The sequence below is a fragment of the Abrus precatorius genome, unplaced genomic scaffold, assembly GCF_003935025.1.
Source record: "Abrus precatorius isolate BTA unplaced genomic scaffold, Abrus_2018 Scaffold1, whole genome shotgun sequence".
NCBI classification, from domain to species: Eukaryota; Viridiplantae; Streptophyta; class Magnoliopsida; order Fabales; family Fabaceae; genus Abrus; species Abrus precatorius.
In genome coordinates this window covers 3941692-4013780 of record NW_020874291.1, presented here as the reverse complement: position 1 = coordinate 4013780, position 72089 = coordinate 3941692, and the positions used below count along the sequence as shown (strand labels likewise).

Sequence of the window (72089 nt, the reverse complement as noted above, 5' to 3'; positions counted from 1 at the left end):
ATCTCTTTTGTATTTGATTCTTTTAGATAGAATCAGAAGCTTTTCAGCAACATTATATGTATCAATCTTGATGAGAATATCTTTGTTGAATATATCACTTTCAATTAAGTGAAAAATTTTAAAAATAATTTAATTTCAATAGGACCTTTCATAACAAGATCACAACAAGGAAAAATATATATCATTTTTTCAAATATCTTTAGAAAAGATATTTTGATTTATGGTGGTTCTTTGCGCTCTTATATCTACATAAATTATATTTGGAAAAGTAATTTTGATGGTAAAATTTGCACTTGTACACAAGGTTGTGGAGATTTTATAAAGATATCTTCAATTTTTGAATAGGGTAAAGAGGAACAAATTCTTCTCCTTTTATGAAATTTGAAGAATCAATAGAAGAATTTTGAAAAACAATCTTGATTAGCTAATAAAATTTCCACATCTTCATCTATAGGTTCTAAAGATTAGATTAGATTTTGGGCCTGTGTCTTTATTTGCACAATTTTTGGAAAAATATCCTTTCTCACATATTGAATACATCTTTTTAATTAAATAAGCCAAAACAAATTAACTAAATAAAAATCAGACTTAATTACAAGATATAAAGCCAAACAAAGATGTTATACTTTGCACATATAAAATTTATTTAAATTACTAAATGAAGATATTATTAAATACAGTAATTTTTATGGATTTTAAAATAATAAAATATTAAAAATATAGGAAAACTCAAACAACGAATATCACTGTCTGAATAACATGCGTAAATCCTCAGTCATAATAGCAGCTCAATGTCTAAAAAATAAAATGATTTGAATATAGATACTTAGATAGAAAGGTTTTATGCACCGGCCATTGCAACTGTCTCATTCGTAGTTTGCATCTTTAATTCATTTGGTCTTTTGCTTTGTCGTCTCTCGACATTGGAACTTAGATTTGAATCCTCATTTCAAGATTTGAGATTTGACGCTTACCACTTTTCTTCTTTTAATTTCATTCAACCACTAATTCTTCTTTTAGTTCCTCAGATTGAACTCAACCAGTTTTTTTTATTGAGTTAATAGAAAAATCAAATGAATGAAAACTAAAATAAATCATATTTATGACAAAATTTAAAATACACATTCAAGAAAACTCATCGGACCCGTCATCTTTCAGTTTCAATTATTGCTAACTTCAAATAAATGTGTTTGGTGTGATACCTGTAAAATGTCTTCAAAATTAGGTGTTAACTGTTTTTTCAATTAAACTACTAACTTCACTACTTATTATCATAAAACTAACGTAACGATTAATAAATCCTTTCAATTAATATCATAAATCTACTTTAAAAATTAAAAGCACAAAATCCCTTCACGAATTTGGGATAAATTTAAGTCAAAGTAGGAGAGACAAAAATAGTTTAGTCGTAAAGGAGAGAAAAAAAATTATTATGCTCGTTGAACATTTGATACATTACATAGAACTGAAAAAGAGATTGTTAATAAACTTTAAAAATAATTTAAATTTGAAAACAAAATGAAAAACAAATATAATTGGCAATCAATATTAGATTTGTTATTTGTAATGTCAAACCGAATAATCGAATAATTCAGCTAAAATGAATATAAGGAAAAAACTATAGTGCCTTTAAAAAATTATGAGTAAATTTATACAAACACGTGTAAATTTATATTTTATGTTATTATATAACATGCATTTTTCCTGTTATTTTTAAAATATTTTTAATAGATTAGAATTTATATAATAATTCCAAAAGATCAATTTTATAAAATTAATGAAATAAAACTCAAGTCCCTTTTAGAAAATATTATGAAGTTGTTTTTTGAAGTTTATCATGCTAAAAGTTAAAATAACAATGGTCAATGTTTCTTTGTTATAAAATGAATCAAAGCAATCAATAAGTTTTGAAAATCCTCCTACATATAATATAGTTTTCATCAACAATGCACAAGATGAGTTACATATGAGAACTCTTGATTAGTTTTCTATTTCATACAAAGCAAAATAATTTAACGTCATTCAATATAGAAACACACATTCGCAACATGAGCAAGATGAGTTACATATGAATTTGCTAAATGTGGTCATGTTAAACAAGATATAATTTTTTGGTGAATAAGCAAAGTTCTTATTTGATATTGAGAAAAAAACCAACACATTATGTACTTGCTTAGAAATTAATAACAATTTTTTTTTTCTTGGTGAGCTTCCTCAAATCCTTGGCGGAAGTAACATTTCTCAACAAAGAATGGGTTGATTCATCTATAATTCTCTTTATTAAATATTAAAATAAACAAAAGAATGATTTTCATTCAGAACTTTTAATTATGAATTATCGTTAATTTAAAAAACCTAGAATTAGTTCATATGAAATTATTTTCTTAATTACAACAATTAAAAAATATTATTTTAACAACTCTTTTAAAAATATATTATTAATAATGTGTGGAAATAGTTAAACACATATATTTAATTTATATTAAGTCATGTTTAAACTTTCAAAAAAAATTTAGCAATCACCTAATATAATTACCTGAGGTTTTATTATTTATGATCAAATTTATATATTATTATAGAAGCTCATACTTTGGGAAGGGGAAAATGTGGAGGTGTTAGGTGACATTTGACCTGCATCCACAACTATTATTTCCTTGTAGTCATATATTACAGGCTTTCATCGGAAAAATGATGGATTTTGTGAAAACTTCAATACATCTTTTAAATAAAACTAATAAAACTAATCAGTTTTATTAAATGACAGAAAAGAAAGTCACTAAAGAGTAAGTGAAAAAGCAAGGAAAATGAAGGAAGAAGGGGAAGGAACTAGCATTGTCTGCGGTGGACCCTGACTTTGAAGCCACCCGCCATATGAGCCGTTAAACGGGGAACAAAAACGGGATGGTCGAGAGAAACGGGGTTGATGACAAAGCGGTTGAGAATAGAAGCGACCACATACTCCATCTGAATGAAAGCCATCTCCTTCCCAAGGCACACCCTCGGACCGGCCTGAAAAACCGGAAACTTGTAAGGACTCACCAACTTGGAAGAACCATTCTCATCCAACCAACGCTTCGGTTTGAACTCACCAAACTCGCTCCCCCAAAGCGCTTCCATTCTCCCCATCCCATACGGAAAGTATGTCACTCTGTCTCCTCTCTCCACCTTCGTCCCATCGGGTAACACGTCACCTCTGATCGCATGCTTCGAGTCCCATGCCACCGGCGGGTACAGCCTCATTGACTCACACACGCACGCCTTCAAAAACTTCATCTCCTTCAGCCTCTCGTAATCCAAAAACCACCCCTCCTCCTCTCCGCAAACTTCTCTCACCCCCTTCACTATCGCCTCCTCGTGCTTCCTGTGCCTCGTCAGCAACCAAAAGAGCCACGTCATCGCCGCCGATGTGGTGTCTCTCCCCGCCATTATCATGCTTATCAGCATATCCCTCACCATCACCTCCTCGTGCCCCGCCTTCAACAACCGCGTCAACAAATCCACCTCCGTTTGTTGTTGTTCTTGTTTAGCCGTTTCTTTTATCTTTCTTCTTATCATATCAAGCACTGACTCGTGAACAAGTTTCACGGCTTCTCTAAGTGCCCTCTCCGACCCGATGTTTAACAGCCTTTTGATCTTCCACGTAAGAAAAACTGGTGCCATCCCTCTCATAGCGCTTATCTCTGAAGCTTCATCGAAGGCTACCAAAAGAGGGGGCAAGGGCTTCGACAGGTCCAGGCAACACGGGTCGTTCCCCAGCGTTACTTTGCACACCGTGTCGAACGTGAGTCTCCTTAATATGTCTTGAAGGTCGATCACGTGACCCTCGGCAGAAGCATGCTCCAGCAGTGGATAGAGTTTTTCTCGGACCTCTTCTTGGAGGATCTTCACTGTGAAGTCTCGGAGGGACCGAGTGCTGAACTCGTGGCTCGCGAGTTTGCGCTGCGTCGACCATAGCTCGCCGTCCGCCACGAATATGCCGCATCCCAGAAGATCTCCGAGGATGTCGGTGAAGGGTTTTCCTTTGGGGAAGTTGTGAAAGTTGGTCTTGAGGATGTACTCCACGTTGCAAGGGTTCGCCGTGACGATTGTGCGGCGAGCGCCGAGGCGGTGCACCACGATGGTCTGCGTTGGGGATTGGGAGAGGTGTTCAGTGTACCAATCTAAGAGACGGTGGCTGTTTTTGTAGAAAGCTACGAGGCAACCAATGATGGGGTGTGAAGGGAGGGAATAATGGTGATGAGAGTGAGTGTTGAAGAAAGGGGAGAGTAGGATAAACCCTAAGGATATGATAACAGCTATGAAGATGAACATGACTCGTGTCTCGAAAATTGCACTAATTATTAAGGTTTGGTAGTTTAGTTACACCCAGAATTTAGAAGGATACATATATATAGTGTGTCGCCGAACAGCCGAAAACAAAAGAAAAAAAGGCGCCGCAGAAATTAAGTGTTTGTCAGAAAGAGACAATAAAGGCTTGAACGCACGTGATTCATGAGCTCAAATTCAGTAGAATAATGAGATATGTAATATACTATAGTACAACTTTTCTCGTGCAAATTTATATATAATCACAAAATTATAAAAATATTTTTTTATTAAAAATATATTATTTGATAATATCAATGTATTAAATTCTGTAATTTTAATAAAAATATATGAAAAAAAATCACATGCTTTATATTATAAATGCAGATTTTGTTGATTTTGATTGTTTTAATTGTATAATATCTAAAATTTAGTATTAATATAATTTAATTAAATAAGTTAGGCAATATTAAACGAGTGAAACTGAAAAAAAAATGCAAAAATATCAGATCCAAATAAAAAATAGTAACAATTAATGTTAATATTAAATTAAAATGTTTACATATTTTAGATGATTAAAATTTACAATATTGACGATATATATTATTAACTTTATTACAATATCTGTGGATTCGAACAAGGGAAATATGATTTTACACATCTTAAATTTTCATCTGATAGCTAATTCAAAGTTGAATTGATGTATTATTATCAAATTTCTAAAACTACCACACTTTACTTTAAATACATTCACATAAGCTAATTAAATATATGTACACTTAAAATTTTATTAAGTTGTTATAATTTAAAAAGGAACCTTATATTCAAGATATTATGAACACTAATTTCTCAGTTCTCATGTTGAGGACAATCCATCCCTACGTACGTTGTTTTAAATGTCTAAATTTCATTTAAATAATATTCAATTCCCCGTTTGTTTGACTATTTAATTATTTTATTTAGATAAAAAATATTGAAGATATTTTAATCAGATTCAAAATAATTAATTGATTTCCTTATTTATTGTATTCAAAAAAAATAAATTTAGCATTATAATACATAAAAATCAAGAAAGGATACAATATTTTTTTAAACTTGCTTTTAAAATGACAAGTTATTTATTTAAAAACAATAAGAATAACATTTCATTTTCTCATTTAATGATCTATATATGTTATTTCATTCATGAATATAAAAGATATTTATTAATATTTACTTTTTACTTAGAGATATCACATCACTTATCTAATTTTACACTTTTATCTCATTTTTTATATATATATAAAAAAAACTAACGTTAAAATAGCAATGCTCTTAATAAAATGTCTTCAATTTCAAAACCCAAGTTAAATAATTTATAACGTAAATGCATATTTTGTTTTTTAGTTTTGTGTAAGATTTATATAATTCATTAATATTGGTACAGTTACATATATTAGGTAATATTAATAACGAAGTAAGGCTGAAAAACAAATTTAAAAATCAAACCCAAATAAAAAATAGCATCTATTAAAGTTGATATTAAAATAAGATGTCCTCATATTTTAAATCTAATTTGTCCCGTTAGATTATATAAAATCATCAAAAAAATTTATTAATATTTAAGATGTGTATATATTTGACAATAAATTAGTTGATTTTTAATAAATTATTAGGCCCTCAGTAATGATTTCCCGATTCGTGATTAGGCCAAATTAAATATATTCAAATTAAAAAAAACACCTTAATCAGTTGTCAATCCTTTGGTAGATATAAGATATAAAGAATGAGGTAGAAACAGATGCTCCATCACTATCAAATTTTCATTAAAATAATTGTGGATTTATTTTATTTAATAAAAATAAATAAATAAATTTAAATTTTGATAATTTTAACGACATAGAGTCAGGTAAGCGAAAGGTTACACCCCCTCTGAAGAGTCAGATCTTTTCTAGATCTATGACTCAGATCAGGCATCTTTTCATTTTAGACACACACTACAAGGAAATCCTAAAAACTGAAATCCTAAAGGCCAGAAATCCTGATATGATCGAAATCTTTATTTAATTATTTATTATTTTATTTTTCACTTTATAATTTTCTTCATGATTACACTCCTCGGTCTATTTACCTTTTTCGTTAAACTGAATACCCTCTCAGTTTACTGGCCTTCCCTTAAACCAAATACTTTCTTTATATATTAGTCGCTTCAGAAACTTAGTACCTCCTCAGTATACCTACTTTCTCTTAAAACTGAGTACTTCCTCATCTACATACTCTGGGTGTTTATATCATTATTATTAAGTTTTCACTTCGTACCTCTTCGGGCTTGGGGGGCTAGTGTACTGTATAGGGCCTTACTCTGTCCTACTCGTAGAAAAAAATAACCGAATACCCCTTCAGCCTAATATAACCGAACACCCCTTGTCAGATTAGGAGGTAATTAACTCAATTAAGGGTAATAATCAGAATATTATTTACTTTAATTAAAGGGCCAAAACTAAGGATGACTCAGCAAGCCCATTAGCCCATAACAATGTTTATAAAATAAATGTAGGAAATACAAGTAAAGGGTTGACTTTTCAATATTAAATAGCATTTATTTCTTAGAACCGAATCCTGATTTCAGCATCAGAGTGCCTTTTGCAGGTACCCTCCTCACGTCAGGCCACGTCAGTAATAGTCAGAAGAACGTTACCGTTTCAGAACAGAGATCCAAAGACTAGTGTTTTTCTAGCAAGAACATATTCGAATTAAAAAAAAAAAAGACACCTTAATCAGTTGTCAATCCTTTGGTAGATATAAGATATAGAGAATTAGGTAGAAATAGATGCTCCATCATTATCAAATTTTCATTAAAATAATTATGGATTTATTTTATTTAATAAAAATATTGAAAATAAGTTAGTGGCATTTAAAATACTGAGGATTTGATTAAATACTTAAACAAATTTTGCATAATTTTTTATAATTGTTTAAATAATTTTATTGTTGTTTAAATAAAAATAAAGTTAAACGTTTAGTTTACACCATAATGAGAGAAAATTTAAATTTTTAATTTTAAATGTTTTAATTTTATTTGAATAATAGTTAATTCTCTGTTTGTTTGACTAATTATTTTGTCTAAATAAAAAATATTGAAGATCTTTTAATAAGATTCAAAATAATTGATTGATTTCTTTTTTTATTGTATTCATACTAAAAAATTTAGCATTATAATAGATAACAAATGATACAGTATATTTTTAAAAAAAACTTTCTTTTTCAGGCTAATTAATTTTCATAAGTGATAAGGAAATTTCTCAACCATATATCAAGAATTTAAAAATAAAAATTTCATTTAATATTTTAAAATTTTCAATATATTTAATATTTTAAGAACTTCCAGAAACTTTATGTGTTTTTATTCTAGAAAAATGTAAATAAATATTAGAAAAATAAAAAAAGAAAGAAACACGTGGAGTATTGATCTATTTACCGACCACTTTTCCAATATGCTATTTCGTTTTCTCTTATATCTGATGGATATGTATGGTATATGCTATTTCTAGTCTCTCTCGTGCTTTGACTCTTACATAATTAAAACTAGCAACTTTTTTTTTTAAAAATAAAAATTATTGGGTATAATTTGTTATATTAGTGAAAGTTTAAAAATTTTTATTTAACTTATATTTAATAAGTTATAATTTATTATTTTATTAATTATTAGATATAAATTAAATATAATTTTTTTTAATTTACTAATGTAAAAATATTCTTTTTTAAATTATTATATATTTTATAATTTTGATAATTTTTTATTTATATTTATTTTATTATTTTTTATAAATTTTGTTAATTTTAACTCTTAAAGTTAAATTTAAGTATTCAAATATAAAAATATAATAAATATTTATTTTTTAATAAAATTTTATTATTAATAATTATTTATTTTTAATTTTAAAAGTTAAATTAAAAAAAAACCTTTTTTTTAATTTGCTTGTAAAATATGTTATAAAAAATCGACCAACTTTTTCCAAAAGAAAATTGAAGAACGTTAACGGCACAGTCTGAAGACTGCAACCATGGCAGCTGTTGACTGATCGTAGGCAGAGGGACTTCATGTCAACATCGAGCTTGTGATGCGTAGTCAAGTATATAAAGAAGTCCGGTTGAATTTTTTTTTTCTATTTTTAATTTTTTTATTAACCGATATAGAATATAACTTTTTATATAAATTATATCATAGTCTATATAAAAATACTCACAATTTAGATCAATTATAGAATAATTAATATAAAAAATATATACTTTTATTAGTTGTAAAATTAATAAATATATATAATTTTTTATATCAGTTATAATAAAACATTAATGTAAAATATCATCATTTATCATATTACTTGTATCTAAATGAAAATTTATTTTGAATCAATGTAATTTTTATTTATATTAGTGTATTTTGATTTCTATTTTTATATCTTATTTAAGTTAAATGTTTATAAAATAATATTTAGCCCGTGTACTTATTGAATTGTATTAAAAATTTTATAAAATTAAATTTATATAAGTATTTAATAATTTTTATTATAATATTTTTAATAAATAATTTAATTTTTAATCTTTTTATTAGTTTAATATTTTTTAAAAACAAAAACAAACTAAAAAAAAAACTTGTGCACTGAATATTTCTCATGGAGTTTTTCTTTAGCATGGACCGACCTACAAAATAAACTTTCTTGCCTCTTATTCCTTTCGAAGTCAAAAGTCAAAACTCAAACTTCACCTCCACTTCCTTCTTTCCTCCATTCAACATTCATGGTACATAATAAAATTAATAAATAATAATTTTTAATTAAAATTTGTAATATTTAATAATATTAATATGATAAATAAATTTAATAATTTTTTATAATGCTTTTTTTATACATAGTATCACATTAATTTTAAAAAATAATATTATAGTTTAATTAAAAACAAATAAAACCTACATGGCATTATACTATCCTAACAACAACTCTTATTAAACACAATGAAAACATAAAAATTAGAAGATTCGATAGATTGATAGTTGATCGGAACTTGACAATGCAAAAGGGATACATTTGGGGAAGGCACATATTAGTCAACAGTCATTTTGTATCCACCACACACTTGTGTTGCGTAGTAAGAATAATTATATTTTTTATTGTTTTATTAAATTTAGTAAAAAATTATTAAAAATATTTATTATGTTAAAATTATAAAAAAAATATAATATCTTTTTTAATAAAAATTTATCATCATTAGCCTTTTAAAATCAATTATAAATACTGAAACTAACATCTTTTTATATTCATGATTTTTATATTATTAAAACTTATTCAATTTTTTTTATATTCTTAAAATAATTATAGATATGTATAGTTTTTGTTTAGTATTTATTTTATTGAGTAATAAAAAGTATTAAATAAAGTAAAATTTATCTCGTTTAATTACAAAAATTAATACTTTTTTTACTCATGAAATAATTTTAACCGTAAATTTTATATTAATAAATAATAAAATTAGTAGTTTAATTTAAAATATTAATATCTTTTTATCTTTAACACGTTAAAAAAATTAAAATTGTTAATATATAAAAATATAAAATATATTCTTAAATTTATAGGTAATAATATTAAATAAATATATAAAAACTTATTAATTTTAACTTTTAAAATTGAATTTAAATATTTAAAAATAAAAAATTTATTAAAAAATAATATAATTATTATATAAATTATACAAATATAATAAATATTTTTAATAACATTTTATTATTATTGACAATTTATTTTTGGGTTAAGTTTAACAAAATACTATAAAAAAAACTAGGTTTGATACAATAGAGAGAGATGACGAACGTGCAGTATGAATGACAAAACGTGCTTTGCAAAATTCGGCAAATGGAAATGTTACAATTGTATAATGCATTGGTGGTGCTTATCAATAATTGCGGCCGGTGATACTGACAACAATCACAGTAGAGGGATGCCATCTACATCAAGAAAGTGTTACAGAAGAAAGTGACTCACTCACCCTTTCTTTACATTATTTTTTTAAAACTATTTTTTTTCGTCTTATAATTGCTATCAATTTTAGTTTTAATTTTATGTTTTCAAATTTTCATTTTGAGTCTTTATAGTTTAAAAACACTAAGATAAAAAAAAATCATATAACTTAACACTAAAAATAAGATAAAAAAAAGAAATTAAACTTTTCCTCATTTTAAAATAAAAGTTGTTGCATATGGGACATTCTTGTCAAAGTGTAAATAAAATTTCATTTAAGAACCTTTTTATGTTAATTAAGATAATGAAAAAGGTGAAAATAAAATAAAACACCAATATTTATTTTAGTTCGATCAAACACTAGGATTATGAAGTCCTTAACTTATTACCAAAATTTCCACAATGAAATAGTTTTATGCTAAAGGTAACAAGCTTTTTGATTTTCAATAGTCCAATTATTCTAATTCTGACTCTTCAAGCTTTTCTCGTACCTAAGGATTTTTACTGTAGTCTCGTCAGGTCTCTTATTTAATGCGATATAAAAGAAAACTTTAGAATTGATTTTTGTTCTTTGGCTGTCTCAAGCATCTTTGAGCAGCTGTCGTTTTTCTTTTTCTTTTTTTGTCTTCTCTCTAAATTGAACCATTGCATTATTGGCTCTATAGCTTCTCTTTCTCTAGTATCTATATCATCCTTTTTCTCCTCTTTGAGCAATACTTCTACAGGATCTCTAAGAGATAATACTCTTTATCATAGAATAGTTTTCCTCCTAGAGCAAATCAGTTATGAAGGCTCTTCTTTTTCTTGTGTTAAGATTATGAATATTTGATGTTTAGTTTACTTTGCTTTCTATGTTTTAATCATGTGTTACTGCTAATATAGATACTTAAAATATAACATTTATGAATCACAATTTAAGTTTATGATATTTGTATTAGATGTTAATTAAAATTATTTCTTTACTCTTCTATAATTCTTGAAAAAACTAGTTAAAGATTAATCTTAGTTAATCAATTAAAAGGTAGTCATATCTTTAATGAGTTAACATATATCTAAAGGATAATTTGTTATTAGGAGTCAATAAAATTAATCTATTTTTTAATCTTTCAATGTGCTAATTAGATTTAACAAATAATAATACAAGAAACATTTTTTATGTCCAAGTTAACCATAAAGATTTCTTCATTACATGGATTGGTTGGTGTAGTTTGTTTGTACATGTAGCCTGTAACATCCTAATCTCAAAATTCTATACAATGTATATTTTATACTTTATAATTTGATATAAAATACGAAGTTTGTGTATAATGGGTTTTATTATAGCTAATTAATGAAGTCTTCTTCAAGATATAGTAATTTGTACAAATTATCCCATTCAGATTAATACAAATGGTACGACAACAATTTTAAAGTTGTACTAAACATAATCAAAATTCTCAAGTTAAGAAACTGAACATACACTTCATAGATCAAGTATAATAGTTTACAAACTATTTATCAAAATATATAGGACTTAAAATAATACTTAAATCACCAAAATGTTTACATCACATAAACAAATACAAGTCTCAGAGCAATCCTCCCCATAACCAAATACTGAAGACCCGTCCTATTCATCACCAGCATACCAACTTTCTATTTTTGCCAAATCCTCTGAATCCAAATCATCATCTGATCTGAGGTAGCAGTCACTTGAATTAGTTGTGACCTCTGAATCGGTGACGCGCTTAAAGGTCCATTTGGACGGTCTTTCGAGATAGTCATGGTCATGATAGGTGAATAAATAGGTGAGAGTTGTCGTAGTCCTAACCGTATCTCTATACATATATATACATAAAGTCTTATGTATTTTGGTCCTAGGAAAATCAAAAGAGATACTGTAAAAGAAATTCATTTCTAACATAACAAAAGTCGTAGGTTCATGTTTTACAAGAACAACAAATTTAAAGTAATACAGGATATTTATTAAATACATAATTTAACATATAGTGTACTGAGCTATCTATTAGTCTAACTCTTTCATGAGGCTCCGTTATCCTGTTTTCTTAAAAATATTAGTAAGGATGAGCGTCTATTATATCCTTTACAAGTATTTATTATAAAATCATACTTTATAACGTAAATACAATACATTCAATCTCACAAATTCATATTACAACTATATTCACATTACACATAATTCAATTATTTATTATCCATTATCCGTTCTCTTATTCCAATACGCTCCTAGTGCACTGTGATCACAAATATCGACGCTTTCAACATTTCTTGAGGTCTTATTCAATTAGGTAAGTAGTCATCAGTTAACCCATGCACACAGATACAACATGTACAATAATCGATCCCCTTAGCAAAGGTATAGTCAAGAGTCTTGTCAGAAAACGAATGTGAGGCCATGTGACCCATTCGCTCTCAGAAAGAGTGTGTACACATACGCGAATGTCTCATCACCCTACGTTTCTCCCAGATTTTCATCGTCTTTGGACTCTATACCCCTAGTGTATCTTTGTAACTATTCACACTAGATTCAATCCATATTCGACTCTTAGAGTCATTCTCAGAGTTATCCTTTCTTTCCACTCATAAGATCATGCTTAGTAAAGCACTTCTAAACTAATTCCATTCCAGTCCATTTCAATCATACATTTATTGATATAATAACAACTGTTAACTCTTTTCGTATCAATATCATTTCATCATACCATTTTACTAAGATATATTTCATAAAATCTCATGATAACTGCTCAGCAAGTTCAAGGATCTTTCACATCAAGCACTCATCATATAATACCTAAACCAACCACTTAGTCTAAACATACAATCAGTCCAAACAATCAAACAAGCACCTTTTCATCCATTATTCACACAAAATGCATCTCAATCACATATTCTCACAAAATATTCATGAAATAGTGCTTTAGTGAGCACAAAATAAATACTGTTCTATAACGATAAAAGAGAGCTATCCTTACCTCGAAGACGAGTTTATGGAGAGATGTTGAAAAGGATCAAAGTTCACGGATAGAAGTTCTCTTGAGTATCAAGAGATATCCATAAGAATAAAAACATGAAAAACGATCAAAGAAAATCAAGTTTAATACGAAGAAACTTACTTAGAGTTTCTAAGCTTCAACGTCCATGTTTAACTTTGAAGAGAAATCGAAGTTTTTGAGGCTTTTATCTAAGTAAAAGAAAGAGAGAGTTCAGAGAAAACTTGAGAGAGAGACGAGGGTTTAGAATGAAATGAAATTTTCATGCTAAAAATCTCTTAAATACCCCTTAGCCTCGCGCGCTCTCGCTTGAACGAGATCCATCTCGCTTGAGCGAGCTCCATCTCGCTTGAGTGACAACATCTTGTCTGGGCAATGTGTATCTCGCCTGAGTGAGATATGTAGACAATGGTCTTGCCCATGATTTTCTGATACGCTTGTTTGATCTCGCTTGAGCGAGATGACGTCTAGAGAGCATGATATTTCTCCTGTGGGTCCTCACTTGAGCAACCCATCTCGCCTGAGTGATATCCCATCTCGCCTAAGCGAAATCCCAGCTCGCCTGAGCGAGATCCCTCTCGCTTAGGTAAAGTGACAGTTGAATTGCATTTATCTTATCTCGCTTGAGCGAGAAGCATCTCGCTTGAACAAGATAACCTTGTGACATTATATTCATGCACGCTCAAGCGAGATCTCCTGCACTAAAGTTCCTCTAAAATCCTCCAAACTCATATCTAAATGCATTATAATACTACTTAACATTAATCAAAACATAATTTATTGAAAAATGAAAGGAGGATGTTACATAGCCTTATTATTGTCTAGTATGAAATTGCACCCCTTGTTGGTAGAGATGAAAATAGGCTAGGCTAGACTTTGCATAAATAGGTCTGACTTGTCTAATAACTTTGAAGCCTAAGTCTAACCTATTACCTGTCATAGGCTTTTTATTAAGCCTAGTCTGTCCTTTTTAAAAGCCTAATTTAGCCCATTAGTCTTTTTCATGACCTACTTTGTATTGAGATATTTAATAAATCATTAAACTTTCTTATAAATAAACTGTTAAAAATAGACTATTAAACCTAACTTATCTAATAACCTTGAAGCCTAACCTATTACTTGTCATAGGTTTTTTATTAAATTTGTTCTTTTTAAAAGTCTGATTTGACCTATAAACCTTTTTAATAGCCTATTTCGTATTAAAACATTCAATAAGTCATTAAACTTTCTTATAAATAGACTATTAAATCATCTAAATAGTTATGTCTTATAAAAGTCATAAGACTTATATCTAAATAAACTATTAAAAAAATAATATAATATAAGCAAGTACGCAAGATTGTAAGAAGATGATAGATAGGATGAAATGAACTAACAACAGATGTAATCGAGATAATGCAATGTAAATCAATGTTATGCGTCAGGATATGCAAAAAAAACTCTAGAAAGATAGTATGTAGTAGAGACATTTTTCAATTCTAATGAAAAATTAGGGATTTTAATTTAGGATTTTATTATTTTAAAGTTTAATTGATTTAATATATTATATTATTTTTATATAAAATTATTTAATATATTATTATAAATTTTATGAATTTTAAATAGGTCATTCTAATATGCTTAATAGGTTTTTTCTTAAAATCAAGCCTAGCTTATTTAATTAATTAAACTTTTTTAAAAAACTAAATTAAGCCTATTATTTAAATAAGTTAGGCTGGGTTAAACTTTAAAAAGGGACTTACGCTATAAACTCTTGTCAGACGACCTAATCTGTTTCTATCCCTACTTATTGATATAGACAATTGTAGTGTGTCAGGAAAAGTTACAATTCATTAGAGATGTGAAAACATTGATGCACTTATGTGATGTTTGGATCACTTTAATTCAAGTTAAGGTGAGATTTTTCTAAATTTACAATGTGACTAGTGGACTGATTTCAAATATGTATATGTAGTTGTCTTAACTTGACCACAATCATATGTTTTACTTCAGATAACCTTATATTAATAATAACAACAATAATAATAATAAATAATGTCTAGTGGTTAAATATTATTAAATATTTTTTATTTAATTTACATAATATTTTTCTAAATCAATTATTATGATTATTTATTTTATATCAATATAAAACTTTCAAATAATAATAAAAATTTATTTTATTAATTTATAAATTAAAATAATGATTATTTTTTATACTCTTAAAAATTTAAAGAATTTAATATCATTGATATTTTGAAGCCTAAATTAATGCACAATTTACATTAAATTATAGTGTCATGCGTTAGCATAAAAATTTTACAATGTGAATCAATTAAAATACATTCTGGATATAATTTTTATTTTAATTATTATAAAAAAATCACTCTTATCGATATGACAAATTTTTATAATGATATAAAAAATATTTATTTTTAATATTTTTCATTATGTTATTGTCAAAATAAATAACTTTTGGTAAAATTTAAGTATCTCATTAATACTTTTTAAACTCATACCTATACAAATGTCTAATGCATAGAACTATAATACTATATATGTTATTTTACTAATTAAAAATGTTAAATTACATTAAATTAAATTAATGTTACTTTATTTTTTTATTAGAACTGGTAAAAATAAAATTTTTATCTAAGAAAATATTAAATGAATACCGTATTAATATATATTTAATATATATAATAGTAATTTTTTACTTTATTAAAAAAATTATATTTTATTTTTTTATAAATATGAAAAGAAACTATAATATAAAATATAAAATAGAATAAATAAAAATATAAAATAAAAATAGGATAATAAATCTGAAGTGTCATATGACGTTGGAAGAAATTATTCAACTAGTGAGTCACATATTACATCTATACTACTGCCTGAAAATATTTTTAAAATAAAAGATTATATATAAATTGTATTATTATTTTAAAATTGTAAAACTAATTGTATTTTAAATATGAATAAAAATATTATTATATTAAATAAATAAAAATAATAGATATAAAATTGTTAAAATTTTAAAATTTAAATTGAATTTTAAAAAAGTGAATGCTTAATTAAAAGAATGTCTTATGATACAATAAGGAAGAGAACCAACTCCTGAATGTTTTTTTTTTAAGATAAATACTAATTTAATAATCAAGACTTACATTTTATATACAAAAATAGACAAGATGTCAGTTTATTTCGAAATATCAAATTCATATTTCACTAAAACAAGAAGAAGATTTTTCATTGGATGTAATTAATTTTCATAAGTGTTAAAGAGATTTCTCAACCATATATCAAGAATTTTAAAATAAAAATACCATTTAATAATTTAAAATTTTCACTATATTTAATATTATAAAATAAATATTAGAAAAAAATAAAAAAAGAAAGAAACACGTGGGCTATTGATCTATTTACCGACCACTTTTCCAATATGCTATTTCGTTTTCTCTTAAATCTGATGGATGTGTATGGTATATGCTGTTTGCTGTCCCTCTTCGTCGGAAGAGCAGCGCATCTATTATAAGGTTATTATTATATGCTTTACAATATCTTTTTTTTACAATTTTTATCATATTTTATTACATTACTTATTTTTAAAAATGAAATATATTTTTCTTAATTTTAGTTTAAAAGTTTAGAGGGAATAAGAAGAAAAGTGTTTAAAGGATAAAAGAGTGAAGGAGAAAAGAAAGAAAAATAAAGTTAATAAAAAATGAGAAAAGACAGAAAAATAAAAAATAAAAAATGAGACTTCCTTATTTCACAATAGTTCTTTTTTAATTATATTCTAACTCTAAATAATGGTAAAATTTAAGGATAATTAAAAATAATAATAATAACCATAATCCTTAAAATTACACACTATGATAATATCATACATGATATAATGCATTACAGGCATTATGTCCGCAATGCATGAAAATAATTATTACAGATTTTAAAAAAAAATTTCTGTTTATTCAAATATAATACATATCAAGAAAAAAAATAATAAGAAAAGTGTTAAACGCATGATACATATAGATAGATTAGACTCTTTTTTTTCACTTGATTTCTTCCTCAATCTCCTAGTTTATCACGAAGAGGGTCATAATCAAGTTCCAAGTATGTTGATGCATAGCAAAGAGAAAAAGACACTCAATTTTAGCTTGGCCATGTATGACTACTATGGTAACTTAAATGTTATTTACAATAGTTATAGTCAATATAATAAATCAATAAATATAATTGTTTGATTAGAATAATTTTTTTTTGCAAACCCTATTTTTTTTCTAACTTAATACCTTTTCCTTTCTTGCAAACCTAAAAAAAAAATAAAATCAATTCTCCTCTGAATACTAAAAAATCTTTTTTTAACTCTAAAAATTATAACTTTTTCATTTCTTGTAAATTGTGAACACTGATTTTTGTTCAGGTCGCACATTTTATTAAATAATAAATGATAAATTTCAAAAAAATAAAAAAGGGTAATTAAAAAGACATATAATCAATAAAAATTACAAAAATATTATATAAATAATAATCATTATTTTTATTTTTAATTTTAGTTAATTTAGAAATATATAAAATAAAATAAAAATAATCAAGGTGTAAAAAAATATACTTAATTTCTTTTTATTAGGTACCAATCTTATTATAAATAGTGACTAACTTACACACATAAGGACACAAATTTCTGAGAGAAGAAAATTTTAGAGGGATTTCTTTCGCGGGAGAGTTTTTCACAGAGAATTTTTTAGAGAAATTTTTTCCACACAGAATTTTTACACAAAAACACGAAAAAATAGGCTGCTATTGGGAGTACCCGTAGTGCTCTTGGTGGAGAGTGGGGCCAGCGAAAATTTTGTGGCTCCTCAAGTGGTCCTTTCTTTGGGCCTAAAGGTGAACAAGGAGCCCAAATTCAAGGTTAGGTTGGGAGATGGACATTTAATACATTCTAGAGGATTCTGTTCACAAATTCCTTTACAGCTAGACGACAATGAGATGGCTCTAGATGCGCACATGTTGGATCTTAGGGGAATTGATGTTATTTTGGGAATGACGTGGCTTAAAACCCTGGGGACCGTCACAGTGGATTGGAGAGATATGTCTATGCAATTTTTGTGGAAGGGAAAAATAATTGAACTTAAGGGAATGGGCTCCGGGGAGAGTGGAAAGCAGAGAAAGTCAAAGGAAGGTCAGGTTCCTTCCTATACCTTGGTTGGTATTTCGACACTGTTGATCGATGGGATGCAGTGGTCTAAATTAGATCAAGGGGAAACAGGGGTTAATGCAGAATTGTCAGTTGAACAGTAATATGATCTACAACAAGTATTAGAGAATCATAAGAACGTCTTCAGAGAGTTGAATGGACTTCCACCAAAGAGGTCTATCGAGCACCACAAATATCCTCATCACCTTGAAGGAAGGAGCAGAACCAGTCAACATCAGGCCTTACAAATATCCTCATCACCACAAGAACGAGATCGAAAAGCAAGTCCAACAATTGTTGAACCAGGGGGTGATCCATTACAGTTCCACTTCTTTCTCTAGCCCGATCATTCTGGTTAAAAAGAAAGACAACACGTGGAGAATGTGTGTGGATTACTGAACTTTAAATTCCATCACCATTCTCGACAAGTTCCCTATCCCGGTAGTTGAAGAATTATTGGATGAATTATTTGGATCTAAATTCTTCTCTAAATTAGATTTAAAATCCAAGTATCACCAAATTCGTATGCAAGAAGAGGATATAATAAAGACTGCTTTCAAGACTCATGAGGGGCACTATGAATATCGGGTTATGTCTTTTAGATTAATGAACACTTCCTCTACTTTTCAATCTACTATGAACATGATTTTTTGTCCATATTTGCAAAAATTTGTGCTTGTATTCTTTGACGACATCCTACTATATAGCAAAGATTGGGCTTCACATATATGGCATTTGAATAGTGTCTTGCAAGTGTTAAAAGAGCATCAATTCGTGGCAAATCAAGGAAAATGTAGTTTTGGAAGAAAGCAGATTGAATACTTAGGACATATAATTTCTTCTGATGGGGTACATGTGGATCGAAGTAAAGTGGAGAGTGTTTTGGAGTGCCCCATTCCTAAGAATGTAAAAGGAGTAAGAGGATTTTTAGGCCTGACTGAGTATTACCGAAGATTCATAGTTAGGTATGGAAAGATTTCTAAACCTCTAACTGAGTTGACTAAGAAAGACAGGTTTAAGTGGGGGGTCTAAAGAAGAAAAGGCATTTAATTTGTTGAAGGAAGCTTTGGTGACAGCCCCTGTTTAATCTCTTCCTAATTTTAAGGAGTTTTAAAGTGGAAAGCGATGTCTCTAGTAGCAGAATCAGTGTAGTCCTTATGCAACAAGGTAAGCCAATTGCTTATTTCCGTAATGCCGATCTGAGGGACATTTGGCTAAATCAATCTATGAAAAGGAGTCAATGGCTATGGTTCTTGCCATCTTACATTGGAGGCATTACTTATTAGGGAAAAATTTCTTGGTTTATACAAACCAACATAGCCTAAAACACTTGTTGCAACAAAGAGTAATTTCAGTAAATCAACAATGTTGGGTATCCAAACTTTTAAGATTTCAATTTGAAGTAATTTAAAAACCAGGAACAACTAATAAGGCGGCTGATGCCTTGTCTCGGAAAGGGGAGGCAAAAAATTTAGCATCTTTATGAACCACAATTTATTTCCCTCAGTGGCAACAATCATCTACAATCCAAAAAGAAGTAATGAAGGATTCCATTTTACAAGAAATCATCCAGCATCTAATTCAAGACCCAAGTTTCAAACTTGGTTATGTCCTCAGGGGTGGCATCCTGTTTTACCATGGCAGATTGGTGCTTTCTGCTACCTCTTTTATGATTCCTCAGTTATTACATGAGTTTCATTCTTCCCCTGTAGGTAGGCATTCAGGTTTGCTCAGAACTTATAAGCGTTTAGCGAGAAACATGTATTGGATCGGAATGAAAAAGAGGGTCAAGGAGTTTGTTCAGGCTTGTGATATTTGCCAAAGACACAACAAGTATGAAGCAATATCTCCTGCTGGAATTCTGTAACCCTTGCCCATACCTTCTTTGATTTGGTATGAAATAGCCATGGATTTTATTGTGGCACTACCAAAGTCTAGGGGGTTCGATGCTCTCATGGTGGTGGTGGATAGACTAACCAAATACAAACAATTTTTTTTCCTTTGAAACATCCCTATATAGCCAAGAGGGTAGCAGAAATTTTTGCTCGGGAGATTGTTCGTTTACATGGTCTCCCTTCCTCTATCCTTAGTGACAGAGATCCAATATTTGTAAGTCACTTTTGGCAAGAATTATTTGCTCTCCAAGGCACTAAGCTACAGCTAAGCACGACTTATCACCCTTAGTCCTATGGGCAAATAGAAGTTGTTAACCGCTATGTGGAAACTTATCTGAGATGTTTCGCATTGGATCAATCTAAGAATTGGTTTTTTGCTGACATTGACTCCATTGCCATCTTTGTGTCGTGACGTGATTCAGCGAGACGTTCTTCCAATCTTTTCTCCAAGACTTGAATGTGTTCTTCAAGATTCTTGTTTGTTGTTGAACCTCCCATTATCGTTGCTGGCTAAAACTGATACCAATTGTTATAAGTGGGAAGGATTCCACTTATACACGTCCTTACTGCACTCACGAATGTGGGACCCCACACGTAAAATCAAAGAACACACATAGTACTCATAGGGATTCAATTCCTAGAAATTCAATATTATTTTCTCATATATGAAATTGTGATTGCAAAGGATATTTATAAAAGTACTTAAGGACTTCTAACGGTTAGTTTGACAATCTTCCCTCTATAATTCCCAACTAACAACTATTAACTTTTTCCATTACAAAACATATCCTTTTATTATTTATAACAGTTTCGCCTTCGAAAAAGCCTTGTCCTCAAAGCATGCGACTAGAAGGTTGCTGCTACAAGGCTTCCCACTTCGCTTCTGGAAATTAGTTCTACCCAACAAGCATCTTCTGGGCCTAACTGTTCCCATTGCACTAAAACTTATGTGACTGCTCGGTTAGCTTTCTTCTTCATTCGTCTAGTATTGCAACAGGTTGGACTTCAAAGTCTTCATCTTCATTGTAGTTTGGTAAAGGCTGGTTTTGAATGTTGTGTCCATGACATTTCTTCAATAGGGAAATGTGAAAAACATAATGTATTTTAGAGCCTTGTGGAAAGCTCTAACTTATATGCTACTTGTCCAATTCTTTCTAATAATTTGAAAGGGCCGAAATATCGTGCAATAAGTTTATGGAATGATGTGTTAGGCAGGTAGGTCTGCTTATAGGGCTGTAACTTCAAATAAACTAGATCACCAACTTTGTATTCTTTCTTAGTTCTTTTCTTATCTGTATTCACCTTCATTTTGTCTTGAGCTTGTTGTAAATTCTTCTTTAATAATGCGATAATCTCGTCCCTGGTCTTAATAGTGTAATCAACTGCTTGTATCATTAAGTCACCTACCAATAACGATGTATTTAAAATAGGTGGGTAGCCATACAAGGCTTCAAATGGAGTAACTTGGGTTGAAGAGTGGAACTTGGTATTATACCAATATTCAGCCAACGCGAGAAACTCTGTCTATTTAGATGAAATGCTTCCTCTAACACACTGTAGGTAACCTTTAAGTGCCTTATTTAGTGCTTCAGATTGGCCATCCATTTGAGGGTCAAAGGTTGTTGATTTGAGCAGCTGCACTCCATGGATGCTAAATAGGTCCTTCCAGAATGCACTCATGAAAATGGGATCTCTATCTGATATTATCTCTGCTGGCCAACCATGTAGTTTGACTACCTTGTCCATGAATGAGTGTGCGACTTTAGGTACAGACAAGGGATGAGCAAAAGATATAAAATGGGCATATTTAGTTAATTTGTCTATGACCACCAGAATAATTGTCTTGCCTTTTGATGATGGGAGTCCTAGAATAAAGTTCTTTGATATGGATTGCCAAGCTTGGTGAGGGATGGGTAGAGGTTGAAGGAGACTTGCAAATTGGGTGAGCTAGGGCTTGTACCGTTGGCATATATCACAGTTTTGGACCCAATCCTTCACTGACTGTTGCATTCCTTTCCACCAGAAAACTTCTCTCAATCTTCTATATGTTTGTGAGCTCCCTGAATGCCCTTCAAGAGAAAAATTATGGCAATAAGCTAAGAGTTTCTATCTGATCGTGATATCTCCCCCAACCACTATTTTGCTGTTTTGTTTGAGAATTCCTGCTGCCACGCTAAATTTTTTGCAAGGCTGTTGAGTCACCCCGATTTTATCCCAGATTTTCTGTAATTTCATATCATTCTGCCATGTGGCTTTGACTTCTTGTAAGATTTCTGATCCAACTTGGAATATAGAGCATAAGTTGCTGCCAATCTCATTCCTTGACAATGCATCCACTACTATGTTTTTTCTACCCTTTTTATATTCATTAAAGAAATCCAATCCCATTAGCTTCTCCAAACCCCTCTGCATCAATGTTGCAGGAGGCGGGTTCAGGATATATTTGAGTGCTTTTTGATCTGTTTTAATCTTGAAATGATTTCCTAATAGGTAATGCTACCATTTTTTTACAGCAAATAAGATAGCATAAAATTCTTTCTTATATGCTGATAATAAACGATACCTCACTCCCATTGCTCTGTTGATGAAGACCACTGGATGTCCTTGCTAGAGAAGAACTGCTTCTATTCCTTGGCCAAAAGCATCTGTTTCAATTGTGAATTCATCATCAAAATTTGGTAGTGCTAGTACATGAGCTTTAGTGAGTGTCATTTTCAACTTTTGAAATGCTTCTTTTGCTTCCTTAGTCCACTGAAATGCTATATCTTTCTTCAATAGGTTGGTTAATGCTTGCGCAATTTTGCCATAATTCTGAATAAATCTTCTGTAGTAGCCTGAAAGCTCTAAAAATCCTCTGAGCTGTTTGATATTGGTAGAAGTCCATACTATGACAGCATCTACTTTAGTACACCTTATGCTAAAATTATATGTCCTAGGTATTTAACCTGTTGTTGTGCAAATAAACATTTTTTTTTCTGTTAAGGACCAACTGGTTATCCATCAGAATCTGAAATGCTATTTGTAAGTGTTGGAGTTGATCATCCCAAGTCTTGGAATAAACCAAGATATCATCGAAGAATACCAAAATGAATTTTCTCAAATGTGGTCTGAATATGTCATTCATCAAATTTTGGAATGTGGCTAGTGCATTGGTGAGCCCAAATGGAAGGACTACCCATTCATTGTGGTCACTATGAGTTCTAAAAGCAGTTTTGTGGATATCAGACTTCTCCATTCTAATTTGATTATAGCCACTCCTCAGGTCTCACTTAGTGAAGTAGGTTGCTCCTGCTAGTTCATCCAGTAAATCCTCAATGATCGGACTAGGAAATTTATTTTTCATTGTTAGAGCATTCAATTTTCTATTATCAGTGCATAGCCTCCATCCTTCATCCTTTTTTCTGACTAACACCACTGAAGATGCAAAGGCACTGTGGCTTTCTCTGATAAAACCACTTGCAAACATATTCTGCACTATGTCTTTAATAACTGTTTTTTGTGAATATGGATATTAATATGACTTGAAGTGTACTAGATCATCTTTTAACAATGTGATTTTGTGATCATATTTTCTTGAAGGAGGTAACTGGTGTGGCTCCTGAAATAATACCACATAATGCAACAACAGTTCTTCCAATTCTGCTTTTTGTGACGTTGTGAGGTCCTCCATAGCTCCTGCAGCAATTGGGGAATTGTTGAGGTGAACCATGTCTGAGATAATCAGAAGCATTGCTCGACAAATGTTGGAACCAATCATGCTTTTCAATGCTGGCTGCAGTATGTCCTGTTGTTCTCCTTCTAATAATACAGTGTCATCATTATGCACAAATTGCATTGTAAGTTTTGAGCAATTCCATCTAATTTCACCAAGTGTCAGAAGCCATTGCATGCCCAAAATTGCTCCATAGTGTGATCCAGGGAGAACTAAGAACTAACCTAAAAACTTATGCCCTTTAAATTTCCAACATAATTGTTCACACTTCTTATTGATGAGTAATTATTTTTCACTGGCTACCATAACTGGAAATTCTTTTATGAATTGAGTTTTGAGTCCTAGAGACTTAACCCATTTATCACTAATAAAGTTATGAGTAGATCCAGTATTCATTAAAAAAAGGACCTCTTGTTTCTTAATCAGGCCTCTCAGCTGTAATGTTTGGCCACCAGCAATGCCCTTAAGTACCTGCAGAGAAATGTGGACCTCATCCTCGTACAAAAGTTGGTTTCCAACATGAAAAGCTTCCTCTACTGTTGTTGTATCTTCAAGTTCTGCTTGATCATCACTGTCATCTCCTTGTGCAGCAAAGATGGCACTTAACTTCCCTCAGACCTTGCATTTCTGTCTATGAAACTTTCCCATGGTTCACCGCAAAATCTACACAGGCCTTTAGAAATTCTCTCATTCATCTCTTTTCTATTTGGAGTAGCACCCGCTATTTTGGTCTTTTTCTGTGTATTAGAAGCAATAGATGTTGCTAATTGAGATTGCTGAAAATTAGTAACAAGAATGTTTTGTTGGCTCATATTAGAATAGCTCCAAGCACGAATTCTCCCTTTTAAGGTTTCTGAATAAGGACTCTTTGCTGTTGTTAATCTTTTCTCCCATTCTTGCATAATATCATCCTGTAGTCGTGTAATTCGCATGGCATCTTGGAAAGATTTAGGATTGTTAACATGAACAGATTTCTCCAAAGAGGAATGTAAGCCTCCTAAGAAAAACTAATTGCCATCTCCTCAGAAACTGTTATGCTAGCTAATAATTCATCAAATCTTTCAAGGTACTCTATCACAGTTGAATCTTGTCTTAACTTGGATAATTTAGAAAGTGGATCATCGTAATTATCGATGTCAAAACGTGCTGCGACATCAGTCAAGATTGTTTGTCAAGATTTGTTCTTGGATGCATTGAGCGCCATGCAATGGCATTGCCATGTGAAAGCCTTTCCATCCATGGATAGAAGAAGAAGTTTTCCTCATTGTTCCTCTGGCGTATCTTCTAATTCAAAAAATTGTTCCGCCTTGGCACGCCATTCCTGATAGTGTGATCCATCAAAAGAAGGAAATAGAATGTGAGCACGTTTGAGCACTTTGCATCCTTTGACATTATTCTTGTCTTCAACTTCGATCTCAAGTTTGTCGCCGGAAGTGGAACCAATTGATGACATTTTTGCAAGAACTTGTTTCAGCATTGCTAACATTGACTCCATCGCCATCTTTGTGTCGTGACGTGATTCAGCGATACGTTTTTCCAATCTTTTCTCCAAGACTTGAATGCATTCTTTGAGATCCTTGTTTGTTATTGAATCCCCCATTATCGTTGCCGGCTAAAACTGATACCAATTGTTATAAGTGGGGAGGATTCCACTTATACACGTCCTTACTGTACTCACGAATATGAGACCCCACACGTAAAATCAAAGAACACACACAGTACTCACATGGATTCAATATTATTTTCTCATATATGAAATTGTGATTGCAAAGGATATTTATAGAAGTACTTAAGAACTTCTAACGGTTAGTTTGACAATCTTCCCTCTATAATTCCCAACTAACAACTATTAACTTTTTCATTACAAAACATATCTTTTTATTATTTATAACATGGTCCTTATAGGTTCCTTGGGCGGAATTGTGGTACAACACAACTTATCATTCATCTATTGGAGCAACCCCCTTTGAGGCAGTTTATGGTCACAGTCCTCCCTCAATTCCTAAAGTCATTGAAAGAGGAACTCAAGTTGAAGCAGTAGGAAAGGAACTGAAAGATAGGGATGAAGCCCTTAAAGAGCTTAAAGGTCACTTACAAAGGGCTCAAGAATAGATGAAAAAGTATGCAGATCAGCATCGACAACCACTAGAATTCCCTGTGGGTGATTGGGTGTTTCTCAAGTTAAGACCCCACAAACAACATTCTCTCACATATCGTATTCATCAAAAGCTAGCCCCTCAATTTTTGGTCCTTATCAGGTTTTGCAGAAGGTTGGAACTGTTGCTTATCTAAGATCCATCTTACTTTTCATGTCTCTTAGCTAAAAAGGGCTATTAGGCAATATGATTCTTCTACTGAGCTTCCTAATGACTTAACATCAAACGAATTGGCAGAACCTGAATCAGTGTTATCTAGTTGTATAATTTCAACAAAGAGAAAGACAGTTAAACAATTTTTAGTTCATTGGAAGGGACTCCCTATTGATGAAGCCACTTGGGAGGATGAATTTGCACTATAACATCAGTTTCCTCATTTGAGCCTTGAGGACAAGGTTGTTACTTTGGGAGGAGGTATTGTTAAGACTAGGGAGGAAGAACAAATGATTGACATTAATAGGACATCTAAAGTATGGAAAGTGTATCTTAGGAGGAAAGGAAGGAAGGACCCAACGGTTAGTTAGTTAGTTGTTACTTGTTAATACCCTTTAAATAGAGTTAGGGTCAAAAGGAGAGGATTATGATTGTTGTACAGAAAATACTATAACGGAACATTATTCGGTATTGAGGGAGTGTGTAGCTCTGGAGGATTCTTGAATCCTTATTCTTTTCAAGATATTAATAAAGATTGTTAGTATTACTTATTCTTTTGTTCTTTTTTTTTTTCTAATTTTAATGCTCAGACTCTGCAATAAAAAGAAGGTATAAAATTTGATTACTCTTTTATTTTGTCTGTCTTTCATTGTAAATAGTAATTATTCCACTACTATTTCTTTATTTCTTTGTTTTTTTCATTCGTTATTTTACTCTTTTTATCTTTTTATTTTCAATGTTTTTTTGTATGCAGTTCCTTCTTCCTTTTCTTTTCTTTTATTTTTATATTCCCTTTCTCTTCTATCTCTGTATTCCTTCCTTTTTGAGTGTTATTCATTGTGCTAAAAAAATGTAAAAAGAAACCATTTTTCAATTAAAACATTCTAATTTAAATTTTTTCTTCTTTTCAAAAATTTTAATTTAAATCCTTCAAAAATAAAAGAAAATAATTTTAGTAAATGTTAAAAAAGAAATAAATTATTTTTTAGGTTGTTAAATCTTTTAAAATGAAAAATATAAAAAGTTTTAGAATGTTAAATCATTTTCAAAATACTGTTTTTTTTATGTTTTTTTAGATGTTAAGTTCTTTATTAAAAAATAAAATAAAATATGCAAAATAATAAATAAATAAATAAATATTTTTAGGTAATTAACTCTTTTTTAAAATAAAATATAAATTTTTTTAAATATAAAAATATGTTTTCAAGTTATTAAGTTTTTATCAACTTTAAAAAAAATACAAAAGTTTTCTTTTTTTCAAAATTGTTTTACTTTAAAAATAAAATATGATTTGAGATCAATGATTCTTTTGAGATCTCAAATCTTATTTTTGCCTATGACGATGACAACTTATATCTGAGGCCTATTTTTCAAAAATAAAAAAATATAAAGAATAAAAATAGGAAAATAAAAAAATAAATATATAGAGTTAATATTTAAAATTAGTAGAACTATTTAATCTTGAGCCAACGTTCATTTAAACAAGCAAATAGGGGTGCTGATATATTCTATATTCGTAACCAACTTTCGAACTTGGGACTCTTAAAGGTTTTTTCCAATATTTCACCCTTGTAAAAATAAATAAAATTATGGTGGTAGCTCCACATTTTTTTCAAATAAAAAACCTATTTTTCAAAAGCCAATATCCTTTTGCCCACCAAGCGACATAAATCTAAAGAAAAAACTTAATTTCTAAATCAAGTAAGAGTTCTTTTCTGATTATTTTTGTTTGTATTTTTTCTTTATTTCTTTTATGTTTTTCTCTTTTGTTTTTAGTTTATGCATACAAAGATCTAATATTAATATATACATTTTTTTTTCTAAGAAAAATTCTTATGAATCCACACAATCATCAAATGATGTTAATAGAGTGGTAAATCTACTTTCAATGTTGCTTAGATCGTAAGGGTTTATTGAGTAGACATGTGCTAACCTGAATTATATGCTAAGAGTGAGTTTATTTCAAAAATTAAGAAATTAAAAATTAAGTTTTTCAAAAAAAAATTCTTTAAAACTTACTCTAAATTAAAATAATTTTATACAATTAATTAAAAAATAATTATTTTTTATCACATACATAGTAGAGTATTAATTATTCTTTACACGTAAATAAATACTTAATCTAAATGGGATTTTGAAAAGAAAATCATTATTATTAAAAGTTTTTCCGATGTGTTGAAGATTCTGGCTGCAACAATCTATATCGCCATGTAAATATTTTTTTTAATCTCATTTATTTTTTTTACCAGTTTAATCTAAATATTTTGTCATGAAAAAAATAAAATAATATAATAATAATTATAGCAACTTAAATGTCTTATTAATTTTTTTATTCATTAATTTTATAAATAACTTTCCTTTTAATCTCATTTCTTTATTTTTATCTCTTTAAAAAAAAAATTATATTTTTCCAAAAATAGATAATAAAACTAACATTAATAATAATAATATAAACAAAGTTAAATATATTTCTTCAAATTCATGCAATAAGTTATGATGTGAGTATATAACTTTTCTATTGTCATATGTTATAAATTATTAAAAAAAATATATATTTATTATATTATAATTTTAATTAATTATATAATTATTCTATTAATTAATTAAAATATATTTTATTAAATATTTATATTTTATTAAATATTTTTTAACTGTCAAATTGTTAATTAATTAATTAAATTAAACTAAATTATTTTATTAATGTAACAATATGTATCACTAATATATATTTTATATTTTATAAAGTGTTGATATATATATATATATATATATGTATATTAATATTATTTTAAATTTCATGTAATATTAAATTTATTTTTAATCTAAATAATTTTTTCTTTAAATTAATGAAATATTTTATCAATTAAAGTATTTTTTTTTAAATATTCTTTGTTTATTATTAAATAATTAATTTATTAACTAAATCAAAATTATTTTTATCTTATTAATGCAATAATTTGTAATTTATTTTTAATTAATTCAATAATTATTAAAGTGATTAATTTAAATATATTTTTTAAGTGTTTTTTTCTTGATTATGAAATAATTAAGTAATTAATAAACTAACCAAGTTAAAATGATTTTACTTTATTAATAAAGATATCTAAGACGTTAGTGTAGATCATTTCTACTTTTATATGGTATAAATTGTCTAAATTTATATATATATATATATATATATATATATATATATTAATTTTATTTTAGTTTTTATGTAACAAAAAATTTTAAATAAAATTATTTTTAAATTTTATTTATTAAACAAAAGTTTTAATAATTAACTAAAATATACTTTCAATTCTATGAATATTTTTCTTTTTATGACTTAAATAATTATTTTAATAAGATCTAAATTATATTTCTAACCTAAATTATTAAATATTTAATTTTGAGATTAATTTTTATTCAACATTTTCTCATATTGATATACAATTTACATTATCTTCGATTACTAAATAAGTCAGAAGAGATTTATTTATAACTTATACTCTTTTAAACCCCATGTAATATCAATTTTCTAATTAAAATTTACACACTCAAATATTTTTTATAAATTAAAATACCTCGTCATAATTATTAATTTATCTTTTGCAATGATTTATACTATAGATATTTAATTTTCTTTCACCTTCTATATTATTTATTGTAGAATAATATGTATAGTTGTCTTATATTGTGTCATAAGTGATATAATTTTATATTAAAATAAAACTAATTTTAAAATAAATTGCTTTTGATTTTTTATAAAAATCTAACAAATTAATTTCATAATATTTTAGATAAAATTGTGTGGCTATAAAATTTTTATTACACCTGAGGATATGCTAGCTATGAAGATTTTGGTTCTCCCTTTTTCCATTTTCATTTCACCCGTCTTGCTTCTAAATATTTAACACAAAATAAAGGATCAAATACCTTCATGTAGTCACAAATTTAAGACAAATGATTATTGAATTTAAGTGGCTAAACTTTAATTGGTATGGGATATAAATACATTGAATTAAAAGGAAATTTAAGCATAAACAAATTAGAAAGAAATCGAATAAGTACCAAAAGTTACTACTAATTGGCAGTTATCAATTTTACTGTAAGATATTCACAGTGGTGGTGACGAAAAAAATTATAACTTTAACATTATCTTAATTAAATATTTTATTTCTTTCTTTAATAATATTTCTAAAACTTTTTGTATTTAAATAAATTTTAATATTTAATATTCACGATAATTATTTTTTTTTATCATAATGTCAAGATTCACAAATTTGATGTTTGTAAGGTTTGACATACTTTATACTATATAAAAAATATAAAAATAAATTTGATATTATTTAAATATTGTGATGTTTAAAAGAAAAAAATATTATTAAAAGAAAAATTAAGCATGCAATTGATAAATAAGAATAACAAAGAGTTCTTTATAACCATTAAAAATGTAAAAATTATTATATTATATTAATTATATACATGAAAATTTAGTATTGCAAATTCTAAATTACCAACAAATTTTTCTTTGAACAAATATTGATAAGTACAATAATTCAAATTAAAATCAAATAAGTAATAGTATCTCTTTTAAGAAAAAAAATAAAATTTCTTGCAAATGTGCACTTTAAAGTGTCATGATGATAATATACTTTATATTAATGTAAAAGTATAATGGACAAATAAAAAAATAACAAAAGTTAGGAAAAAAGAGAGAATATTAATTTTCATTCCCAATAAATTGTACAAAATAGTTTTAAAAGTAACAATGTAACATGAATAACAAGAAGTTCAAAACCAATCCAAACTATCCTAACCCACAAAATTAATAAAAAATAAAAAATGAAATAAAATATTAACTGAAAAAAATTGAATTTTCTTTTATGCTTTAATTTGGTTTATGATACTCATTTTCAAAATTAAACTCAAACAAACTAAACTAAACTATAAATATAATAATTTTATGTTAACTTTTCTATTCCACCTTATATAAATATTGACCTAAAGTACATTTTATTAAATATATTCATATTTTTTTAAAAAAAACTCTATACTATTATAACCTATAATTTATATTTAAGATTGAGTTGTAATTTATGATAAGATTTAATATTTTTAATTATTTCTTATAATTACTACATATTTAACTTTTTATTTAATAAGTATTGTTATTTAAATAAAAAATAGTAAAAGTATTTATATAATTGAGATTCTATTTGGAAACAACTTAATGAAATTTTATTTATTTGTTAATTAAAAAGTTAAAGTTGTATCCTAGTAGCAATGCCGAATCGATATAAAAAATAACTAAGTTTTGCTAAATTTTGTAATATAAAGTGCAATTTAGGTCAATCACAGAGACACAAATTAATTTTTCTTTTGACCTTAGTTTTGTTCATTGAAATACAAATTATGCAAGTTATCATTTGGAGATTCTTTATCAAATCAAGAAAAATACAGAAGTCTCTAATCAAAATATGAAGCATCAATTCACAGATCCTCAGAAACATGCATTACGAATTATCTAAGTAGTTTAAAATTTAAATTTGAACTTGAACAACAATAAGTGCAATTATACAATTCAATTGAATAGTAAAATCAAACCGATCTACGAATTTAATTAAAATATCATCCAATTAATCTACTAAAATATATCAAATTAAACTATCAATCGATTGTCTAATTCAATGTTCAACTCACAAAATTGTAGATCATATTCATGATTAGCAAATCCATAATTAAGAAGGAGAAGAACAAAATCGAATTTGATGATTGTAAAACAAAACTCAAACTGTAATATGCATGATCCTTGAGCTAGAATTGATTTAGGAGTTTAGCTTTCCATAGGGATGGAGTCCAAAATTATAAAGACAAACATTATGGAAATTTAGAGAAAATTGAAGAAGAAAGATTAAAAGAATTAAAAACCCTAAGACTGAGCCTTGGAAAATCATATCCAAAACTCTCTCTATCCCTTTAAGAATCTAGAAAAGAAAAAAATGAGAAAAAATGTTTTTCTGACTATTTATAAATTTCTCGCGTTTCTTACATGATGACTTTTTGTGAGGAAAGTGACTATACACATGGCCTTTTGCATATCAGGCTTCTAGAACAACCACTTTTTGTCCCAAGAAGTAATCACTTTTTGTCAACAAATTAGCATCAACTTTAATACTTATATCTTCCAAGTCTAAAATCCAAAATTCACAAATGATATATCAAATTAAAGCTTTATGAATCAACTATCTATAGAAATAGAAATCTTTTCAAAATTTTGACCTAAGGAATAGATGTTACAGAATAAATAAACAAAGGTCAAAATAGTCAAAGTAATGAATTTAAGGAGATTTTTCTAATAAAGCTCAATTAATGAAGTTTGAATTAAAATAGCTAAAATTAATCAATTAAACACAATTAAAAGCCTATTGACTCAAAGAAAAGCTCAAAGCATGAGTTAAAAATATTACTTATTAAATTCCCTCACACTTAAGCTTTTGTCCTTCCAAGCAAAAGTAAAATTCTAATAAACAAAAACTATCTACAAAGAGAGTTACATAAATGACAATGCACACCTTCCAATAGATTCTATAAGGCAACAAAATGAGCAAGAAAAAAATAGAACCTTACCTCCAAAGTGTGAATAAAACAAAGCAATCAAGAATTCATTCCAAAACACAAAAGCAAATAGGAATTACAATCAAACCAAATCATGGATCAAGAATGACAGAAACCTTACAAGGGTAAAATCACTCCAACTCTCAAGTGTTTAGGTTTGTGTTTACACTCAAAAGCATGTCATGAATGCAAGCACTACCATAAGCTTGACAAACCTCAAAATTCCTTCACTTAGAACAAATGCAAATAGAGATCAAAAGAACTTTATGAAGGTTGTAATGAGGCTTAGGTGTTGGAGGATGAAACTAAATGAATTTTTAAACTGAGAAGTAAAGAACCTAAAGGAGCAATGGGAAATAAACCTAAATAAGCGTGAGGGAGAATTCCACAATGATTAAGTCCTTTTTATTTCTTTTCCTTTTCTGCCAAATTTTTTTGCATAACACTTTTGCTGCACAATTTTTCTCTGCATAGTTTTTTTGCATTTTTCTGCCACATAATATTTGTTTTTTTGCATAATTTTCTTATGCAGAATATTTGTCTACATAATTTTTCTTCAAATTGCAAAACAAAGTGTAACAAAAATGAAAACTCAATTAGGAAAACACCCCCACACTTATTTCAAGACCTAATCCCAAAATAATTCCAAAGCCCCTTTATTCTATAAGGCTAAGGTAATCATGACTTTTCATTTATTTGGCTTATAATGTGCTAAAACAACCAAGAAAAAGGGTAATAAAGGCTCAAAAAGGCTAGCAATAGATAATGTAGAAGGTAGCTAATGTGGCTAGTAGTTTCAAAGACAAAGATAGCCTAAATCACATCAATGCAAACAAATGAACTAGTAAATTCAAGAGAGTTAGGTCAAGTTCTAGAATGCCTTCCAATCATGAATGAATCACACATAATGAATTGCAATAATCCAATCTCAATTAAGCTCAAAACCTCACCAAGGACAGTATGTCAAAAATGATCCACAAATTGATTTTCATGCAAAACTTATTGTACTGAAATGTAAAGAACAAATCAATCAAACTTTGAAACCTCTAACTAAGAACAAATCAAACTTTGAAATTAAATTTTTGCTTATAAATTATCTTTCAAATAAAGAAATCCATTAAAAGGTATGTAGAGACAAAGGTAACATACAAAAGCAAAATTTCCTAAACTGAAAATAATCCCTCACACTTAAATCACGTTGGAGAATAACTAGAGAATATTCATTAACACAATATGACATGAATTAATGATATGTTTGGGAGGAAATTTTTAAAAAAAAGAAAGGAATAATATATTTTTAATTTTAAATTAAAATAATTATATATAATTTATAATAAATACATTAGTAATACTTTATTTTAATATATTAATTATTTTTATTTTCTTAAAAAACTATAATTTTAAATATATTTATTTAAAATATAAAATTTGTCTTTTTCTTTCTTTCTTCCAAAATCCTCTTCTTAAACAACCTATTTATTCTTGTTGAACTTATGACTAAGCTTAACTAAATTTTACTATTCATGATCGAGGATAGTTAAGTTAGACTAATAAAGTATAGTAGAATAAAAAAAAATGAATAAGCATGTAATTAATATAAAAATGAAGGACTAAATTACAAATTTTAAAAAATTTAGGTCGTGAAACTAAATTTAGAATAATAAAAAACTTTTTACAATTAAGTAATATACGGATATCAAAATGAAAATAATAGAATTTTGAGCCTTTATAATTTCAATAAAACTATAGGGATTAAATAAAAAAACTAAAGAAATGACTAAGTAATTTCATAAAATTTTAATGGTGAAAAGTATATGTTAGTAAATATAATATTCTGTAACTTAATAGAATAAATACCGAAATTGGAATTTAGAGTCTTAAATAATTATTTTTTGTAAAAAGATAGAATATTGATGTAAATGAGATAATAATAATCAGCATGGAAATAAAATTTAATTTAATGTCTTGGAAGATAATAATGAAGAATTTAAGAGGTATATATATGTATATATATTGAAATAACCGACCAATATTGGGCAGTGAACTAAACCCCTAAAAACCTCTGCTCTGAGTTGCCACAGGAAACAATCAAGATTGAAGCAATTGAGAGAGCTCAAAATGGCATCAAAGAGAGCATGGAGAATAATTCCGAGACCCCTTCTGGAAACAATCCTAAACAACCACGCGCAGCACCACCGCGTCCCTCAACCGCTCCTCCTCCACGGTCCCAGAGGCGTTGGCAAAACCACTCTCATTCTCCAACGTACCTTTCTCTCTAAATTCTCTCTCTAAATCTTTTCTCTCGAAAACCGATTTCACGTTTTCCTTTCTTCATCGCAGGCTTACTCCCGGGCTGGACCAAAGACCATCACCTCACGGGCTACGTAGACTTCGCCCAATCCATCAAAGCCCAGCCCGGCCCATCAAATGGCCCGTGGGCCTCGTGGTCCCTTTGCCCGCCGCCGACCCTCTCCCAGTGCCAGAAAAGCCTGGAGCAATGCCTGGAGTCCATGGCCGAGAAGGGCGTCCGTGCCGGCACCATCACCTCTCAACAGATATTCACTTCACTCAACAAATGGCATGGCCTCGCCACCGCACTCCGTCGCGTGTTGCGGGAGGCTTCTTCCAAGGCCCCTGTTCCGGACAGGGCTTCGCTGGCCGTGCTGTGGGACCGCGCTGTTTTCGCCATGTCTGCTCGTTGTGATGCCGCCGAGAATGAAAAGAGTGCCTTATCCGTTGAGGAGGCTTCTTACTTGAAGGAGTCCCTCGTGGCTCTGAAGCTCGCGAAGAAGGTGATTGCGGTTCAGCAAGGGTGGAGGGCCAATGCCATTGCATTTATGAATCAGACCGGCACTTTCTCCAGGACTTTGACGCATTCTTGCACTGATTGGCCTTGTTTGTTATTGGAGTTGTTATCCCAAGCTGCTGAAATTGATCATTTTCAGGTACCAAATACATGGATTGGATAAATTATTTTGAACTGAATTATAATGACTGGATAAAACATAAACTATTAATCTATTTTGATCCATTAAAAATATCCTAAAAAAATCAATCCATCTGTAATTTATTTGATAAAAACCCATACAACCTATTCATTAACCCTTTTCTGTGGATAGATATTCAACTCATTCCTTTAAATATATTATATATATTTTTAAATATTCTTATGAAATAATTTAATATTTATACGCATTCAACATTACAGCGTCTAGGACTCATCTTTTAAAGACTTGTGCCCATCTAATAGACTTTGGAATACATAACCTAATCGATTACAAAATAGTGTGGACAGTTCATCATCCATCCACTAACAAACGATGATCTAATTCAACCCATCGATTAGTATTTATTTTTTATAATTGGATGGGTTGGTTGAATTTATGCATGGATAAATTGAATAGTTAATGGATAAATGGCTTGAATTGACACCCGTAGTTTAATCAAAAGTTTATCGCTGGCAATGTTGGCTTTTGTACCCTCAATTGCAGTCAACTTTTGAATTATATTGTGGAATATAATTATATAAAGATGCATTTCATACTAACATCTATGCTATAAAGTGATCTTGGGTTGCTTGTTTTTTGTTTAGTGTGCTGTGATGTTCAAATTGATGATATATTCAAATGATTGCAGCCAAAACTGGTTATTAACAATATTGAAGTTCTAAAACATGCTACTACAAATGATGAGTTCTCAGTCAGTGGACCACTATATCATGATAGTCTGATATGGAGAATAATTGCTTTGGGCGCTAATGAACGGTGTCTGCCTGTTATCCTAGTAACGTCTGATAGGTGATTTTCTTAGTTTAACCATCATTTCCTTCCTCTCTTTACATTTTGTCCCAGTTTAATGTGCAATTCTTCTTTAACTCTCACTGTATTTCAGTACAACTCTTTTTAGCCATTATGGGTTGAAATTTATGCTCTTTAAGCTTATTTGTTTCCCAACGAAATCTTTGTGAATTTATTTGCACATTTGTTCCTTGGGTGTCATTTGATCCATGTAACTAATCCACCTCATGGGAAAAGGCTTGGTTGTTGCATTTGTTCCTTTGGCAGAAGAGGCAAGGGACTGTAACATGGGCTTTATATGGATTGTCAATTGTTTCATTGATTTTATACTCTGTAAAAATTGTTAGACAATTTTAAATTGCTTACTATTGAAATTATGAGCTTGTAGAAGTGTGTAATCTCTGTTGTTAAATTTTACATATTTACTTATTTTCCATAGAAGGCACTGCAATTTTTATTTTTATTTTTTGTAAATATATCAACTTCTGAGTATATGTAATACTACCTTTGGTCCTTTTTTATAAGAAACAAAAGACTAAATCACTAAGATCAAGGAAAACAATTAAATTAGTTGCATTTTTTATAAATATAAATTTTATTCCAAAAATACCATTGAATAGTGTAGTTGGTGGCTTTTATATTTGATGATACTAATAAAAGAATGGTATAAAGGAATTTAACAATTAATACATCTCAAATTTATCTTATGTTTCTTATAATTAAGACCAAGAAAATAATTTATTTTGCTCCTTATAAAAAGGATCGGAGAGGGTAATAGTATGGGGAGACTATTTGTAGCAAATTATCAAAAGGAGGCACTGCTAGATGCCAGGACAAAAAATCCAAAATAAGTAGAATCATTTCTAGTTATTTTTTTCCCTGTACCAATTCATTGTTTTGTAGCAACCATACTTTGTCATGATTACAAGTAGTCAATGATGATTTCTGTATTACTACAGTATATCAAACATTTGCCTGTATACTCAAGAGTTAAATGTTTTGCATACATAGACATTCAACATACTTGGTGAGTTGCTTTTCATTGTCTCATTCTGCAGGCCTTTGTTTTTTTAAGTGTTCTCATCTATTTTACTAGTTCTTATATCCTCCCTCTCCCTTCATGTATTCTGAGTTCTTTCATTCTTGTGTAATATTTGGTGTCACTCTTTCTACAGATATTTTACTTTTCCTTTCTATAAATTCCAATGCCTTTTTATTTGCTTCAGTTACTATGCATATGAAGCTTTCTTGGATTTTGGATATATGGAGATATTTATATCACGTGAGGTACATGAATAACCATTGTCTTCCTCCTTCTCCCTCTCTCTTTATACATTCATCACACAAATACATCCTGAGATTTTATGTATGAATTGGGGCCAAAATACATTAACTGACATGTTCTTGTATGTAGTCCTCTTTTGAATTAAGCATGGAATAGGAAATGCAGGATTAGTCTACAGCTATTTTGTTTAGAATGTCTGCCTTCCTTTATATGGAAAAAGTAAATGTGATTAGTAATAGTTCAATACATTTTACCTTTAGAGGCTAGTCACCTGGGCTAGGAAATTTGAAAGGAAAACACAATCTGTTAACATAATTATAAGCCAGTGTCCACACAGCATTTGAAAGGGTTTACTAATGTTTTACGAGGTTTTTGACCGAGTTAAGCAGCTTGGCATTTATAAAATCTGGTAATGGCCCCATTTTATACCATGGAGTTCTTTTGTGGTTTGGGCATGTGTGATGAAGAACTACTGAAGCCCTAGTACGGAGAGTAGATCTATTGGTAGTGGTAGAGGGCGACTGAGAAACTACTGGATAAACTGTTTAATAAGATTTAGGGGTCAACGGTTTGTCTATAGACTCAATTCACAATAGAACATTATGGTGTTGATTGATCCATGTAGCCAACCCACCTAGGGCGGAAGACTTGCTAATGCTTGCTGTTGTAACTTATTCTAGTGCTTGCCCCGTGGAATTTGGTTATGATGTCAAGATGTTTTCGAGATATGTTGTCCTTACACTTTCTTGTATGCATCTAGACAACATGGATAAGTGTCTAAGACCTTTTTCGTTTGTTATTTTGCTTAGTTTATGTTATTCATTCAACATCTTTTGGCTGGCAGACCTTTGGATGGACTCCACAAGAAGCTATAATGCACATGGTCACTGACTATTTTAGTCATTCAGAAGTATGTATATTTTGTTATCTTCAAATACTTTCTTTTTTACATTCATATTTTACTTCCTGGAAATCTTTGCAATTTTTAACTAGTAGTTGTTTAATTGCAGTGGAAAGTGATTGCTGAGGTATTTGGGCCAAACCCTCGACATCTATTTGAACTTTATGCACTAAAACAAAGCAGTTATTACCAGAAGTAAGAATTTTTTTGAATTATTTTATCATACTCTCATCTAAAATGTAGCCTTAGCAATAATTCACTTTTAAGCATTGTGTACAGTTTTAAAGTATCAATGGCCGTAATTATTACACATAACTGGACATACATGTCTTATTACTCTTGCTTTTATTTAACTGTAGAACAACAGAAGACCAGTCTTGTACCTTTGGGGATGTTGTAGATGCATATTTAGCATATTTGCAAGTAAGTTCCAAATTGAGGATGAGATCACATCTCTTATTCTAGACATTGTTATTGTCTTTTACAATCAAAAGCATCAATTGATTTGTTGATAATTTGTTAGGGGGTATATACTGTTTGCTTGAATTTATTGTATCTATTTGCAGAAGAATAAAACGCACTTTTGCAACTGCTAAAAAATTATCTAAGAAAAAAGTATCAAAACCTGCTTTTACTTTTCAACCTGCCAAAAATATTTCCTTATATCTCAAGTAATTTTGGAATTATTTAGAAAAGCATTATCCTAATGCATTATATATTTTGTAAGTTGCATTATTTTATCCATAGTAGTCAATCAAGGATGGCGGCATGAAGCGGCCAACCTCAAAAACGCTATAGCGGGGATAGCGGTAGTGGTATGATCGCTATTCTGAAGTTTTAATACAAACATACATGCTGAAAAATATAAAATTAATATACAAATTTGGAACAAAACAAAAAAGGAAAACTCAAATTAGAGAAGGAAATAAATAACAAACAGCAAAGGGTGCATGAGCAGCCATTGCTTCTACTTGAAGCTTTGAAATTTGAAACAAAACAAAGTAGGGGAATCAAAACAGAGAAGGAAATAAAAAAATAGAGAAGAAAAATAGGAAAAAAAATGTTGAATCATCGGAAAATGTGCAGTTCGCCAGAGATTGAGATGACCGAAAAGTGTTTGGGTGATGTTAGAAGCTTCGCTGACCTTGAAGAAGACGACAAGAGAGGAAGAAAATGACTCAAAATAATCTGGGTCACATTAGAGGGAGATGAAGAAGATGATTGAAAATTGTTCCTTTCTTGTTAGAAGCCTTGTGGGAGATGAAGGCCACACTCCAGCGGTGAAAACAAAGAGAACAGACATGAAATGTAAGGAGAAATGAGAGAACCGAGAGGAGAGCTGAGGAGAGAGTTGAGAGGTGAGTTGAGGGGCTAGGGTTTGTGAGAGGGAGTGAGAAGATTCAGAAAATAAAAGGGAGGGGGCGAAATCCCAAGATTGTCCCCCCTTAAAAGCCCCCAACATTAAAAAATAGAGGGCAAATTTAGAATTTTTAGGGAGGACCGCATACTGACCGCTACAGCCGCGATTTTCGGCTGCTATTTACGGCGTGACAGCCACGACATTGAACCCCAACGCTACAGGGTTGCCATAGCGGGACTGCACTGCTTTGCCGCAATAGTGGCCACTATTGATAACTATGATTTTATCCACCATTATAGTGAAGCAACTTGTGTTAAGATACACAATGTAATAGGCTGTTTGGGAAATTAGTTTTCTTTGTTTCCTGGAATATCCATTGTTGTACTTTTAACATTAGATTTTGATTAGCTAATATCTTTACATGCTTTGACCAAGCCCAATAGCTTTGTGTGATCTATGTAGCTAATCTCACCTGCTGGGATAATGCTTTTGTTGCATGTTAGGTTGGCGTGGTTTCCCTAATAGAGCAGACTGGAGTGTTGTGTCCAAAAGGCGAATCGCTGGAGCAATGTGCTCCAAACGCATCAAAATCTTTTGAAGTATTGAAGTTTATCAAAATCTTTTTTCGAAAAATGGTGAAATATTGAGAAGACTCCCCCTAAACAACAAATCCAGGAGGTTGTTCTATATATACTTATTATATTACCATGGATAAAGACATTATTGTTATTGTTAAGAAACTTGGGCCTAACACTTCTAAAAGTTAGCTCACTCTGATACCATATTAAGAAACTTGGGCCTGACTTACTCCTAAAAACTAGCTCATAGGAGGAAGACTACCCTAGCGAAGGCAGTCGCTCCAGCAGCTTTAGTACTTAGTTAAGGCCCCAGCCCTTAGCCCGGTTCTTATATAAGGAGTATTCTGGCTCTATTCCTAACCAATGTGGTACATTTTAATACACTACCTTCACACCCAGGACTAAACATCTGGTGTGTGAAATTAGCAGGACTGGACATCTACATGGGTGGACCCAACAGGATTGGACATCTGTGGGCAGCCCAATGTTCAAACTGAATAGGCTCTGATACTATGTTAAGAAAATTGAGCCTAACTCACTCTCAAAAGCTAGCTCATAGGAGGAAGTATTTTGGCTCTATTCTTAACTAATGTGGAACATCTTAACAATTATCAAGCTGATAAAGGGCTAGTGACAGATTGTAGCCATGGACAAGAATAGATGAAAAGAGGTCATTTTAGCCATTAGAGAGAATGTATCTCCATAATCTAAACCAAAGACTTGAGTATAGCATTTGGCCACTAGACGAGCCTTAAGACAATTAATATGACCATCAAAGCCAACCTTGAAGGGTACACATCATGGCCTACCACCAACTAGGATGGGAGACTATAACTTGTATTTTTAAGAATAGAAATAGAAGATGAGAAAAAACAAGTATAATGGGAAGGAGATAAACAATGATATGTTAAAACATCATAATGAGAAGAGGGATTACGAGTGGAGTGTATACATTTTCAAAGAGTGATAGGAAGAATATACTCAAGAGGCAAGGTCGAAGGTAGAGGAGTTGGTGCCGAAGGTAAGCTAGAAGGAGGTTCATCATTGGCCTGTGGTGGCAATGAGAATCTGTGATTTCATCTTTGGTATACTTGCAAAGGACGTTGAAGGGGACTATTTGGACTAGATAATCTCTGTGGTGGTTGAAAAACAAGAAGAATTAGAGGAAGAGACAAGGAAAATGTGACTTATAGATTTAGAAGTTGAAGGAGAAGGATAAGACCCAAAAAATAGACTCGACCCAAAGAAGGTAACATCAGCAAGGATGAGATAATGCTTAAGAGTCAAGGAATTTACAATCTTTCTAAGATTAAGTGTAACCAAGAAAGATGCATTTGTGAGCATAAGCAGCGAGGTTGTCAATCCCTGAACTAAGATTATGAACAAAACAAGTGAATCTAAAGACAGGAGGAGGGAGAGGATGTAAAGATTGATGAGGAAACAGGACAGTGTGGTACTTGGTTGTTTAAGGATGGAAGAAGGCATTGGATTAATAAGGTTGTAGGTATAAGGATGACATCTCCCTCAAAACAATAAAGAATATTACCATAAACAAGAAGAGTGCGAGCAAGTATAATAAGGTGTTTCCTTTTTCTTTTAGCAATTCCATTTTGTCCAAGGGTATGAGCACAAGAAGTTTGATGGAAAATACCCTTAGAAGCTATAAATTTTGAAAAGTGTGACACAAATATTCACAAGCATTAACGCTATGCAAGGTGTGAATAGGAACACCAAATTGAATTTTGATATCATGGTAAAAAATTGAAATATAGAAAATAACTTTAATCAATTTTTCATTAAATATAATAGTGTAATGAGAATAATCATCAATAAGGTTACAACAAAGTACCTAAATCAAAATATATGACTAGGACCCCAAACATCAGAATAAATCAAACTAAAAGGAGATGAAGCTCAATGGTTAATACATCACACGAGCATGTTACATGATTTTGATTTTTGAGTGGATTATATATATTACTCAAAATGCCCATTAAATTGTGATAAATTACAAAGAACACCCTTCAGGAGCAAACCAGGGTGGGGACTTTCTATTATTAAAAATTTAAATTAGGAGAAAATTGGTATATTAAAATAAGAAAAAGAAAATTTCTTAAGCTTTTCCCATTATTTTTAGGTGAAGGTGTTTAATTTTCAAAACAACAGGGATGATGTATTTCATTTGTTTTTTTTTGGTTAACTTCAAATTTTTTTTTGTTATAGTATTCTCTCTTTTGCCTGCATGATTAATGATGCATAGTATTATCCAACTTCATTTAGATTACTGTCGTGAATACTGCTTTGGATAGAGCATTGGAGATCTTGCAAAAATTTGCAATTGATGTATACAGTGGAAAGGTTTCAAAAGACAGATTGCGCTTTGGTGCACCTTGGAGGCATCCACCACAAATTGACGATCCTAAGTTGCGTACAGAATGGGCAAAGCTTCAGTTAATGGATTTTGTTCAGTCTCTAGCCAACACAGAATTTGGGGTAAATTTGCTTATCCTTTTTAAGTTTATATTTTGTTCTCATTAGACAACAGTTCTATTGAAAAGTGAAAGATCTAGAGCAAGATTATATAAATACAAGCAAATGCACACATATATGCATGTATATGAAAATACAAACTTGTAGGATAGTGCCCCTACTTTTCTTAGTCTTTGTTAAAAAGGGTTTTTAAGCTTTATTATCCTTCTTTCTGTGTAATACTAATAAATATGTAAAGCGTGTTATTCTCGTTGGTAATGACATTCAAGTTAATTATAGTACCAATAAAAAATTTACTTTTTCTTAATTCTTTCCTTTTAGTACATGCTATTCATGTGGAGCTTTTGTCACATTTTTATCATGTGGAAACACATAATGAGAAATAATCAACCCATTGATATTGTATTAATGTTAATTGATTATCAATGATCAAATTTTGATACTCCTGCAACTATATAAAGGGGCATGCACCCTCCCTCTAACACAGAGCAACCAAGCTCATCTCTTCTTTTCTTATCATCGTTTCTTTCTCTATATTATTCTGTGCATTGTTTGTGAGGCTCCAACACTCTTGGGATCAAGTGCACAGGTTCAGTTGTGAAGTAAACCTTGGGAAGTAAAACTAGGTATTCGGTTACACCAAAGGTTTGTTGGAAATTTGCTTTCAGGGCAGTGGCAATTACCATGGCACAACACTCACTTCTTCCCATTTTCCAAAACTTGTATGCCTAAAATAGCCTGAACCGAAAGAAATCTCTTATGTAAAAGGGGCCAAGAGACAATTATTATAACTATTGGCTTGTTTAGGCAAGGAAGTGATGAGAGTACAAATAGTTATTCTTAGAATCTCCTTTTGTCACATTGATCTTTGTTCCAGTGTTATTGATTAGCTTATGTTTTGTTCCATATTGAATGTTTTTGAAGTAGAACAAATAATTGCTGTTGACATGGGAAATTATTAGTATATTCATTGACATTTAAGTTTGAATGCAATAACATTGTTAACCTGCCTAAATTATTTGGGTAAAAAGTAAAATAAAATAATTAACAAAGAAAAGGATAGATTTGGTTGCACTTTTTAAGATTTTATGCATATATCGGACATATTTGCAAGATCTTTTGCCTTTTCTAGGTGAAGGGGGGGATGACCTTTGGAGAATTAAAAGCTGTACACCACACACATGTATAAGCACTTTTTAATAAACAAAAATACATTATTTTGTTTTGAAATTTTTTTATTTATTAGCATTGAGAGATGATCCATGAATTAGATATAAATGATCATATGTTATAGCAACATAATGAGAGAGAATACGAGTGAAATGTATAGCTTTTTGAAGTGCAATAGGAAGATTAGATTCAAGAGGCAAGGTTAGAGGAGGTGAATGAGTTGATGTCGAAGGTAAGTTAGAAAGAGGCTCATCACTGATTGATAGTGGCAAAGAGGACGTATGCTTCTGCTTGTGGATACTATAAAGGACGTTGAAGAGGACTATCTGGAAGAGATGAGGACTATTTGGAAGAGATGGTCTCCCTGGTTGTTGAAAAATAATAGGAATAGGAGGAAGAGATGAGGGAACTGTGACAGATTCAGACAAGGGGTCTAATGACTTACCAGTTACCTTGAGTGAGTTGGCCCCTTTGTAGGCAGCATTTGACAATGGAGTGGGTAGGAGATCCATCTCACTGCCATCATGGAATCAGCTATCCCTTGTAATCAGTAATCACTATGTTGCTCTTGTAAAGCCGTAAATACTCTAATTAGGGTATGGGGTTTAAAGAGTGATTCCAGATATCTCACTGGTGATTTTGTCAGTGGATGTCTGCTTCATATCAGCCTTCGAACTGCTTTGGCCCATTTGCAGTTTGTGTCGTGGCCTGATGGTTCAGTTTCAGGTGCTTAGTTGACCTTGGTCAAGCCAGGGTTTCATCTAGGGTGGGATCACATAGGTTTCAGTTAGGATCGGGTTTGGGTTAGTTTGTGATTGGTCCAAATCAGAATCAAGAGTGAATATTATTGCAATAAGTCCCAATTTCAGCTCTGCCCCAATGTAATCACAGAACCTAGCTGGGAGATACTGCATACAAGAACACAGACTTTTGAGAACCTCTTTTCTCTCCTCTAGGTTCCCAATCAACAAAACTGGACTCCCTCCAATGAGTGGCCCCATCTCTACTTGTTTCTGCTAACTAACTCTCTAACCCACATATTATTTCAGTTATTTTTATAGCAACACTCTTAACAGTCACTGACAAGGGTTGTGATCCCCTACAACAGTCTCTCCTCTCAGACCGTACTAATAGGAGGCATATTCCTGTTCATATCCCCTACAGCAACTGAGGTTCCATTTGTTGGGCTCATTTGCCTCATGACAGCACTTGGGAAGAGTTTACTCTCGTCCAAGCAGCATTGCCAAAATTTCACCTTGAGGACAAGGTGAAACTCATTTAGGTTTAATAATGGGCACCTCATTGCTGTGACTGGTGGGCCTGCAATAATAGTGTGTGGAAAATAGTGCGTTGCTAGCATCTCTCTTTGTGAATGTAGTATCCTGTATTAAGAAAATTGTAGTACTAAAAGGCATTGAAATTTGTTTATTTACCTACTATGTAAAGATGTGCTTGGAATCTATTTACTAATGCCAAGGGTTGTCTTCAAGCAGGTCAATTATCGAACTGATTATAGTGAAGAAATTTTTGATGATCCATCAACTGTTGCATTATTACAGGTTTGTTATCTTTGTTTTTCAGAAAATTTGTTCGCTTTTAGGATCTTCCTTGCTGCTTTTTATATTACTAGGTCATTCAGTCTGAACTTTTACGCATTCCAGATGATCAGTATCAGTTATTTTTGAAATTACTTGTTTCAATATGATCAGCTAAATGAGTCATGTGCACTTAACTTCAGAAAATTAGATTACCAAGACTTGTGTTGTAATTTTATTACAGTATTATACAACCACAGCAGCAACAACAAAAGCTTGGGTTGGCTATTACTATTCAATAGTGTGATGGCCTTAAATTCCTTAAAATATACTTGTGAAATTTATTAATACTAATGTTCATATTTCCATCATATAAGAAAAATCTGTCTTCTTTTCCCCTCTGTGGTCTTTTGAAGGTGGGGTTGCTTTATGCTCAACGGGATCCACCATTCCTTCGTCCCATATCCAGAGGGATTCAGCGGTGTCTTGTGAGATGGTAAGTTATTTTCTTTCACTGTTCTGATGATAATTGGAGAGGATTAAGATACTTATTTAAACTGAGATTTGGTTTCAGGCTTGTACAGCAGCAGATGCAGCTGAGATTCCACAACTTGATTCATTTTCTTTGGCATAGAATAATACGAGGACGTTATTATCGCCATTTGATGGTCCAAATAGGCTATAAGTAGAGAACGAAAGTAGGTATAATATTTAATCAATCCCCTTTTTTTATACTAATGTGCCATCATTAATTATTTGTCACTATGTTGATCCTTGATGAATGTTGGGATATTATTTATTTGGCGATGGGTAGAATGGGTTTAGTTCATAATCTTGATTATGGTGCCATGGCATTTGTAAAGCTTAGGTGAGGTTTCAGAAGCAGACATATCCAGAGATCAGAGAGGGGTAGAAACTTGGGAATATATACGAAGTACGCTTAGTGGATTATGGAAAGAGTACTTGGATATATTCGACAGTCTGTTTTCAATGAATATATTTTCCCTTTTCTCTGCATTTGTTTTATTATTTATTTTTCCCTGTTTCTTTTTTGGGTGGAGAATGATTTGAGTGAAAATATTCAAATTTCTTAGCTATGGTTACATATTCAGGTTTACCTTGGAAAAAGGACAAAGTGAGGCAAGTCTTCTATCAAATTCATGGAGAGACATGTAAGAATGTTAATTATGGTTATTTACTGTATAAAGATTGAAGAGTGTGATTACCACATGCTATTTGTTTTCTGTATACTAATTTTTATTCAATTGTATTGATTTTTTTGTGGGGTAGACTTTCTATTCGTTATATCCAAAATGAAATGCATTAAAAATGTTCAGAGAGAAACGAGAAAATATAGGATGAATCTGTGTATTTGATTTGAATACATAGTGGAGCTATCTATTTAAAATAATGTGTATAATTACATGACATTATGTTTTCTAAAATTACACTAATCACATATATATCTTATTTACATACATTAATCTCAACACTCTCCCTTGTTGAGAAAGAGAGAAATGCACACCGGAGCTTTCTATTTATAATAATGCATAGTAATTATAGATAATATTAGATAATATCTACATGATATTCTATTATCTAAAATTGATATACGATCACACTATCTACGTAGTTCCTTATTTACATACATTAATCTCAACACTTTCTCTCAAGCTGAAGCATGTAAATCATATGTACTAAACTTGTTACAGATATAACTAATACGAGGTACCCTTAAAGGTTTTAGTGGAAATTTCTGCCAATTAATCATTAGAATTGACAAATTGAGTAACAATATCTCCAGATAAGATTTGAAGTGGCAATCTATCTAAATATGTTTGGTCCTTTCAATAAAAACTGGGTTTGAGACAATATGAAGAGTAGCCTAATTATTATAGATTAGGGTCATCTGTGTGTTCTCTCAAAACTTCAATTCCTTAAGTAGCTGTTTGAGTCATATGAGAACACAAGTGGATGAAGTCATGGCTCAATATTCTGTCTTTGCACTTGATTGTGCAACGACACTTTGTTTCTTGCTTTTTAAAGAGATCAAGTTATCACTAATGAAAACACAGTACCTAGAAGTTGATCTCCTAATTATAGAAAAGCCTGCCCAATTTGCATCTGAATATCCCACAATTTATGTGTCCTTTATCTTCATACAAAGGTCTTTCTCTGGAGCTTGCTTGATATATTTTATGATATGAATAGCTGTCTCTCTCTCAATATTCTTTATAAGGAGAGTTAAGAAATTGACTTATCACACTCATAGTAAAAGAGAAATAGGGACAAGTGACAATGAAATGGGAAGAAAATAAATGATAACTGATATTAACATAATGACAAGAAGGATTACAAGTAGAATATATACCTTTACGGATTGCAATGGGAAAGTCTGACACTAGAAGCGAGGTAACAAACTGTTAGGATGATGTTGGGTCCAGACCAATTGGGCCTCTTCTCAAAACATATCAGAGAAGGAGGGGTAAAAAAGGGATTATGAGCAAGGAGGCTGTCAGGAAGATTCTAACGGAATAACAAATTGAATGACGTGGAGGAGGGAGAGAGCGGCTGAGGGAGGGGATATAAGGTAGATTGATCAGAGGAGAGAGGGGGGAATTATGTAGGAAGTGATTGGGAGGTGGCTGCTGCCTAGGGGAAGTTTCCATCTTTAATCTTCATTGCTTTTCTGCTATTCTTATTTTTCTGCTGTACTATCAGGGGGTTTCCCTGAGGTTTTGGTGTAAATTCCACAAACATACTTAGTTCCTATCAAGTTGGTATCAGAGCTCCCGATCTTGGGAGCGCCTGATGGTGTTGACGAGAATGGAGAACTGGCTGGAAAACGTCGAACGAAGATTGGAGGGCATGCAGGTTGCTATGCAAGAGGAGTTCAGGAGACAGATGGAGGAGATGATGACAGCAATGACAACCAGGCTGGAATCGGCTCTACAGGTGATGAGGGCAGAAAGGGAAGGAACCCATGATAACACCGAAGGGGGCAATGGAGAGGGCGATACTTGGAGGAGGGAGGAAAGGGTGAAACAGGTGGAAGTGCCCTACTTCGCGGGGGATGATCCGTATGGATGGGTGTACAGGGCAGAGCGATACTTCGAAATTAATGGCATCTCAGAAGCAGAGAAGGTGGATACGGCTGTAGTATGTTTGGAAGGGAAGACGCTCAACTGGTATCAATGGTGGGAGCCGCGAGTACCGACCACTGCCTGGCCGGCGTTCCGACAAGCTCTGCTGAGGCGTTTCTGGTCGTCTTCCTCGGAAAATCCCTACGAGGTGCTAATGGGACTGAAACAAAGGGGAACGATTATAGAGTATAGGGAACAATTCGAGCTGTTCTCTGCTCCGCTATGATTCTCTGACGAGGAATTCATGATTGGGGCCTTCCTTAACGGCCTAAAAGAAGAAATCAAAGTAGAGGTCAGGTTGAGAGATTCAGGGGACTTGAGCACGATGATGGAGATGGCCCAAAAAGTCGAAGAAAAAAATAGGGTGTTGGGCCTCTCATTTGGGCCTCCTCCTAAAGGGAGTGGGTCAACGTTTAATAAGTCAAGTTAGGCCGAAACCAGCGGAGCCCAATACGCGCCTAGGCAGAGCTGGACCAGAAGAAGCGAACCCACTTATTCTCTTGGGCTTAGGGCTTCTAACCGCCCCAATGGCAATCGGGTTGAGAAGCAAGGGAGTCCAAATCACTCTCGCGACCTAATCTCCTCTTCCTCACATCGTAGAGGCTTGGGGTTCAAACGATTACAGGGGAGTTAGTTGGCTGTAGTTGAGACACGTTTTTCGGGTGGACAATATGGATTTTTTCGATTCGAGATGGTTAACCACTTTTTTAACCATGAGAGGGAGGTCAGGGAGAGGATTGCTAGGCAGCCTCCTCAGCCCATAAGAGATGATCTTATGTAGTAGCTCAATAGGACCCCAGCTTCCATTTCCATCTTAGAATTGCTGCTTCCCCATCCTCCTCCCTGCCCTTACTAGTAAAGGCTCCCAAGAAGTAGAAATGGATGAGTCCATGATGGATTTGTCTGAAAACCCGGGTTGAAAAGCGCCCGGCGGTGCGAGGTTGATGAGCAGGGATGAAAGAAAGGGGCGGGCGGAATGGATGAGCGAAAGGTGCCATGCCATGGAGTGAGGAATATCCTAAGTCTCATGTAAGACAACTAAATGCACCTCGAGGCCGAGGAACTGGGAGACCTTGTCGAGCACAGGATAGGCAATTGAGAGATAAAGCTAGCCTATTCGTTATGGGGAATCAATGCTCCGGGCCGAATAGAATAGAGCTTGCTTACCTCTGGCACCTGGCTTTATCCGGGCTGGTTTGGGATACGAGCTTATCAAATTCCTTAACAAAAAAGGGGTTGCCCCTACTGACGAAGAGACGAAAGGGGGGTCATTGAATGACTCTGAGAAGCGACGAAGGGGGCTCTGTTTCCACTGCGATGAGAGGTTTTCGCCGGGCCATGTTTGTCGCAATAAGCAGCTCCACGTCATTCTGTTAGGTGAAGAAGACGCAACCCAAGTCGACGTTCTTGAGGAGGATGAAGTTGAAGGGGTAAATCTTCAACTAAATGCCAGTAGTATCACCGGTATGACTTCGAAGAAATCATTGAAGTTATGGGGACTGATCTCAGGTAAGAGGGTAATTGTAATGGTGGACTCCAGGGCATCGCACAACTTCTTGTCTCCAGGTTTGGTGGAAGAGCTAAATATCCCCACAGAGGCCACAAAGGGGTATTTCGTTGAAGTGGGGGATGGGCAAAGGTTGGGAAGCCATGGGGTTTGTAGGGGGGTGGTGTTGGAGTTACCTAATTTACAAGTCATTCAAGACTTTTTCTTGTTTGACTTAGTGGGGGTGGATGTGGTGTTGGGGTATGAATGGCTCAAGAGCTTAGGGAAATTCAGTGCTGACCTGCGACAGCACTTGATTGAGGTCCACAAGGATGGAAAAACGATTGAGGTGAAAGGGGACGTGGGACTAGCGCGGACAGTGGCCTTATTAAAGGCTATTAGAAAGGAGTTAAAAGGGGAGGCTGAGGCTTATTATGTGGAATTGGGCATGATCACACTAGGATATACAGAGTTACCCACTCAGGTAGCAACGTCAGCTCCAGAGGCGATAAGGGAGTTATTGAGGGAGTTTGGGGAGCTGTTTAAAGAGGGAACAAATCTTCCCCCTCCAAGAAAATGTGACCACGCCATAGTTTTGAAAAAAGGAGCAACCATCCCTAACATCCGTCCTTATCGGCATCCTCATCGCCACAAAGAGGAGATTGAGAAATTCGTCAAGGATATGCTAGCAGCGGGCTTGATCAGACCCAGTACCATCCTCTATTCTAGCCCACTGATTCTTGTCAAGAAAAAAGATGGTAGCTGGCGCTTCTGTATGGATTACTGCGCCCTTAACGGTCTCACAGTCCCAAACAAGTTCCGTATCCCAAACAAGTTCCGTATCCTCAACGTTTCAATCATTAATGAATCAGATTTTTAAACCTTATTTATGAAAATTTGTACTAATCTTTTTTAATGATATTTTAGTGTATAGCCCAGATTACTCTTCCCATATTGATCACTTGAGTGTAGTTCTTCATGTGCTAAGAAACTAGGAGCTATGGATCAATGGTAAGAAGTGCAGTTTTGGAGAATCACAGCTGGAGTATTTTGGGCACATTATATCCTTGACTGACCCTGAAAAAATTTCTGCTATGACCCGTTGGCCAGCACCCAAGGACATCCGCAGTCTGAGGGGATTCTTGGAGTTAACTGGGTACTACCACTGCTTTGTTCGGAATTATGGGGTTATTGCTAAACCCCTCACTCAGTTACTGAAGAAGAATAATTTTAAATGGACAGGAGAAGCACAAACAGCGTTTGTCCAGCTTAAGAGGGAGATGGAGGTTCTGCCCACCTTAGCCATGCCAAACTTTGACCTACCATTTGTAATTGAGACTAATGCCTCAGGTTATGGAGTTGGGGCAGTTTTAATGCAACAAGGACGACCCCCAACATTTATTAGTCAAGCTTTATCAGACCGAAATAAGGTGAAATCTGAATGTGAGCTAATGGCCATTGTATTTGCTGTTCAGAAATGGCGTCAATACCTGTTAGGCATTCACTTTATTATCCGAACTGATCAAAAGAGTTTGAAATTCCTTTTGGAGCAAAGGGTTCTGGCAGGGGAACAGCTGAAATGGGTAACCAAGCTAATGGGGTTCGACTTTGAAATTCAGTACAAACCAGGACTAGAAAACAAGGCGGCTGACGCATTGTCTAGGGTGATGAGTTATAACACCATATCTATGGTGACTAATGCCGACCTTGTTGACCTGGCTGAGGAGGTCCTTGGTGATGAAGTGCTGAAGGGAATCGTGCAGCAATTAGTGTCTCATCCTAATTCCCATCCACACTATGCAATCTCTCAAGGATGTTTGTGGTATAAGCAGCGACTAGTCCTCCCTAGGGCGTCGGCCCGCATCCCATTATTGTTGGCAGAATTCCATGCCTCACCTTGGGGGGGCCATTCTGGAGTGACAAGGACTTACAAGAGGTTGGTCATGGTCTTCTATTGGACAGGAATGAAACAGGATGTGGAAAAATTCATCGCTAGCTGTCAAATTTGTCAACAAAGCAAGCATGAAACCTTGAAACCTGCAGGTTTATTTCAGCCCCTGCCCATTCCCATGCATGTATGGGAAGACATCTCGATGGATTTTATCGGCAGACTTCCCAAGGCTAAAGGTGCTGACAGCATTATGGTGGTGGTCGATAGGCTAAGCAAATATGCTCATTTCATCCTCTTACTTCACCTATACTCGGTTAAAGAGGTCGCTGCTGTGTTCGTAAAAGAAATAGTTCGTTTGCATGGTTTTCCTACATCCATAGTTTTAGATCGGGACCGAAATTTCATTAGTTCATTTTGGAAGGAATTGTTTCGTCTCTCGGGCACCAAGCTGAAATTCAGTTCAGCTTACCATCCTCAAACGGATGGCCAAACCGAAGTTACCAATCGCACCATTGAAGCCTATTTGAGATGTTTTGCGAGTGATCATCCACGTCAATGGTTGCATTGGTTGCCATGGGAAGAATTTTGGTTTAATTCTTCATTCAACGCTTCTATTAAGATGACCCCCTTCAAGGCACTTTATGGCCGAGACCCTCTTGTGATTGTCCCTTACTGTAGGGATAGTACTATGGTGGCTGAGGTAGACCAATTATTGCTGTTGCGGGACAGCATCATAGAAGAGCTTAAGCAACACTTACTTAGAGTACAGTGGAGGATGAAAGGGCAGGCAGATAAGGGCCAGCGAGAAGTGGAATATCAGATTGGGGACATGGTGTACTTGAAGGCTCGACCATATAGGTTGAAGTCATTAGCAAAGAGAGTAAATGAAAAACTGAGCCCCAGATTTTATGGCCCCTTTTGTGTGAAAGAAAAAATAGGAGCTGTTGCCTATAAGTTATCGCTGCCAGAATCATCACGAGTGCACCCTATTTTCCATGTTTCTCAGCTGAAGAGAGCCCCCCTACTAGTCAACCAAGTCAGGCTCTGCCCCCATTTTTAACAGAAGAATTTGAGCTCCAAGTTGAGCCTGAAAGGGTGCTGGATGCCCGGAAACTCATGAATGGATGTTGGGAGGTCCTGATTAAATGGAAAAAATTGCCGGAGGAGGACAGCACTTGGGAAGAAGTTGATCTGCTGTAGGCCATATTTCCGCACTTCCACCTTGAGGACAAGGTTCCTCTCAATGGGGAGGGTATTGTTGGGTCCAGACCAATTGGGCCTCTTATCAAAACATATCAGAGAAGGAGGGGTAAAAAGGGGATTATGAACAAGGAGACTGTCAGGGAAAATTCTAACGGAATAACAAATTGAATGACGTGAAGGAGGGAGAGAGCGGCTGAGGGAGGGGATATAAGGTAGATTGATCAGAGGAGAGAGGGGGGAATTATGTAGGAAGTGATTGGGAGGTGGCTGCTGCCTAGGGGAAGTTTCCATTTTTAATCTTCATTGCTTTTCTGCTATTCTTATTTTTCTGCTGTACTACCAGGGGGTTTCCCTGAGGTTTTGGTGTAAATTCCACAAACATACTTAGTTCCTATCAGATGACATCACTCCAAAAACAATGGAGAACATGAGCATGAAACAAGAAGGTACAAACAATGTCAAGATGTCTGTTTTTAGGTTCAACAACCCCATTCTATTGAAAAGTATGAGGACAAGACATCTGACAAAGAATTTCATATGATGTCATGAAACTAGAAAAAGGAAAAAGACATATTCTTTAACATTATCACTACGTAAAATACAAATAAAAATGTCAAATTAAGTTTTTATTTCATTATAAAAAGAATTAAAGATAAAAAAGAATTCAAAATGATCTTTCATTAAATAAAGCCAAGTACATCAAGAAAAATCATTAATAAAAGTGACAGTATTTTGATCCTAAACTAGAAATGACACAACTAGGACTCAAAAACATCTGAATGAACTAAAACAAAAGGAGATGAAGCCCAGTTAATGACATGATTAGGAAATAAACTACAAACATGTTTACCTAATTGGCACGACTCACAATTTTGAGAAGACAACTTAGAGGGACCTAGCAATAACAGCTTCAAGTTGGCAGGATTGGGATGACTTAACTGACCATGAACCATGAGTGGAGTGTCCACTGTTGTACCAATATGAGTGGATTGTCGGAGCTGGTACAGATCTTAAGGCTCACATTCAAAGCCAATCATCCTCCTTGGAACTCCAATACTGCAAAGTAACATAATCTTTGGTAAACAAAATAATGCAACTAAGTGATCGAGTAAGACAATGGATAGAGAATAGATTAAAAGGGAACCTAGAACATAAAGGACACTATCAATATAAACATATGGAAGAATGAATACAGTGCTAATATCTCTAGGTTGTGTTTGGGAACCATTAACCAAAGCGATAGGAGGCAAAGAATTAGAAAAAGATAGAGTAGAGAAAAGAGATTTATTACCACTAAAGTGATCAGTAGCTCCAGAATCAAGAACCCAGATCATAAGAAGGAGAACTAGATATCCCAGCAAAGGAATTGTTAGTTTGCACAACCGACATAGTTAAAACAGAAGACTAACAGGTTTCACCCCACTTTAGAAAGTTATCATAAGAGATAGACAGGGCTGAGGAGCAGGTAGTATGGCCAACATTGACAAAAGGGCCTTGTGAAGTAAAGTGAGCAATGTTGGCCATGCAAGGAGGGAAATGATAGAAAGGAATTAACTCAAAACATAAGTAGTATAACCCACAATTCAAAGCATAATTCATTACAAAACAAACAGTCATCAAATGTAAAGTTAAAAATAAAAACATAATTCTTGTTGAGCCATGTTAAGAAAAGTTGATATAAAGGGAGAGGGAAAACTGAATAATGGAGAGGGAGAAAGAGAGAAAAAAAAAACACAGAAGTGGGAGAGGGAAAAACTGAAATGAGGGACATAAAGAAAAACTAAAAGAGGAAAAGGGAAAAATGAAAAAAGAAGCTACCGGAAGATATGGAGTCATTGGAGATGGAGGACTGATACAAACCTGAGTAACACAACCAAAATTCACAGAACAAGAACAAAGAAAAATTAGAAGAAAATTAAGGATGTTTATTTTATAAAAGAATTACAATAGGATGGACACACTTCTGCAACCAAACAACACTCCTACAGTGAGTTAGTGCCCTCCATTCATAAAAAACTCTGCCTCTTTCCTTGCTAGTATAGGCTTTCTAGACTTTGATCCCATGTAACAATTGATGGATCATTTGCCCTTTTAGATCATGACTCATTTTGGGTCCTAACACTGCCACAGCCTATCAAATAAAGATCAAAAAACAAGAGAAGGGGCAGTTGAATTGGGTTTTCAGTTTCACATTTTTTATATCAGAGGTCTCTGAAAAATTCTTTTATTAACTAGATTTCTGAAAATTTGATTTTTGACCGAGCTCAATGTGTAGCTAACCTCACCTAGTGAGATAAGGTTGGGTTGTTGTTGTTGTAAAGTCAAAGGAGGATAGATGAAGAAAAAGAACACCAAAATTTACATTGGTTCAGCCCACAACACAAGGGCTACTTTCAGTCCTTGACTTGTCAAGATGTTCAGTTTTTTACTAACAAACTGTTTCACTTTTTATGTATTCTTGCACAAGCCTCTTCATACTCAATAATCCAAACATTCTATTTGTTGCCTCTTCAGGCTTTTCATACACTCAAGTAGTATTACTACATCCTTTTCAGGCCTTTCTTTTTCAAGATAGAATAACAAGAAATTTTAACTCTTAGTATTGAAAAAGAGACTAGAGAAAGAATATTTACTATAAAAGTTTACAAGATAGTGAGTGCCTTGTTGTACTGGGCTCATTCTTGTTCTCGTCTTTTGCATGGATAGTTGTCTCTTTATATAGGCTCTAATGCAATTGTATATCTAGACAAAGTACACCTTTTTTGATAAGTCTTTTGATAAGCAGAGTGCTTTTATTTCAGCAAAAGTGCTTTATGAGCTCTTCCTTTCGTTAATTTTTTGAAATTGTGCTATGGTGTGTAGAAAGTCCAGTAAGGTGCTTTTGCTTTTACTAAAAATACAATTTTCAAATCTTTGAGATATAGTTTTGTTTCTTTGGTCAATTAATACTTTTGATTAGATTTACTTTGTGTAAATTGTCAGTTAGAGCTCATCACTACTTTTTGTACATACTGTTGGTTCCTCTGCACTGTCATGTAGATGTAACAATGCCTTGAAGGTTTGTTTAGTCTGAAACACTTAACAGGCTTTTCAAGTAGCAATATAAAATTCATCTAAGACTTAATATAATTTTTCATGCATCAAAATTCTATAAGACATTCTGATGAGGGGTCAACTGTCTCGGCTCTAACATCCTTCAATTTCAGCTTTGTCCTCAAGGTTGAAGCAAGAAAATTGGAAAATTGGCTATGGATAGTATACTCATCTTCCCAAGTGGCCTGATCTACAGGCTTGTCTTTCCAATTTACTAATAGTTGATTAACGTTGTCCCCTTCTTTAGTTTCAGTTCTGGCGCTTGAGACAGAAATAGGCTCAAAAAGATAAAAAAATTTCCCCTTCCATTCCTTGGCAGCTCCTTCTCTATTTTATAATCAATAACAGCTTTCTTCAGCAAAAGCACATGGAACATTTGCTGTATTTGTGAAGAGTCAGGAAGCTTGAGCTTATAAGCTACTATACCTTAGCAATCCACCAGTTGAAAGGGCCCACAATACCTTGCTGAAAGTTCAGCATTAATCCACATAGCCACAATGTTGTTTATTGGGGTGCAACTTTAGAAATACCCACGCCCCGACATCAAAACTCCATTTCCATCCTCTTTTTATCAGTTTGACTTTTCACCCTTACTTCTGCTTGCAGTAGATGATATTTCAATTGTTGAAAGGCTTCATCATGATCCATTAACTCCCTCAAAATTGCTTCACCCTCATTTCACCCAGGAGAAAACAAGCAATCACAGGAGGCTGCTGTCCATAAACTCTCAAAGGGTGTCAGTGTCACCCCTGTGATTTCATGTAAGGTAGTATTATACCAATATTCGGCCCAATGTAACCATGTAACATTGAATTCAAGTTCTAGGTTGATCAAAACACTGCAAGAAAATTTCAAGACATCTATTCACTATCTCGATTTTCCTGTCAGTCTCAGGGTGATTAGGAGAGCTCATCTTAAGTTGGGTACCTTGCAGTTTAAACAGTTCCTTTCAAAAGTTGCCTATAGAAAATTAGAAATTGGATCTCTATCACTAGCTTTAAGTATGCCATGCATCTACACAGCTTTCAAAAAAGTTTTAACTTTTAAGCCACCACTTGAGCTTTATATGGGTATTTCAAAGGAATGAAGTGGCCATACTTAAAGAGCCTATCCACCACCACAAACATGGTACCATAACCTTTAGCTTTAGGCAAATCAATGATAAAATCCATTGACACCGCTTCCCAAATCATTTCCAGAATGCTCAAGCACACACATCACATTCTTCTGGATCACCCTACACCTATCCAATACGAATTGGCTGCAATCCTCCAGTATGTTCTATAGAAACCAGAATATACTTGGGGAGTGGCATGAAATTCCTGCAGCAAATGATGGATTAAAGATGATTAAGCAGTGAGTACCAATCATCCTTCATAAAAGAGAACACCACTTAAGTAGGAAAAACCATGTCTAGAGCTTGCATCCTTCTGTAGATCTTCAATAATTCACTGGAAAACCCTATCGTGGTGAACTTCTTCCACTACCTTGTTCCTATCCACCCAAGTTGGTTAAGAGATTATAGAACCAAACTAGCCTTCTACAACCACCCAAGACAGAGCATCAGCCCCTCTATTATCAAAACTAGGTTTGCACAAAATGTCAAATTGGTAGCCAACGAACTTAGCTGTGCAATTCTGTTGGTCCATGGTGAAAATTCGCAGCTGCAATAGCTACTTTAAACTCTACTGGTTTGTACACACTGTAAAAGGCCTTCCTAACAGATATGGTTTCCAATGTTAAATAGATAAAGTGATGGCCATCAATTCCTTCTCATATTCAGATTTAGCAAGTTGTCAATCACTCAGTGCGTTGCTGATGAGAAATTGGGTAATGCAAGGACAGTTGAAGATGTCAACTTCTATTTCATAAGCTCAAAAGTTGCTTTTGCCAGTGAATTCCACTTGAACTGCTCCTTCTTGGTCAACTTAGTTAATGGCCTTGCCACTTTCTCATAATCTTAGATGAACTTCCTAGAATAACTTGTTGAGCCTAGGAACCATTGCGCCCCTTTCACACGTTTTTGAACTGGCCACTATAAGACACTTTTTACTTTATTGGGATCCATAGCCACACCATTCTTGACGATAATGCGCCTTAGGTACTGATGTGAATTAATGCGATCTTTTATTGAGTTAGCTCAATTATGTCAAGAAACATTGTAAAAGGGTTCATAAACTGTGAGTTAATGACCATGAGATAATTTGAAAGAAAATTAAGATTTCAAATACAAACAAACAAGAAAACAAAAGATGGAAAAGAGAAGAAAAGAAGAAAGCGTTACAAACTCAGTTTAATGGAGAATAAAAAATGATAAGCTCATTGTAGAATCGCCATAATAATGTGAGGAACCCTTGATACAATCCAATATTTCTAAGTTTAATAATTATATATTTTATTATAAATGTATTGAGTAATAAATAAATGTAAATAACCTATAGTATGTATAAAAGAAGTTAACCTATTCAATTCTATAAATTTTATAAACAAAAATGTGTTTTACTTAAGTTTTGCTTTCAACAGTGGTTAACATAAATCCTATACTTTTGTCTCATACATATTTGTGGTTAATATAACATTACTAATTTGATATATACCATTCATGTGCATCTTTAATATTGTCACTTTTCTTCACTGTCATAGATTGGTGTATTTCACAAAATTTAGTAAGCAACACTAAGTTAGTGACATTAGTTTTGAAATTAAAGATGGTAAAAGGATAAAAGAAAATTAATAACCTATAGGCAAATATTGTTTGATATTAGTAATATTGTATTTGGTTAATTAACTCCAAAAATAGACAATTATTTCAAAGATTTGGTTAATTTTGCGTTACCATAATTATAAGAGAGGTTTGTAACCTTTTTTATGTCTTATAATTCATCTTTAACGTTGTCATATTCTTCGAAGATCATAAATATTTTACTTATAAAAAAGAATTGGTAAGCATTGCTCTCAAGTTATAAGGTTTAGTTTTCAAAGGTAGTTAAACTATATTGTAGGGTTAATAAATTGTACTTTCTAAAATGGGAATAAAATCAACAATTTAATAACTAACGAACTATCAAGCAATGAACAATAAAAGGAAGAAGGAGGTTTGCTTGAAAATGGAGGGCATGAGTTAAAGAAATAAGATGTACCATGGAATCCAAGGCTTCAACCAACAACAAAAGATGTCAATAGTCTTGGGTGAAAGGAAGAAAGGAGAAGAAGTAGCTTCATTTTTTTATAAAGTTAGTAAAGATAAGTTTCAATTAAGGAAGGACAATATTTGTAGAGACAAGAGCCTCTGTCTTTCAGTAAAGTGAAGAAAAATCTTTAGTGAGAGAAGTGAATATTTTTAGTCAATAAAGGAAAGGCACACAAGTTTGGGTAGGAAAAAATAAAAGATTTTTTTTTTGTTTTGTAATTTTTTTTTGTTTAATTTAGTGAACAAAAATTTATTTATTCACTTTTATAAGAAATTGGAGAACTCTTTAGATCCATTTTTGTTCAAGTGAGATGCAGCTCACTCAGACGAGATGTCTCTCGCTTAAGCAAGAATAACATAAATTTGAGTAGTTCCACTATCTGGTATTCTCGTCCAGGCGAAAGTTAGCTTGTCCAGGCGAAAGAAGAGCTCACTCAAGCGAGAGCACGTGATAAGTGTCATATTTTAGTAGTTGTCAATGTATACTTTGAAACTTATTTGCTTTCTTTTAACATTGTTTGCACTTAAATTCTATGTAATTTTTATTTTAATGCATTTAAGTCATGTCATTTAAATTTAGCAAATTTACCCTTAATTTTGTTAAACAATAGAAGATATTTGATCTACTTTTCTTGTGTGAATTTTCTTAAGGGCAAAGGCTTGATGAGGTGTTCATATTTATAGCTTTATATTGTCTTCAAATCATCCTTCATATGCCTTGTTTTGAGAGTTTTTATCATTTCTTATTGATAGAAATGATTTGGGCTTGTTTTGCATGAATGTTGTAGTTTTGTATTTTGAAATTTTCTGACCTCTATCAACTCTTTTGACCATATTTTTTTCTACAGATATTATTTTTGGCTAATTTCAGTTGCATTGGATTCTCCACATCTGCGGCTTCAAAATGCTATATCGTTTGCTGGATTTGGAGTTGTTTTCTATTTTTTATGATTTTTTTGAAGATGAGTCAGATTTGCTAGAGTTGCCCAGAATTCAAGTCTTGCTCAAGCGAGAATTATCTCGCTTAAGTGAAAAATGCAGAATTCAGAACAAATTTTTTGCTGGTTTTCTCGCTTGAGTGAGATTTTGAGCGAGAAATTGTGCAGTAGACCTTGCTCTCAGGTTAGGTTTCGCTTGAGCAAAAATTGACTCGCTCGAGCGATAATTCACTTATTGCCCTACAAAAACAGAAGATTCAGCTCGGAAATGGATAGCCAGAGCGGGCTTTGAAGCCCTAGCACATCATTGACCCAATTTTGGAATGCAGAACAAGAGAAGCGTGGGGAAGCAGCCATATAATTGTAGAACTAATTTCTATCTCTTTTTCATGTATTTTTTTGTTGTTTTGTATGTCATGAACAGCTAGAACTCTAGGGTTTGGATGTAATCTTCATACTTTGAATATTTTGGTATTTTCAATATAGATTTGTTCATTTGCAATGAGTTGAGTGTGTTTATTTTGATATTAATGTTTGTTTCTACCCTATGGGGATTAATTCATGATTTGGGAATCTGAGGTGAGTTAGAAAACTACCTTGGAACCTAGTTGGGATAAATACACGCAATAGGTTGGGACTATAGGGATATATTTTAATCTATTGTATGCTATATAACTCTTGATATTAGTGCTGAATTATTTGTTGTGTAGGTAAGAAATTATTATTCAATAAATATATTTTAGAATCTCGAGTGAGAGGAATTCATCGAGTGAATATAATGAGAGTGTATCATAGAACTTTGGTATTTGTTCAATGTGTGTTAAAACCAAAATATAAAGAGGATGATAGATGAAGTTGAATCCCCAATTTTATCATAGTAGTTTAATTTGTTTTTATTTGCATTTATTTTCTATGAACCAAATTATCAAAAACTCAAAATATCACTTAGTTGTATATTTGTGATATTTAGGTGTTTGTAATTTTAATTTGGATAACTGAAATTACTAGAGTATCAACATTCCCTGTGGACACGATAACCTTTTATACTACATCAAAAACTTGGTACACTTGCCAAATCCCCTAACAGCACACGAACTTGAAAGGGTATTTAAGGGACTCGAGTGCAGATAAACATTCATTTTTACTAGAAAGCCTTCCCCTCTCACTTTTTTTCTATTCTCTCACCTTCTCCCCTTAGAGAAAACCTTCTCGAAGTCGAATTTCTTCTCAACCCAAGTAGGAACACCTTGAGTGCAGGTATAGGTGAGTTCTTGGGACTTGGTTCTCTAACTCTTCTCGTTACTTCTTAAGTTTCTCTTCTCAAGGGTTTCTATTTTGTAATAGTGAGGAGATCTGAGCTCTTGAACGTTGTTTCTCTCTTTGGAACTCATGAAGATTTCGATTTAAGAAAACTCATTCCAAGTAAGGGTAGCTTTCCTTAGAAGATCTTTATTTTCCTTTGATTGCTAGAATATTATATCTGAATCTTATTCTACCTGAAAGTGGGTTGATGTATGAACAAACCTACTGATGTAAATACATATATAAATTTTTGGGTTGTATGAAATACCCTTGGGGCTTTGTTATTCTGTTGAGTTGTTGAATTTAATTTATGAAAATTATATCTTTTGTACTAATATATATATATATATATATATATATTATCTCATAAATAAATCCATATAGGGAATAATAATGTATGATATTATTGATCCTTTATAAAAAAGGGGTCGTAACAATTGTAGACTTGATGAATGTTATCAACTATGTATGAGAAGCTATTTGTAACTAATAAAGCTTATTTGATGTGTTGGTTATTCAACCTTAAGATAGGAGAAAGTAATTATATGACTAATCACATTAATGAATTTAATACAATTGTTGCCCAAATAGTGTTAGTGCAAATTGTGTTTGATGATGAGGTGAAAGCGTTGATTTTATTATTATCCCTTCCAGATTATTGGGCTACAACTGGTACTGTAGTTAATAGTTATGCAAGGAATAACAAGTTAAAACTAGATGACATATATAGCTTGATCTTAAGCGAAGATATTCGCAGAAAAGATTTAGGGAAACCTTTCAGTCTTACTTCCCGCTCAATGTTGAATACTGAAAGTAGAGGAAGGAGTATCTAGAATGGTCAAAATCAAGGTCAAGACAGATCAAAGTCTAGATGGAAAGAGTAAACAAAAGTTTGAAATAGTATTATTTCTTCAAATTATGATAAAAAAGGTCATTTTAGCAATCAATGCAAAGCTCTAAAGAAGAAGAGCAATAAAAATAAGAAGTATAATGATGATAAATCCTCAAATGTATTACTTTATAGCTTGGATATTACTATTGACTCATGGGTTATAGACTTGGATGCGTCATTCCACACTACTCCTTCTATAGAACTATTATCTATCTAACTATGTTCCTAGAAAGTTTGGGAAGACTTACCTTGCAGATGAAAAATCTCATAATATTATAGGAAGAGGTGATATTGACATCAAAACCTCTATTAGGACCTTGTGAGCATAGCACAATGTCCGACATATTTATGTCTTAAAGAAAAATTTAATATGTATAGAGCAGTTGGATTATGAGGGGCATTTTACCACTTTTGAAGATGGATCTAAGAGGTAACAAGAGGCAATTTGGTTGTTGCTTGTGGAAAGATGCGAGGGTTTATTTACATAGTTGCAAATAAGGATATGGTAGCAATTAGTGAGGCTGTCAACAGTTCTTCTTTATGACATCAAAGACTTGGGCACATGAGTGATTAAAGGCTCTTTTGACTTGCCTAAAGTGTTTTGGACAGATGCAATAAATACAACAACTTATCTTATAAATAGAGGACCGTTAATTCCTTTTGATTATCAATTACTTGAAGAAGTATGGTCTGGAAAGGAGGTAAATCTTTCACCTCAAGAGTTTTTAGTTGTCTCATGTTCTGATAAATTGTGACAATAAAGATAAACTAGACTCTAAGGCAAGAAAGTGTTATTTTATTGAAAATCATTAGAAGTAGAAATGTCACTTTTAATGATTACATGTTCTATAAAGACAGATCTGCATAATTTATATGTGTAGCTAAACTGCTAGAACTTTTTGAGAAAGTAGTGTTGGAAGAAATTTCAAAAAGTAATGTAACCAACAAAAGGCAAGATACAGAGGTGGAGCCAAAGTTAGAACCAAAACTAACATAGTGCCAGAAACTCCCATGACCCAATTGAGGAGATCTAATGAAATACTAGTAGCACCACAAAGGTATTCTCCTTCATTGCATTATTTTTTATTAATTGATGCTGGTGAACCAGAATACTTTGTTAAGGCCATGCAGGAGAATAACTTTATTAAGTAAAAGGTAGCAATGAAAGATGAGATGGTATCCCTTCACAGAATGGAACATAGTCATTAATCAAGTTATTAGAAGGAAAGAAAGTCTTGTAAAACAAGTGGGTCTATTGGTTGAAAAAAGAACTTGACGCTAGCAAAAGATACAAGACGAGACTTATAGTGAAAGGGTTTTAATAGAAATAGGGAATTGACTTCATAGAGATTTTCTTTCTTGTTGTTAAGAAGACTACTATTAAAGTTATCTTGAGTATTGTACTTGCAAAGAATCTTAACTTAGAGTAGTTAGATGTTAAAACTACATTCCTACATGAGGACCTAGAAGAAGACATTTATATGGCATAACTAAAAGGTTTTGAAGTTCTAAGCAAAGAGAATTTTGTATGCAAGTCTCACAAAATCTTGTATGGCTTGAAAAAGCATCAAGATAGTGGTAGAAGAAATTTAATGAGTTTATGAACAACTATAGATTTCACAAATGTGATACAAATCATTGTTGTTATGTTAAGAAGTATTTTAATATTTATGTTATTCTTTCTTTATAAGTTGATGACATATTGATTCCAAGGTCAAATATGACAGAAATTAACAAGCTCAAGTAGTAGTTGACAGAAAGCTTTGAGATAAAGGATCTTGGTCCAACTAAACAAATTCTCGATATGAGAATCTTTATAAATTGATCAGAAAGTATTTTGAAGTTGTCTCAGGAGAAATATATAGAAAAATTACTTGACAGGTTTAATGTTGAAAATGCTAAGACCAGAAATACCTCTTTAAGAACTCACTTAAGATTTTCAAAAAAATAATCTTCAAGAACTCATTGAAAGTTTTCCGAAGTTATATGTTAAGAGTATCATATGCGTCAACAATAAGGAGCTTGATATATGTTATGATGTGTACAAGACTTGACATAGCACATGTAGTGCGAGTTGTTAATAGGTTCCTATCAAATCCTGAAAAGGAGCATTGGAAAAGTGTGAAGTGGATAATGAGATATTTGAAGGACACTTCAAGAATGTGTCTGTGCTTTGGAAAAAGCAATCTCACTTTACAGGGATTCTCTGATTTAAATGGTAAAAAAAACATCACAGTTTACAATTTTACCTTAGGTGATAATGCTGTGAGTTGGAAGTCTAAACTTCAAAGTAGAGTTACTCTCTTAACCATTAAAGCCAAATATGTGGCTATCTCAGAAACAACTAAAGAGATATTATGGCTAAAGAATATTTTTGAAGAATTGGAAAAAGAAGAAAATGATTTTTCATTATTCAATGATAGTCAGAGTTCTATATGTCTTGCTAAAAATCCAATCTTTCATTCCAAATACAAGGATATTAATATGAAATACCATTTTATCAGAGACCTAATAAATGGTGGAGATTTGTCTTTGTTGAAGATCTCAGGATCAGATAACTTAACTAATATGTTGATCAAAATTGTCACAAACAATAAGTTGAGGCTTTACATTGCCTTAACCAACTTTCGAGAATAATTGATGATGAAGGCGTGCACTAGATGAAAAGCAAATAAGCTCATTATTTACAAGGAACTACTATGAATCAAACTCAAAGTGAGAGAATTGTTAGAATTCTGTAGTCAAATTAAGTCTCATGCCGCTTATTCTTATTTTGTTACACATCACTTATTCTTAAGAGACTCTTGTTTTATTATTACTATATAAGTAACACCTTGTAATGAATTTCAATACATTCAATGAATAAAATATTTTTCTACTGTAGTAATAGACGTTGGTACATAGACTGTGTGCTGAACCACATTAAATTCTTGTGTCGTTCTCTCTCCCTCTTTCTTTATTCTCTTACTTTTATTTGCTTCTAACATTTTATGGGCACCTAACTCTAGAGTCAGAGTTGCTTGTGTGGGGGTAGTAATTCTTTGTTTAAATTACTTTTAAATTTTTCTTTTCTTGCATTATTAGTAAATAAAGTCAAATAAGTTATTTGAAATTGTGGAGTAGCTATGAGAAAATAACATTAAAAATTATAACTAACGTAAAAAGCAAAATCAAATGGGCTATTCACAAACTTCTTTCATGTGTCCTCATCAATGAATTGATATTCTTGATAAGGAGACACATTTTTAAGACTTCCAAAAATATACTTGTAAGTCAAGGGTGTTTTAAAAGTCCTCCAATGTTCTCTTACAAAGGATAACTACTTCCTTTTGAGAGAGTTAATGAACATCATAAGTAAACTACAATTAACAATAAGTCAAGAAACTTTTATTAAAAGCAAATAAAATAAAATAAAATAAAAAAGTTGCTTAGATAGGAAATTGATATACCATGATGTTTTGTCAAATTTGATCCTTGACACGCATCTCTACTTCATACCAATCTTTGGTTGGAATGCTGATCTTGTTATATCCAAGAAGTGCAACATAACTCTTAAATTGGATTTGATTGGTCTTAAAGAATTTTTCATTGAGTTGTTAAATTCAATTGAGATCCTTTGCTTAACAGTACGACTAAAAGTTAAATCTTTTAGTCGGTAGTACATCTACCATTTCTTTGTGAAGATAGATCAACCATATATGTATAGATAAGAAAAAAAAAATGTTAGAAAAATATTTCATATACATAAAAAATATCAATGTAATTTTCTGAACAGTATAAGATAATATAAACAACTAATTTGTAATATGTTATTGTTAATTATTTTCCCATATCTCTTCTTCATTGTCATATCGTGTGGCATTAAGTCACAATGATGTAGAACTAAGGTAAAATATTTTTTTCTACATCGATTCCTAATAAACAATTAATGTAAAATGTTATATATTTTTTATTGGTTCCATTTAGAACCGATGTAGAATATACACATTCTATATCAGTTGTATGGTAACCGATGTGAAAAATAAATATTTACCACATCAGTTAATGTTCAAAGGACAAGTGTACCTGTCAAAAAGTAATAAAAAATTTTAAAGTGAGTCCTAAAATTATCATTTCGCAAACATTGATTTTCAATTTCTAATTGTTTGAACTTAATAAATGTGAAATTAAACATTAAAATTCAAGATTTAGAATAATTATCACTAGATCTCAAAGCAAGTATCACAACACATGCCTTAATAGAAATTATAGAAGAGGAACTTAGGGCATAGGAGTTTACTCATTCAATCCTTTATGTTTTTTTTTCTAATTAACTCTAGATTCAATTTTCTTGTGACAATCAAGTATTTATACAATTACTATTGATACTCAATGGTCATGCAATATTAATATTCTTTTCTCTAAAATAACATCTCCAATGGTCATCCAAGATATCAATTAAAGAAAGCATGAAGAACCTATGAACTTGTTAATCTAATAATGACTGGAAGAGAAAAATTGGTTTAGTCCACCTAATCCGTTGTCTTATTTTATCCTACAAATCTATTAACTAATCGAGGTATGATCGCTAGACGATAAAATTAATTAGAGTTATGCTATGAGTGGCCAATTCACAACACAAAATCAAGCACATTAGAATAAACATTAATCACAAACAGAAATCAAACCTATATTTAATCATCAAAATCACATAAATTCATGAACAATGATTTTCATAGCCCTAGCTATCAATTTAACTAATCATGTTGAAGAAAGAAACTAAAGCAATTGTAAATAAAGTCATAAACAAAGTCATTGTAACACCCTAAAATTTTAAATCTGTACAATATATATTTCATCCTTTTAATTTGAGATAAAATATGAATTTTGTGTATAATGGAATTTATTAATCTCAGTATAACAAGTTAATAAAAGTTAATTTATAAATGCATTTATTGTAAATAAAATTTTCATATATGTGCAATATAAATGGAACAACAATACTTTAAAGACATTAATAGAACATAGTCAAATTTTCAATTTGATAAACTGAACATGCACTCCTTAGATCAAGTATAATAATTTACAGACTATTTGTCAAAATATATGGGACTTAAAATAACATTTACATAACAAAAATAATTACATCATATATGAAAAATTAAGTCCTAGAGTAGTCTCAAACATAACCCAATACTAAAGACCAACCCTATTCCAACTCTCTATCTCAGCCAAATCCTCTGAATCCAGATCATCGTCTGATCCACCTGAATTAGCTGTAACTTTTGTACCAATAATGCGCTCATAGGTTCATCTGGACAGTCTTCCGAGGTGATTGTGGTCATGATAGATAAATAGATAAGTGAGGGCTGCCAGAGTTCTAACAGTACCACTATACATATATATACACAAGGTCTGATGTATTCTATTCCTAGGAAAATGAAAAGGAATACTACAAAATAAATCCATCTCTACAAGAACAACAAATTTAAAATAACATAATCTATGATATTCATTAAATACATAATTAAGTCTATTATGTACTGAGCTATCTATTAACTTAATTCTTCCTTGAGACTCTGTCATCTTGTTTTCCTAAAAATATTAGTAAAGATGAACTTCCATTCTATCATTTAGAAAACATTTATCACAAAATCATAATTTATAGTATAAATACAATATATTCATTTCCACACTAAATTCACATTGCAAACATATTAACACACATATACCATTCACAATTTATTCTTTATTATCTGTTCTCACATTCCAATATGCACTTCCAGTGCATTATGATCACAGATATAGATGCTTCCAATATTTTTTGAGGTCTTACTCAACTAGGAAAATAGTCACCAGTTAGCCCATGCACACATATACAACATATACAATAACCGGGCCCCTTAGTAAAGGCATAGTTAAGAGTCTAGTCAGGAAATGAATGTGAGGTCATGTGACGCATTCGCTCTCAAAAAGAGTGTGTACACATACGCGAATGTCGCTCATTGTAACACCTTTTCATTTTTCGGTAATTTATATTTGTTTAATATTAAGTAGTATTATAGTGCATTTAGAAGAGAGTATAGAGGAGTTTTGGAAGGATTCAGGTGTAGGAGATCTCGCTCAGTCGAGATAAGATCTCGTCTAAGCGAGATGGGTTGCTTAGGCGAAGACCCACAGGAAAAAAGTCATGTTCTCTGGACGCCATCTTGCTCAAGCGAGATGGAGCTCGCTCAAGCAAGCATATCAAAAAATAGTGGGTAAGACCACTGTATGCATCTCGCTCGCTCAAGCGAGATGTCGTCGCTTAAGCGAGCAATTCCTCACTCAAGTGAGAGCGCGTAGGGCTGAGGGATATTTAAGAGATTTATAGCATGGAAATTTCATTTCATTAAAAACTCACGTCCCTCTCTCAGTTTTCTCTGAACTCTTTCTTCCTTTGACCTAGATAAAAATCTCAGAAACTCCGATTTCTCTTGAAAGCCGAGGTTAGACGTTGAATCTAAACAACTCCAAGTAAATTTCTTCGGATTAAACTTGATTTTCTTCGATTGGTTTTCCTATTTTTGTTTCTTATGGATATCTCTTGGTATTCAGGAGAACTTCCATAGTTGACCTTCGATCCTTCTCAATATCTTTTTGTGAACTCGTTGAGGTAAGGAGAGCTCTATTTTATCGTTATATTACAATATTTATTTTGTACTCATAGAGCACTGTTGCATGAACATTTTATGAGAATATGTGGTTGAGATATTTATGTGTGAATAATGAATGAAAAGATGTTTGTTTAATTGTTTGGATTGATTAGCTATTTAGACTAAATGATTGGTATATTCAATTGTGATGAGTACTTGATGTGAAATGTTATTGAACTTGCTGAGTGGTTATTATGAGATTTTATGAAATATATCTGAGTAAAATAATATGCTGAAATGATATTGATTTGAAAAGGATTTAACAGTTATAATTATATCAATAAGTGTATGAGTAGGACAGATTGGAGTGAAATTAGTCTGGAAGTGCTTTACTAAGTACAATTTTATGAATGAGAAAAAGGATAATTTTGAGAATGACTTAAGAGTCGGATATGGATTGGATCTAGTGTAAATAGTTACAAAGATACACTGGGGTATAGAATCCGGAGACAATGAAAATCTAGGGGAAACATAGGGTAGTGAGCAATATTTGCGTAGGTTACACATTCTTTCTGAGAGCGAATGCGTCACATGGCCTCATACTCGTTTCATGACTAGACTCCTGACTATGTCTTTGCTAAGGGGCCCGATTATTGTACATGTTGTATTTGTGTACATGGGCTAACCGACGACTATTTACTTGGTTGAGTAAGACCTCAAGAAATGCTGAAAGCATCGATATCTGTGATCATAGTGTACTGAGAGTGCGCATTAGAATAAGAGAGCGGATAATGGATGATAAATAGTTGAAATATGTGTGTGATGTGAACATGTTTGTAATATGAATTTGTGATATTGAATGTGTTGTATTTACGTTATAAAGTATGATTCTATGATAAATGTTTTATAAAAGATAGAATAAACGCTCATCCTTACTAATATTTTCAAGAAACCAGGATGACTTAGCCTCAGGAAAGAGTTAGATTATAAGATAGATCAGCACATATATAACGCTCCGAATTTTGTAATATTACTTATTGTTATTTGTATAAATCTAAATGCATATATATGTGTGTACAAGTGTAAATGAATGTTGTGAATTTGCATTTAATGCATAATGATAGTATTTTTTTGTGTAATGAATATATATGTGTGTGTGTGTAGATGTATGATTGTTTGGATTGGACTGGTTGGGCTAAGTACCTAAGTGCAGGGTGTAATACTAGGTTGTTCTCGCTGCAGCGAGAGGGCCTTGGGAGGAAGGACCAAAACTGTCACCTTCTTGCTGCAGCGAGAGACGTCTCGCTGTAGCGACAGAGTGACAGTTTGGGGTGCATTTCTGGGTGCAGTCTCACTATAGCGAGATTCTTTAGAAACCATGGTGCAGTTTCGTCTGAGATTTTTGCTGCAGCGTGAGGGCGTGTCGCTGCAACGAGGTCTATGTAGCGAGAGTGTCGCGACCAGAAAAAGATTTAAAGGGGGTTAGGATTCGGAGAAGGTTATTTCTCCCTCTCCCTTCGAAATTCCTTGGATCCTCTCATCCCCAAACCCTTTTCCACTGATTAAATTGCCTCCAAAGTCGTTCGGAAGCTAGATTGAAGGTTGAATCTGTGTGAAGAACGCTTGGAGGTGAGTTTTAATGGTTAGGGTTTTGGTTTTTCATCCCTTTCTCTATTTTCGTGGTTTCCTTGGGTTCTCATGGAGTTTCTCCATGTGTTTAGGATGAAATCCGTGAGGGAAAGCACTTCTTAGTAGATTTAGCGTGTGGGTCTTCAATCCGAGGTAAGGGGGGACTCTACCGTACTCTTTTTATGTGTAATTGATTGAATATGGAGTTGTGGCTGAGTTAGAAGGTAGAAAATATGCAGAGAATGAAAGTTGATTGAGAATTGTGATGAGGGCCATGTGCCGTGAGATGTGAATATTGTGTGTGTTTACCCGAAATGGATGAATATGAATTGTATGCTAGATGTTGCATGATACAATGAATATCGTGTACAAATGTGGGATTGAGGGCCGTGTAATATAAATGAATATTGGCTATGTGTCGTGTAATGTGAAATGAATGTGGGCGTAGTGTTGTGTATTTAAATGCAATGTGGGTTGTGTGCTGTGTGTAAGCATGATCATTGCATGCGTGAATGGAATATGTGTGAATGAGCGTGTTAGCGCCGTTGTGATGTGCTGTGAATGGTTCAGCGATACACTGGGGATGTGGAAGATGAGGACGGTAGAAATACC

At 32.3% G+C, this 72089-nt stretch overlaps 2 protein-coding genes across 3 annotated transcripts; one reads left to right on the top strand and one right to left on the bottom strand.

Annotated features, from left to right (window-relative positions):
• Window positions 1-2212: 2212 nt before the first annotated feature.
• On the bottom strand, window positions 2213-4525 carry LOC113858257 (cytochrome P450 94B3-like). The gene has a single exon (XM_027490801.1). It carries the CDS (start codon window positions 4309-4311, stop codon window positions 2827-2829), a length of 1485 nt encoding a protein of 494 aa, XP_027346602.1. The 5' UTR covers window positions 4312-4525; the 3' UTR covers window positions 2213-2826.
• A 30535-nt stretch (window positions 4526-35060) lies between these two features.
• Window positions 35061-61539, top strand: LOC113857584. Of its 2 annotated transcripts, XM_027489634.1 has the most exons (13): window positions 35061-35243; window positions 35321-35925; window positions 36617-36777; window positions 38004-38064; window positions 38907-38972; window positions 39073-39158; window positions 39323-39386; window positions 43182-43394; window positions 46055-46120; window positions 46513-46592; window positions 46671-46798; window positions 47209-47268; window positions 60951-61539. In XM_027489634.1, exons 1-11 carry the CDS (start codon window positions 35099-35101, stop codon window positions 46783-46785), a joined length of 1662 nt encoding a protein of 553 aa, XP_027345435.1. In that variant the 5' UTR covers window positions 35061-35098; the 3' UTR covers window positions 46786-46798; window positions 47209-47268; window positions 60951-61539. The 2 variants fall into 2 exon arrangements, with proteins under 2 accessions (XP_027345435.1, XP_027345445.1); XM_027489644.1 differs by lacking the exons at window positions 47209-47268; window positions 60951-61539 and having other exon boundaries at window positions 35099-35243; window positions 46671-46931.
• The last annotated feature ends 10550 nt before the right edge of the window (window positions 61540-72089 follow it).

Bases quoted from the DNA above. Each gene is read 5' to 3' on its own strand.
- LOC113858257 (XM_027490801.1), bottom strand. From the start codon at position 4,311: ATGTTCATCTTCATAGCTGTTATCATATCCTTAGGGTTTATCCTACTC.
- LOC113857584 (XM_027489634.1), top strand. From the start codon at position 35,099: ATGGCATCAAAGAGAGCATGGAGAATAATTCCGAGACCCCTTCTGGAA. The intron at 38,065-38,906 runs GTACATGAATAA...TTTGGCTGGCAG, and splicing joins AGATATTTATATCACGTGAG to ACCTTTGGATGGACTCCACA. The intron at 43,395-46,054 runs GTAAATTTGCTT...GTCTTCAAGCAG, and splicing joins TAGCCAACACAGAATTTGGG to GTCAATTATCGAACTGATTA.